The sequence below is a fragment of the Notolabrus celidotus genome, chromosome 22 (genome assembly GCF_009762535.1).
Source record: "Notolabrus celidotus isolate fNotCel1 chromosome 22, fNotCel1.pri, whole genome shotgun sequence".
In the NCBI taxonomy this organism is placed as follows: Eukaryota; Metazoa; Chordata; class Actinopteri; order Labriformes; family Labridae; genus Notolabrus; species Notolabrus celidotus.
Window position 1 is genome coordinate 26,045,224 of NC_048293.1, and position 72,089 is coordinate 26,117,312.

Consider the following 72,089-nt stretch of genomic DNA (forward strand, 5'->3'; position numbering starts at 1 on the left):
GGCTCTTTTCCACCCAATAAATAACAACACAAAAGCCTTCCTTCAATGCACATATGACAATTCCCCAGACTGACGCTGTTACCTTTCAGAGAGCAGCAGGTTCCTCATCAGGAAGCAGCATCACGTTCATCACAGCAGGGTGTAGACGTCTTCCAGGATGTCACATCGAAGCAGCAGCGTCGGTGGTTTCTGGTGGAGATTGAAACGATGAAGATGAATTAGCAATTTTTTATCACAGCTTCCAAACTAATGACACATTTACGGTCCTTCATATTGACATTCTCTTGTGTGTACGTACAGATCGTGTCCCTAAAAGTCTCGTAGTTGACTGCAGGACTTCTTTGTGAGATGTTCTTTTTGTCACGAGCAGCGAGAGATGAGCGCTGTTCAAAACATGCTGACACTTGTTCATGTAACTCTGATTCTCTTCATGTATTGTGTTGCGAAAACAGCATGATGGCACCCCTAAACATTGTGTTTACGCCGTGATCGCCATGAGATATTGAGACTTTTAAACTTAAAGGTGACATATCACGCTTTTTTCATCAACATATATTGGTCTAAGAGGTCCCCAAAACATGTCTTTAAAGTTTATGCTCAAAAAAACACTTTGAAATCAGATTTTGGTCTGCCTGAAAAACCCTCTTCTTCAGTCCTCCTCAGAACACTCTGTTTTCTCTCTGACCACGCCCCCTCAGGAAGTGGATGTGCCTCGGCTGTCCAGCACGTTGATCTAATGTTTACATGTTGGCTGAATATACACGGCTGCTCAGAGATCACGTTACTTCAACCCTCTGAATCTGATCCAGAATCTGATCCTGACGGAGAGGCGCCTGTAGCAGGACCTTTCTGAAGGATTGGTCACAGATTTAGTGTTTCTTGTTGTTTTATTTATCAGTATGTAGACGTGTGTCTTGGTACACAGCTACGAACATGTAGCTATGTGGCTATGCTAACTAGCGCTAGCACTTATCCATGATAAATAAAAATCATCCACTAGATCTTCAAATCTGCAGACGTGGGGAGTAAAACCGACCTCTGCCAGAAAGGCAGCAGGACCTTTTCTGAAGGATTGGTCACAGATTTAGTGTTTCTTGTTGTTTTATTTATCAGCATGTCGAGGTGTGTCTTGGTACACAGCTACAGCTATGAACATCTAGCTATGTGGCTATGATAATTAGTGCTAGCACTTATCCATGACAAATAAAAATCATCCACTAGATCTTCAAATCTGCAGACGTGGGGAGTCAAACCGACCTTTGTGTTTATTAAGACAGCCTACAACTAGCATGCCTCCCTCCTAAGCTCCTTGTTAGCACACATGTGTGCAGGTAATGATAAACGGAGGAGGGATTCAGTATTATTTTATACAGTCTATGGGCTGAACAAGCTCCGAGCTCTGACTCCGTGACAGACCGGATATTGTTGTTACGTAACAAAAACACTGAAGTCTGAAACGGCTGGTTTCACACACATTTACAGAAAGGTGGAGAAATCAGAACAGGGGCAGAATGGATTCTTTTCATTCTCATGGGGTTTGTAGACAGGGACACATATTTCAGGTAGAGAACCATTAAAAAGTCCATTTTGCATGATATGTCACCTTTAAAATAAAAACGTATTATTCAGTCTGGCTTTTATAATAATAATAATAATACATTTTATTTATAAAAGCTCTTTAAAAGATTCTCCAAGACACTTTACAAGAAAATTAATTATACAATAGAAAAGCAAAGGAAAGGAAAACAGTGCAAAAAAGCAAAGAAAAGCAAGGCAGCAAAATAAAACAAAACAAAACAAAAATTAATCAATTGTAAGTTAAAAGTCGGGGAGGGAGAGAGTCTGAGGTGTTGGGGGAGAGAGTTCCAGAGGGTGGGGTCAGCAACAGAAAGGCCCTGTCCCCCCAGGTTCGGTGCTTGGGTTTGGTGAGAGGGGTGAGGAGGTTGCGGGAGGGCTATATGGCTGCAGAAGGTCAGTGAGGTAGGAGGGAGCTAGGTTATGGAGGGCTTTGTAGGTGATGAGAAGGATCTTGTACTGTATTCTTGAGGTGATGGGAAGCCAATGGAGGTTCTGGAGGACTGGGGTGATGTGGTCTCTGGAGCGGGAGTGAGTGAGGAGGCGTGCAGCTGAGTTTTGTATGTATTGTAATTTGTTGAGGAGGGTGTTGGGTGTACCGTAGAGGATGCTATTGCAGTAGTCGAGTCTTGAGGTGATGAAGGCGTGGATGAGAGTTTCAGCAGCAGTGAAGGAAAGGGAGGGGCGGAGACGGGCGATGTTTTTGAGGTGGAAGAAAGAGTTTTTTGAAATATTGTCAATGTGTTGATCGAAAAGGTGATGCCAAGGTTACGGATGTGGGTGTGGCTGAAACTGTGGATTTGGGCAGGTGGAAGTGAGGGATTTTGGGCCTATGATAAGAATTTCGGATTTATTACAGCTGAGTTTGAGGAAGTTTGTTTAAGTAGGGTTTAACAATTTTATGACTTACTTTTTACTATTATATTGATTTTAATGTTGTTTTAATATTTTATACATTTTAACTGTTTATTTTATTTGTATTTATTTATTTTAATTTATCTACCCAGTTTTATTGGTATTTTTATTTACTATAAATTTGTATTATTTGATCATTTTATTTTCAACTCTTATTACCACTCCCTCCAGGATTTCACTGGATTTTTTTGGTGATTGTTGCGTCCCCAAATAGCCTGAATTTGCGACAGCTTTTTGAAAAAATTGCGGTGAAATTGCAAATTTTTTTTGTTGCTTTTGTCCCCCAATAACATCTCAGGGGCAAGTAAATACGCTAAATTACAGTTGTTTTTAGAAAACATTCTTTATGTGGCCACTGACTGTATTTTGATTCTCTTGATTCACAGAAAAATGCCATGAAAGGACTGTATTGCACATTTACGACGGTCCCTGAATGCACCTCGCAGCGACTGATGCACAGTCAGTTCACAGCACTGAAATGAATCTGCATCTTTGTTGACCAGGAGTTGATCAAAACTTACTGAATGTGTCTGATGTTTCACCAAACTGGATTAAATCAAGCTGTAGACGCAGAGCTTTTTACGGTGATGGCGGCAACAACGTCAAACATCAAATATTAAACAGACGTCCCCTGGTTGTGTCTTTGTCACTAACGCACACCGGGAGGTAAAAATCCTCAATGAAGATGAGACAGATGCATGGAGGGGAGGAGAGCTGGTTCATAAAGCACACCTGCTGCAGGTAGAGACCAAGCTAACACTGAGCCCCTCAATCTATAAATAACAACGTTGTCATGGTCACTTGTCCTGCCTGCTGTCCCCTCTCTTCACCCGTTCTCTGTGCGTGTTTAGTTGTTGAAAAGTGCCGATCAAGTGAGGACTTACGTTTATGTTCCAAGGAAGTCAAATTGATGACAAAACCGATGACGTGCAGGGGCTGAGATTGAGGTAATTGGTCAAAGTTGCAAGAAAGTTGCGGTGATTGTATAAAATTGCAAGGCCGCGAAAAAATCGTGCTGATTGGTTGAATTTGCGTTGATAGTTGTGATCGCGAAATCGCAACTTCCTGGAGGGACTGTATTATCCTTTTTTAATTTATCTTAAAGGCCCTGTGAGGAGTTTTGAACTGGCTGAGAAACAGACTGAAAATGATACCTATGCCTCTTTATGACCTTCAATAGGAAACAAGACCATCAGCAACAACACTGACACCTTCTCTGTTGTCATTTTTAATGCCTGAAACCGCCCTGAGGGGGTAGGTTTTAGGCCAGATGATGGACATCTCGCTTCAGAAACAGACTTTATTTGACTGTTTTCATGGAAAATAATCACATTGCCTGATAAAGTTGACTGTTAAAAGACAACAGGGAGAGGTTTCTGTTGAAAAGACTACTTTTGCATGTTTAGGACAAGAGATAAGAGGTATCACTTTGTCCACAAGGGGGCGCCAGAATCAATACAAAACAAAAGTTCCTCACAGCAGCTTTAACTATTTATATTCTAAATATTATTTTAATGCTTTAACGTATTTTAATTACACATGTCATTGTCATTGTGCATTAGTCTCTATTTTATAATCCATTTTTGTTTTTTAATATATCTTGTCATTATTTCATTTCTGCTTCTTTCTTGTTTCCAATCCCAGTAAAGCTCTTTTGGTTGCATTTGATTTGTATGAAAGGTGCTTTATTAATAAACTTTGATTGATTGATTGATTGATTGAAAAGACTTCCTCTCTGCAGCTCTGAGCGGACAAACACTGCGTCTTGACTTGTGTTTCAGGCTCCTCCTGCTTCCCCTCAGATATTCAACAACAAATGATCACCTTCAGCACGAACACCAGGAGAGCAGGCTGTGATCTGATTTGCTGAAAAGGCCCCCTGAAGGACCGGCCATCATTTAGCAGAAGTGCTGTGACCTCGAGAAGCCGGATGATTCGGGTTATTTTCAGGCTGTAAATCCACATAATGATGTTTTCCACTCTTCACACAGGGCCTGCTCTGTTTACATAGAGCACATCATGCATCTTTAATACGCTGCTCCTTTTGGGCATCTCGAAAAGCAAAGAAATAAGAAGTCGCTCTCTGTCTGTGCCTTCTGTGTTTACATTAAAGAGGTGAAATGTTAAGCGTGTGAGTGATCTGTTGGAGTCATTTCAGCAGACTAAATTGCCGTCATCGTCTCCTTGTTGAGAACAGAATAATTCCATCAACAAAGAGTCGGAAAGGGAACATTTGTTATCCAATAAGATGACATAACAGACTGAAACCTCTCAGCTGACAGTGATGTCACATCTGTGAATAAAACTGCCAGATGTGCAGAGGGAGTGAGATCACAGCTGTTACATCTTTACATTAAACTCAAAGATCATCATGTGAAATGTTCTGTTCTCTTAAACATGGCAGATGTTTCCGGGGGTTGAGATTTTACTTGAGTGTGATCATAATTATTTCAAAAAGAGGCAAGAGGATCCAAAATCAGCAGGGAACGTTCACCTCTGATCTGAAATCTGCCCTCTACATCAAAGAGAGCTGACAGCGGTGCCAGGGTTCAGCAGTTACCAGCCCCCGACATGCTGACCAGAACCAGGCTGAGGAGAGCGTGCTGCCAGGTCAAGCAGGAAAGATGGTGGAAAAAAATGCATATTGCACTCACTTGTCAGAATGAAGACACATGGATAACTCAAACTCCAACTAGCATGTCCTCATTGAAGAAAGCACAAATGCCCGCCTGTTTCATTTGGTCCAGTTTAAGAGACGCTGGGAGATCCTCATGTCTTTAAGTGACATACGTTTGTTGATTTTGCACGGGGCACATGAGGGCTTTGCTGATTTCAGACGTAAAGCTTGTTCTGATCTCCTGGATGTTGCAGCCTTCCTCACGGATCAGTTGAGCTGATATGGCTTCATGGATATAACATGATGCATTCAGGCTGGATGCTCTGTGACTTAAGAGATAGGCCATCGCTGGAAATACTGAACACTCATGGAGTACGAATGAGGCGGCATATTTTAGAGAAGTAGAAGAAGTGGAAGAAGTGGAAGAAGTGGAAGAAGAAGAAGAAGAAGAAGAAGAAGAAGAAGAAGAAGAAGAAGAAGAAGAAGAAGAAGAAGAAGAAGAAGAAGAAGAAGAAGAAGAAGAAGAAGAAGAAGAAGAAGAAGAAGAAGAAGAAGAAGAAGAAGAAGAAGAAGAAGAAGAAGAAGAAAAAAGGAGAAGAAGAAAGAAGAAGAAGAAGGAAGGAAGAAGAAGGAAGGAAGAAGAAGGAAGAAGAAGAAGGAAGAAGATGAAGAAGAAGAAAGAAGGAAGAAGAAGAAGATGAAGAAGAAGAAAGAAGTAAGAAGAATAAAGAAGGAAGAAGAAGAAGAAGAAGAAGAAGAAGAAGAAGAGGAAGAAGAAGAAGAAGGAAGAAGGAAGAAGAAGAAGGAAGAAGAAGAAGAAGAAGAAGAAGAAGAAGAAGAAGCAGAAGAAGTAGAAGAAGAAGAAGAAGAAGAGGAAGAAGAAGAAGATGAAGAAGAAGAAAGAAGGAAGAAGAAGAAAGAAGGAAGAAGAAGAAGAAGAAGAAGAAGAAGAAGAAGAGGAAGAAGAAGAAGAAGGAAGAAGGAAGAAGAAGAAGAAGAAGAAGAAGAAGAAGAAGAAGAAGAAGAAGAAGAAGAAGCAGAAGAAGTAGAAGAAGAAGAAGAAGAAGAGGAAGAAGAAGAAGAAGAAGGAAGAAGGAAGAAGGAAGAAGAAGAAGGAAGAAGAAGAAGAAGAAGAAGAAGTCCTGTTAGCTCGTCCATCTTATCAGCCATTGCTGGAAATACTGAATACTCATGGAGTATGACTGAGGCGGCATATTTTAGAAAAGAAGAAGAAGAAGAAATGTACTTTATTAATCCCCAGGGGGAGATTCAATTTTCCACTATTTTTTGGTCATGCTGCACACACAGTTGGGTGTATATACATACAAATGCACACACATGCAGTGGACATGCACTTAGGGAGAGATATCAGAGTGAGGATGCTGCCATCAATCAGCGCACCCCAAGCAGTTGGGGGTTCGGTGCCTTGCTCAAGGGCACATCGGCAGTGCCCAGGCAAGTGAACCAGCACCTCTCCAGCCACCAATCCACTTGCCAAACTTCGTCCATGCTGGGACTCAAACCGACGGCCCTCCAGTTGCCAAGCCAAGCCCCTATGGACTGAGCTACTGCCACCCCCAAAAACAGAGCAAAGAAAAACTGGGCATGTCAGAATCAGAATTAGTCATTACAGTTACTCTATACACAATAAGTTATACAAATACAATAATAAGCTATGTAATAAATAAATAAATACATGGTTGAAGACTCTGGTGGTCTGTCTGGAGTCTGGCTATGGCAGCGTTGAGAACGTTGGACGCCGTAGTCGGGTTGTCAGATGACATGTGAAATCTCCCTGTGCAGATATCGGGCAGGTCGGAGGCCCACAGCACTCTCAGTGCTATCCAGGTCTACCCAGACAGTCTGGAAGCCGTCAATGGAGTCGTTGTGGTCGTGAATATCCTGATGCAGCCACTCCGTCTGCCTCCTGGCTAGTCCTGTTAGCTCGTCCATCTTATGAGCCAGAGAACAAGATTGTTGAGATGTTGCTCCTATGAAAGACACACCCTCTGGTTCTATTCTATTCAAAGCTTTAGCACGTGTAAATCATTTAGAGGAAGAACTAACCTGTTACATCAAACAATCTCCTCTTAGCTCTGCAGCATCACTCTCAGTGTGTCCTGACAGTGTTTCCACTCAGTCTGCTGTAGTTCACACGCTCACTGCACCAGCAGTTTGGAAACTTACACTTACATCAAAATAAAATTGTCAGCTGAAATAAAAAGTTAAACTGGTTCAGCCCGGCTGGTCGAATCCCCGACTCTTCCAGGCGTCCCAGGGAAACACAAGCATTAAGGTCATTTATAAATATTTCAGTCTTATATTCTGGCTCAGTCTGCTTGAAGTCTGGGATCGGGGCTTCACCCTGCTGAACCGTCACAGCAAAGTGAAGGAAAAGTAAGTTTCTTTCTCAGCGTCTGACAGCTTGACTGATGCAATCTGATTCGTCTTGATACAGGGGGAACCTCGCACACCTGGAACCGTAAGAGTGCTGGAAGTGTTCGAAGCGCTGTGTCACGACCCCCGGCTCCGTGCTCAAATGTACTTTTCTGAATCTGTTTTTCCTTCCATTGCAATAAACCCTCAGACGCAGACTCCTGCTGGGTCACTCTCTCTTATAATTTGTGAAAAGATAGTCCTTCATTGGAAAACAGATCCTTCCATATCAACAACATCCTAAAAATAGCTTTGATTTCCAGCAAACATTTACTCACCATATGTGTGAATAATCTGTGGGACTGCTCGGGGTGATAGTTGGAGATATAGAGGCAATTACACAGTAATAGATTCAATCTCAGGCCAAGGGAAACATAATTGGAGAGGGAGCTCTAGCCTACAGGCCAGAATATTGTATATTGTCACTGTGATTATAGACACTTGGCACAGCGTGGTGCTGTTAGCAATTTAAAATCAGCACATGAATGGCTCACATTAAATTGAGCGCTTTAGATCATGACTTCGATTGCGCCGTAATGTTTGTCTGTGTCAATTTCCAAGCCGCCGTTTGTTTTCTTGCCTGGCTGTAGACTGGGATCAACAGAAAGCAGCAATCTGCAGCACAGCTCTGTGTGCCGCAAATGCAAATGAGAGAGAAGGAGTGTAAATAAGGTATTCACAGGAAGCAGTGGAGGCTGTGGTAGGTTTTAAATAAGCGTGTTGTTGTCCAGCGGCCCTTACAGAAGGATTCTGTGGAGGGATCACTGATGTAACGATCAGGCTCTGCAGAGATAGAGGAGGTCTGCATGCACAGTCCTCGTCTCTGGAGAGTTTCTTTTTTTTTTTTTTTAAAAGACACCAGCAGCAGAATCAGGAGTGAGTACAGCGGGTTCTCCCAGTGAAAGCGAGGAGGTCAGGACGTGTAGTGACTAACACCAGAGATCAGGAGGTGGGTCAGGAGGGGAGGAGGTCAGGGCACGGAGGAGTAATGAGCATGAGGCTGCAGGGAGGAGAGGAAAAGGAGTGCTGCAGTTGTACGACACATGTCAAGAGACTTATGCTTGTGGATTCTGACACTACGGGTCCTTGGTTTGGTTCCACTTTATGCACTCAGACCTTCATTGTGTCTGTTTCTTATAAACAGCAGCAGCAGCACTCTCTCTGTCGACACTGGATCTGTTCAGAGCATTCAGGAGCGCTTTGATGGAGCTCATTTAAAGTGTCTAATGTAGCACTTATGGTGGAGAACTTAAGCAGAACAAAAAGAGAGTTAAGTAAGGGATAATGTACGGTTAGCAGGTGGTTATGGGAAATAGAGTCCTGACTGAAGAATCCAATAAATAAGAAATAGTCCCAGTGATTCTGCGCAATGGATTCTTATCTGCCTGTTGCGGTGGATTTAACATGAAACTGTCCTCATTCAGCTCTCCTTCTTCTCTGAGCTCTGCAGTTCACACACCTTTAAAAATAAAATAATGTCACAACCTTGAACCCTGCTGCTATCATCACCACCGCTCATGGTTTAAGTTTCTTTTCAGAGACCGGTAACCTAAAGTTTCTCTCACCTGCTCCGCTCGTTGATCATATTTCCGGACAGGATCCAAAATATAAACATCCATAGCCTGCCGATTTATCAAGGTATTATTATTATTTTATTAGGTATCAAGACGGGTGAGGCCAGCAAGCTCAACAAGCTGGTAAAGAAGGCCCGCTCAGTGGTAGGTCTAGAACTGGACAGTCTGGAGTCAGTGGCTGAGAGGAGGTTGATGGACAAACCGCATCATTCCACCACGGTGCAAGACTGAACGCTTCAGGCGCTCCTTTGTGCCCACTGCCATCAGACTGTTGAACAGTAATGGAGGCCACAGACTGCACCATGCTGACCACTGACCCCCCCCCCCATCAACTCCATCATCCCATCCTGAACTCTCTCTCTTGACTGCTGCTGGCATTATAATGTATAATATACTGTATTATATATTTATCTTGCTATATTATATTTTGTTAAATTACATTACTATTCTAAGTACAACCCATGGTCATACTACATACAAATATTCTTCTATTTATTGCTTAATTTGTCATTACCAACCATAATCACACCATGTCAACCTGTCACTACTGAAACATTTTTTAATACTGCCTGTAATTACTTATATTTAATTTAAATTCCATTTATAACATTGTATATATCAAAATTGTTTTCTAGCTTTATTTATCTATTTTATTTTACTTATTTTTTATTTTTATTTTATTTATTTTATGTTATTTTGTTTTATTTTTTTGTTTTATTTTTAATTTTTATTTTGTACTTTTTTTTTTTAATCTTATTTTGTACTTATTGAAACTTCCTTCTTGATTGTACTTATGTCTGGGTTGCTGTAACAACTGAATTTCCCCCCCGGGGGATCAATAAAGTAATATCTTATCTTATCTTATCTTATCTCTTTAGCATGCCAACTGAGGCTAATGTTTTTTTTTGATGAAAACGGGAGCTAACGGTTTTGCCTCACCTTACGGTCTAGTGCTAGAAGACTGGAGACCCCCATTGACCTGAGGTGGATAAAATGTTGCTCACGGCCGCATTCAAGAACGAGCAGGCCAATCCAAGAACCTACATTTTTCTATTACATAGTTTTATCTCAAATTTAGCTCAGATTTTTTGTATATATTTTTTACAATAATGGATAAAATATGCAATTTTAGATCATTCTAAATTTGTATTGTTATTTTGGAAGGCATCACCCGACCCACAATCAATGTCTCGCGACCCCTCCGGGGGTCCCGGCCCCCACTTTGGGAACCACTCGTCTATGGTGTCAACAAGCAGAAGCAAAATGTGCTGGAACTCTTTTCTGTGGATTGATTTGACATGACATGTGATCAGTTTGTCTCTGGTGTCGCTCATGTTAGTGAAAGTTAATAATCAATCAATCAATCTTTATTTGTATCGCGCCAAATCACAACAAACGTTATCTCAAGACGCTTTTACAAACATAGGAGGTCTAGACCACTCTATGTCAAATTATGAACAGAGACCCAACTTCAAGACTCAGTCTGACCCCACCTTAATCCATCATGAGCATTGCACATCGCAGTATTTAGCTAGTTACAGTGGTGAGGACAAACTTCCTTTAACAGGCAGAAACCTCCAGCAGGACCAGACTCATGTTAGACACACATCTGCTGAGACCGAGTTGGGTCTGGAAAGAGGGATAGAGGGGAGTAAGAGAGAGAGGTGATAGTGATGAGACGAGTCGTAGAAAATGTTGCCACTGGAGTCCAGCACGTCCGTATCAGCTGGAGTCCAGATCGTCCGCAGCAGGAGGACGTCTACGGCAGCTCAGAGGAATCTACGAGACAAGGGAGCTCAGGGACTCCAGAGAGGTCTATGGTTAGTAACTTTAATGGGACAGGCAGAGTTAAAGTAAGTGATGAGGGGGTTGGGGGGAAGGGGGTGAGCTAGGATCCCAGTGTGTCAGTGTCAAGGGGTTTTGACCAATCAGAATCAAGCATCTTACAAAGCCGGAAGATCAGTAAGAGAGCTGGGTAACAAAAAATGTATAAGGTTACCCGGTAGGTGATAAAACAAGCCACCCATACAATCACTATCATAGCCAGCTGCTCTGCTTCAGACGGAGGAATTCATGTGAAATAGAGAAATTACAAATAGAGTTGGGCATGGTTTATCAAAAGTTTAAATACCATAACAGTTTATTAGTTAGTTCTATTCAAATTAAACAGAAGTTAACATCCAACAGTTCATCCCTCTCCTGCTGCAACAGAAAGGAACGCCATGATCAGTATTTGTTCCCACCCTAAATGTCGGACACATTCGAAGGAGCCTTGTCTCGCTGCTTTGAAGGATTCAGCCTCTGAATCTGGACACAGCCGTAGTCTGTGGTTCAAACGGAGCAGGAGGACTGTGAGAGACCAGTGATATTATTCAGGAAGTCTAAGTTATTGCCAGGCAGGCATTAGAGCTACAGTGTTCAGAGCAGTATATCAGAAAGAGGGCTTTCATGTATTTACAGAAGCATCTTGTCAGATCAAGTCGTGTTGTGTTTTCTGCCCTATTTAGATAAATAGCAGGTTTGTTTGTTTGTTTGTCTTCAAGCAGGGCTTCTGTCAGTAAGAATAAGGCCTGAGGCTCGTATTGTATAGCTGCATCTATAAAACTTCAATTACTAGGCGTGTGTAATAATAGATTACGGTATGATCTGCTGAAAGAAAACAAGGACTTCTTCCTTTTGCAAACACACACTGAGATAACAAGGTGCATCACAGCACAGGTTACACTCCGTCTATTCTCCTCGCACAAAGACATGGAGGTAAACCTCGTACTTTCATGCTCTGATTTTTCTGCAGTGAAAGGAGCCGGCGGGCCACCACTCAGTGTGCAACATCGGGTATTGTGAGAAATCAGCAGTGTGACAATCAGTGAGCAGTGTGCAGGCAGCACTGCCACAGGACCCACATACACACAGCTGCAGGACACTTGTTTCCCAGAGTTCACGGCGGCAAACGGTGAAGAGGGGACAGACGTGACAGACTGCAGAGGAGGAAGAAAGAGAACAGATGGATGTGTAATGTCCTTGCGTTTGAGGTTGTCTTTCCTCGCGGCTATGTAGCATATTCGTCCCATATACATTACACACACACACACACACATCATTTAAGAGCATGAGTGGGCATCATTAACCTAAATTACAATGTTCAGGGTTTTTTAGGAGTGATTGTCCAACATCAGGACAGCTGGTCAACATCAGAGCGATCCGCTGAGCCTCTCAATGTAGCTCTAATACCAAACATGTGCACAGCTAGCTTAACTCTGGAGCTGTACACAAACACATGAACTCACGCTCCGGTCAATCTCTCTTTTGTTCATTTTGAATGTCTCCACAAAGTGTGTGTGAGTGCGAGTGTGAGCTAAAAGAGATTGGTAGGAGTGCAGTTTATGCTGTTTGCTAGATTGGTAGTTGCAGAGAGCCAAAACACTGCGGCGTGAAATAACAGTCCCTATGGCGGGCTCACATTCATGATGCTTTTTTGTAATAATTATATATTACTTGTGCAGCCTTGATTCAGCATTATGATTCATAAAGGTTACACTGGAGAACAAGACAAGAGGCCGATAGCGCAATAAATATACACATTTAAAAGATACAACCCTAATTGCTCTGTCTTTAAATCCTCTTTTTACTCCTCTTATGTTCACACGAGTCAAAGAAGCTGTTTTTAAGCTTGTTCTTGTATTTTGATTTTAAAGTTCAACCCATTCTCCATCTGTTAACATGGAGGAGGCGGAGCTTATAACCGAAACTGCAACCAGTCAGTAGTTGGAGCTTTTGGGGAGCTCTCACATTGTCTATCTTGATGAACAATGAACATTGTCAGGGTCCGGGAGGCAGACACCCTCTCCACTTTTAAGAGTAGACTTAAAACTTTCCTTTTTGATAAAGCTTATAGTTAGAGCTGGATCAGGCTTGGACCAGCTTTTGTCATGCTGCTATAGGCCTAGACTGCCGGGGGAACTGGCACACTGACACACTGGGATCCTAGCTCACCCTCTTCCCCCCAACCCCTTCATCACTTACTTTAACTCTGCCTGTCCCATTAAAGTTACTAACCATAGACCTTTCTGGAGTCCCTGAGCTCCATTGTCTCGTAGATTCCTCTGAGCTGCCGTAGACGTCCTCCTGCTGTGGACGATCTGGACTCCAGCTGATACGGACGTGCTGGACTCCAGCGGCAACAGCTTCTACAACTCGTCTCATCACTATCACCTCTCTCTCTTACTCCCCTCTATCTGTCTTTCCAGACCCAACTCGGTCGAGGCATGATGGCTGTCTAACATGAGTCTGGTCCTGCTGGAGGTTTCTGCCTGTTAAAAGGAAGTTTTTCCTCACCACTGTAACTAGCTAAATACTGCGATGTGCAATGCTCATGATGGATTAAGGTGGGGTCAGACTGAGTCTTACCCTGTCTTGGTGTTGGGTCTCTGTTCATAATTTAACATAGAGTGGTCTAGACCTCCTATGTTTGTAAAAGCGTCTTGAGATAACGTTTGTTGTGATTTGGCGCTATACAAATAAAGATTGATTGATTGATTGATCTTTATATGCAGTCAAAAGGCACTTGTCTAAAATTCCCTCCATGAAGTGTTGTGATTGGCCCAATCAGATCAGAGGAAATCTGCCTGCACTGAAGGGGACCAGGTTGCATCTGCAAAAAGAAATAAAACATGAGCTTGTAGATTTCTCAGTATCCCAGGTTAAAACCTCACATAAATAAAATATGAGGGGAAATGAGTTGTTTTTAACCTCTTACATTCCTCAGATTTGGTGATATCAAACTTACCCTCCACTAAACAAAGACAGGATAATCAGGAAGTCAACTACCCAGAATAAGAGGTGTATGTGATATCTCCCTTTAGTTGGTACAACACGTGGAAAGTCAAGAAAAAACAACAACTATTGAAGTCATATTAGTATTAATGCTTAAATCCGACAACCAACTTAGCTATCCGGCTTCATCCAATGGTTTGTGGCAATTCCTCATAACTTCTCTCCCTAATTAGGTCAGAATCATGCATTAAACACGCGCCGCCTCCTTCCACCACATCACACCCATCCTGCAACAGCTCCACTGGCTCCCAATCACACACCGGATCAACTACAAAATACTTCTCCTCGCCTTCAAATCCAAACACAACCTCGCCCCTCCATATCTCTCTGACCTCCTCCATACTGCCACACCCGTCCGCACCCTCAGATCCTCCTCCTCCATCCACCTCACTGTCCCCCCTGCTCGCCTTGTTACCATGGGGAGCAGAGCCTTCAGCCGCTCTGCTCCCCAGCTCTGGAACTCTCTCCCACCTGACCTCAGTAACACTGACTCACTCCCACATTTTAAATCCAAACTCAAAACTCATCTGTTTAAAACTGGTTTACTCCATCTGACCACAACTCCTCTGTCCATTCACTTAAAACTTTTTAAACTGTGTTTTATTTACTGTTTGCTATTTAAACTCTGTTTGTTTTTAATGTTGTAAGGTGACCTTGAGTGCCAAGAAAGGCGCCTATAAATAAAATGCATTATTATTATTATAAAAAACAGGTAGTAAGGGGCACCGTTGGCCTAGTGCAGGGGTTCCCAAACTTTGCAGGCCACAACCCCTAAAATAAAGGTGCCAAAGACCTGCGACCTCCACTGTCCCTCTAAGTGATTAAATGTAGCTTCATACTTCATTTAGCTAGCCTGCAGAAAAGTAGCCACCAACATGCCTAACCTCCTGCTACTGATGGTTTTGCTAATTAACTGTAAAGTAACCCTAACCTCAGGAGTCATCTAAAGAAAGGCAGAAAACTAATGAAAAAAAATGTATTTGCAAGGTTTTATTTCTGAATGAATTACTTTTTAAAAAATGTATATTTACAGTAATGGCAATAAAATACATTTTAGACTACGACTCACAATTAGAATTAGAACGCCAGGCCTAGCGGTTTAAGTAGGCGCCCCATGTACAGATACTGTAGTCCTCAATGCAGAAGTTGCTGGTTTGGATCCTGGCCATGATCATTTGCTGCTTGTCTTCTCCTGCTCTCTACTCCCCACATTTCCTGTCTCTCTTTAGCTGTCCTATCTGATAAAGGCGAAAATGCCAAAAACAGATGGGATACCATTGAGTAAGTTTGATTGAAAAGTCTTCAGTGACTGTAGGTGAAATGGTCACAGGCAGTAGGTCTGTACTTTGCAACTCTCAAAGTTACCATAGACTGAGCTCAGCTACCTTAAGAGTAGCTTGCAGGATTTCAAACTCCACATGGTGATAACATATGGTGCTGAAGGAGCTACACAGCTGCATGGAATTTGACTTTGCTGACTGCAATGGAAAATGTGATGCAGGGAAACAGTCCCAACCTTTGTCCCTTTGAGAGATCATTAAAAAGACTGTCCAATATTCCAGTGGGACTCATATTCCAGATTTTTGCAGTAGTTTGTCTCATCAGTTGCCGCCAACACAGCACCTAGATCAGTCCTGAGAAACACAACACATCACATCCATGTCTGACTTTGGTAATAGAAGAATCTGAGATGCTCATGAATGCAGGATTATTAAGGGCCTCTGTTCCAGACACCAGGATGTGACTTTGTGTGAGGGACTCTATCCTCAGTTCACAGTGTTAACAATTTCCACATTTTGTTCAAACTGTTGGAGACAATACAACTCAATAGCATATTAAACAGCTTTTAAAGATGACCGTGTTTACAGTGAAGCTATTTCCACACAGGATGCTGCCCGGAGGGGTCGTCTGTCTGTCTAGATGGAGATAAATGCCCGGTGTGGTGCAGAGAGAGGCGGGCTGCTGACTGATAAAGGCTGTGTTTGGGATGAAGCTCAGCTGTTAGTGTTTACTTTAATTGTCCTGTAATCACCAGGTTTCCGGGGAAAGGGGAGTTCTCCTGCAGAGCTGCACCTGGACCCTGTTCCAGACCGATTATACCGGTGGTGGAGGAGATTCCCAACCCTGACTTATTCTGGTCAAAACACAACAGGAACCCAGCGAGAGAAGGGACCGCAGCAGAGAGGAGAAGAATGTGTTAAGATGCTTTAAAGTTCAGAGATTAGTTTGGATATTTTGCAGAAGCATTTATGAGAGAAAGAGAAGGATAAAAAGGAAACAGTGAGCAGACTTCAGCAGTGACAGAAAGGTATAAATGTGTTTATGCATGCAGAACACCAGCAGAGAAAAGATGTCATAAAATATAAATTGACTGCATAATTGGAGTTGCTACATGTCGCAATTTAACATCAATAAATCATTACAAGAATAATTTAAGGTGTCATTATAATTACACTAAACAAACAGGTCTATCATTATGGAGAATTAGCAGCATATAACAGCCTCAGCTTTAGTGCACCAGAGTGAGACGTGAGGTGAAGGACTGCTGCAGGGTGACAAAGAAAAGGAAGAGAAATAAACAGAAAGGAGGATGATGTTTGAGACGCAGAGACTATTCTCACCGGATCACTTTTAGACGACATAAATCTTCCAATAAAGCCGGGATGGAGTGTGCTGAAATGGCATTGGGAGCATGGGCAGGTTCTGCACAGGATGATTAAATATGTACATGAAGCTTTTTCTTTTCATGCATGAAACGAGAGAAAAGGGTGTTAGAATGGTGACTTCCATAGCTTTGCTTTTGTGGCTATGTTAGCAGTATGGATGTGTTTCATTACGGGTTGATCAAGGCTTATTTATGCTTTGTGCATTAGGGATGGAGACGAAGTAGGTAGACAAACTGACGACAAAGCCATCCAACACAAGTATCAGTGTTCATAGAGGATACTAATTCGCAGCACTGTCCCTAGAAGATGTATTAATAATAGATGTAGTATCGGTGACGTCACCCATCTGTTCCTGAGAGCTGTTTTGAAGCCAATCATCGGCGGGAGCCATATTGGAAATGCTGAACTCAACCAGACTTAGGCTGTTTCCGAAACGGCCTGCTACATACTACTTACTAATGTAGTAGGCAGTAGGTATTGCCTACTACATACTGCGTTTGAATTTAGTATGTAGTATGACTGTTCTGTTTGATCTGTCATGCAGCATGCTGAGCCAGACTTTGCTGGATTTCCGGTTTCGGAAAGCGGAAGTAAACAACGGCGAAGCCGATAAATAAAAAGCTTATTTAGCATCCATTTATGATTTAAAAAGTTAGGAAGTGGTTTATATGTAATTTGATAACTTTCACAGCACCCAAAAACGGATTTCCTCCCGTCAAAAAATGAGGAAAAAGAAAAAGCGGAACGAGCGCTGTGCATTATGGGAAACAGTACGCGAGGCAGACTGGTCCGATGCATACTGAGATATTTTCCCGAATCAGTAGACATCCGGGGAGTTTTGGCTTACTGCAGATTTAGCTGTTGTTCACATACTACTTACTACATACTGAATTTTGGACATATCAGTACGTACTGCTAGTATAGTAGGCGATTTCGGAAGCTATGCGTTCCCGCCAAGCTGCAACCTCTGGAAATATGAAGCCCATGCAGAAGTGTTATAAACTGCAGTTCATCGAGCGTCCACTTGAGGCTGGCTTCAGAAACACAGGAAACCACATACACACCCATTCAAAGAAGACGATCTTTACAGCAGAAATAAACATGTTTACAGCCTGGTTCAAAAAACGAGTGTAGTCTGGATAGCTCATTTCTCTATCGGCACACACTGTATGGGGTGATTTTTTTCTAATGCAACGGTTCGAAAGATATGAAGATTACGAGTTTTTGCCCAAATAAGGACATGACTGACTTGACTGAAAGGCTGGAACACAAAGCTGTTGGCTAGGAGGCTCAAACCCCGCCTCTTTACCTCACACTCTTTTGGTTGAGTTCAGCATTTCCAATATGGCTGCCGCCACCGACTGGCTTCCAAAGAACAGTCAGGAACAGATGGGTGACGTCACGGATACTACCTCCATTATTTATACAGTCTATGGTTCCAAGCTGTTTTTTGAACCAGGCTGTAAACATGTTTATTTCTGCTGTAAAGATCGTCTTTTTTGAATGGGTGTGTATGTGGTTTCCGGTGTTTCTGCAGCCAGCCTCTAGTGGAACGCTCAATGCATTGCAGTTTATCACACTTCAGCATGGGCTTCATATTGTAAGACTGGAGCTTGCTGCTCGGATAGAAAACCGTGAAGTTGTGGGAACATTAATGCTGCTGTGGTGGCGTGGCCCGGCGTGAGGCGATCGTCCAGCGGAGCAGTGACCAGAAATGAGGCTTCAAACTCAGTATAAAAGTTTACACACAAAGTTTATTCACGCAGCGTGAGAGAGTTACAGCGTACTCATAGAGCATCCGAAGTTCTCTGTCCGATTAGAGAAGCATTCAGTTATTTATACATCTCTTCGTGCCCTGGGGAGGAGGGAAGCGTGCGGTTTGCAATTAAGGGTAAAAGGTGTCGATTAGAGCTATAGCACACGGGAACAATAGAGACATACATCAGTCTTGTGACCTATAAGTCACCATGCATAGAAGACTCTAAATGTGCACACATCAGCACATGTGGTTATTCATTTAGCATAAAGCGCGTGGCATTGGTAGCCAGAAATCCCCTAAGCTTACGTACAACCGTAATTAAAAGCACAAGCTAACATTTCCTGTGCTTGCAAAGCAACTCAGCAAAGATGAACTATCACATCCTGGCTGACTGACCTTGTGATACAGAGGCGAATAGATCTGACCTCGGTCAAACATGTTTTCTAGGAACTGCACAGATCGCTGGTCTTATACCCTACTATTAGCTTGTTACTTGATAGGTCATACAAGAAGAAAACATATGAACATTACTATTAAGAGAGAATACATGAATATAACAAGAAAAATGCATGAGTATAATAGGAAATTAAGCGAGATTCCACACTGCCTAGACAATGAAACATACCACTGTTGGTGATTGCTTCCTGATTCATGCTGCACCATCAGAACATCAGCAGGTGAGGAATAATATGATAAACTGTTTGATAAATGAAATTATGCAGGGAAACATCTTAACACATACCAACATGATTGGCATGAAATTTGGAGTCAAAAGTCATGGATGCTAACACTCAATGTTTCCTCTACCATGCTGCAAGAGCGCCATACAGGAAGAGGTTTAAAAGCCAAGCCTTGATACGACTAAAGCCGAGGTCAGACTACATGATCTTTTTGTGTGTGCAAGCTGCCCATGTTGTTTAGCCTACCAATTTAACATGCTAACGGAAACTAATATTCTTCCCACAGTGTCAACAAGCAGAAGTAAAATGTGTCTTTTCTGTGGATGTATTTGACACAACATGTGTGATCCATTTGTCTCTGATGTTGCTCTTCTTATGCAGAAATGACTACCTTGTGAAAGGTTTTGACCAATCAGAAACAAGTATTTAACACAGCCAGGTGATGAGTAAGAGGTTTACTCATTTAAATTAAGCTATTAAGAACAAAAGTGCAGAATATTTAGAAATAAATCTGTGTTCCAAAAGTGTGGAGAAGTATTTAAGACTTTGAGTGTTTGAGTTTTGGAAGTTTAAGATAAGTTGGATCCCAAAGTCAGCTCTGGTTCTTTTCTCTTGTTGATCATTCTGTTGCGTCAGACCCTCCTCATCTCTGCAGAGTTAGAGTGTTTTTGACTCCAATAGATTTTTCTGAGGTAAAGGATCCAGACTCAGATATGGACTTCAGGGATTCAACACTACTCTGCAGAAATGTCCACCAGAAATACAGCACCTCCAAAAGAGACATCACAGTCTGCAACTTAGAGGCTTCTGCAAACACAGCGTGCACGGAGCGGCACCAGGAGGAAAGTTATTGGATCAGCAGAGTCTGCAAGCTTCCTCACCTGGGCCCCCTCGATCCGTCTTTTACATGTCGTCACTCAAAGGCCTGAAGGAGTTGAGATGTTTCAGTCTGGACCAAAGCTGTCAGAAGGACTTGTAGTCAGTCAGACTTTGCTCTCCCTCGAGCGACATCACCAAAAAACGCTAATGTGAAGCCGTTAATTCATTTGGTACACAGGATGGAGTACTCTCCTCATTCAGGTTCTCACAGAGAGGGAAATGGACATTTGTATGGAAATGTCACAGATTATTAGTTTAACAAATTAATTGAGAGTCAGCACAGTGTATTCCAGTTATGGAGGGATGTGAGACAGAGAGAGAGAGAGAGGAGGAGAGGAGGGGAGAGAGTTATGTTACACTGTGCATAATAAGAGAGGACAAAGAGGACAGAGGAACTGAAAAACCAACAGAGAGCAGGTGTTCAAAGAGGAAAAATGGAGTGCGGTGGAAGAGATGGGCAGTCCAAATAGACTAAGTGTGTTATGCTACTGTGTGTGGAAAGACAAGAGAGGAAGAGGAGGAACTCAGAGAGAAGATAAAGTGAGAAAAAGAAGTGTATGATTAGCTGTTTCTGCAAAACTACACAATGATGATAGTCAGGGCTTATAAAGAGGAAACATTTCCCCAATCTATGGTCAAATATGGTAAATCACGCTGCAGGGAGTCCTTTCTTTTTGGATGAAATGATTGAAGAAGCCAGTAGAGGACACTTCCCTTAAAGTAGGAGAGGTACAACGACCTTCAGCTGATAACAACTTTGGGTTTTGAGCCACAACTTTACTCCAGCATGGCTCAGTGACAGCCTGGTTTTAAGATGAGCGGTTGAAATGAGTTCAAGCATGAAACTTCTCAACAGCACAGCATTCATGGTGCCCACATGTTGGCTCTTACGCTTCTTTTACAGTATGAGTCTTTGAAAAACACTTTAAATGATTCAATTCACACTCCTCCTTTCAGTCATCCTCCAGCCTAGCAACCCTGAGAACATGCTTGCAAAAACCGCTCCAGCTGCCAGTCCTTGAGTGATTCCACTTCCTCCTACCCTATTGTGGTTTTGCCTCAGTGTTGCAGAGTCAAGTTATGCACACAAGGCAAGAAAGTCCGAAATTAATGAACCACTCAGAGACGTGTTGTTCTAACTGGGGCTGCAACACTTCATTAGTTGTCTCCTCCTGTTCTGTTCTTCTGGAGCACTCGCCAAATTTGTTTCAGTGTTTTTCCGCCTCTGCATTCATCTTCTCCAGTCTGCCAGACGACTTGGTGAGGGTAGTCCTCAATGCTGCAGCTCTTGTGGGGTGTTTCCAATCCGCAGGGGTCAGTACATATCAGAAGGGGTCCAAGGAAGGCAAAACGGTAAACCTGTGACAGGGTCATGGGCGACCAAGGGTCACTGATAAGCATAAGGAAATGAAAGCTGGTCCATTTGGATCACACTCCTCCTTTCTCATACTTATTCTCCAATCACCATCTTTATCTGCCTCCCTGAGAAATTTAAAGAGTAGAAGACCCAACATCCATCCATGCTTCCATTATCTTGACCCGCTTATCCCGTTCTGGGTCACTTGGAGGCTGGAGCCTATCCCAGCTGACATTGGGCAGAAGGCAGGGTACACCCTGGACAGGTCGCCAACCAATCACAGGGCAAACATGAAGAGACTGACAACCATTCACGCATGTTTTTGGACTGTGGGAGGAAGCCTGAGTACCTTCTCGCTGTGAGGCAAAGCGCAACCCACCATGCAGCCCAGAACACCCAACAATAAAGCAGAAACAACAGCAGCTTCCAGTACCCCCCCCCCTTGTGTGTGTATTTGTATGTGTTAACAGCACTGATTGAGACCTTAATGTTTCCTGGATCAGCATTAAGAGCTAGTAGGCTGCCAGCGAGGCATTTCCTTCCTCCTTTGGTGCTTTAAACTCACTGATTCAACAGAGCTTGTTGTTGCTGAAATAACACTGAGTCCTAACAGCTACAGAGTGTTCAGCCACTGATCACATCCAGTTAGCGTTACAGCAGCCCTCGTGTGTGCATACCAAACAATCTAAGGCTGTTTGCATACCCTGAACTGCAGACTTCAATCCTGTTCATCACTTTTATATAATTATTTGTTTTAGGAATAAGTGATAGGTTAATAGACTGGATAGTTGCTGTAGACGGCCTGCTGCTGTGGACGTGCCAGACTCCAGCTGTTATAACTATTAATATCAGCCTCACCATTATCATCAGTGTTACAACGCCATGTTCAACTCCAACTGCTATAACTGATACTTTCACTCCTACGCTAACAACAAACTATTATTATTAGTGCTAACATGACACCTGTTGACTTTAACTGCCTTAAGTGTTAAGATGAGTCTATTAGCATTCATTTGAAGTTCCTGCAAACAGTACATCATCATTATCCGTACTGTATCCATGAGTCTGTGTAAAAGAGGCGGTGGTGTACCAGATGCCACACTTGAGACCTCAGGGAGATGAACTACTTGCTGGTGATTTTATCTGTAGGGTTGCAATCGTCACAGTTTGTCCGGTCAGAACATGGATGTTGCGGATGAAAAGATATTCGATGGTGACACACTCTCTTTTGGTTTCCACTCCTTTTATTTCCTTTGACATTGATTTTTACTTATGATGGTGAATATGAAAGTGAAGGTGTGTGGTGGTTTCTGAAGAAAAGAATAAAATATATATAAACATAAAGTCTGTACAAATGATAACAACTGAATTAGATACTCTATATGATTATAATCTATGAAATACAATGAACAAGGCTAAAATACACTTCAACTTCCTAGGGACAATCAACAAATTGTCATAATGACAGCCACTACCTCTATCTCACATACACACACACAGACATAGAACACAGGTAAATGCTGTCGGTCCCTAAGTGGACCCTGCATGCTCATGCTGCATGTCAGACATAGTGGCACCAATCAATTAGCTATAAACTTTCTCTATACAACACAATAGGGGTGCAACGGATCAAAAAACTCACGGTTCGGATCAGATCACGGTTTTGAGTCACGGATCGGATCATTTTTCGGATCAGCAAAAAAAAATAAAAATAAAAAGAAGACAAGAAAAATATAACTTTGTCCCTCCATTTATTTTGTAAAACACTTTGCCCATTAAATAAAAACAACATTCAACTCAAAATGTACTGCAAAGCACCCTATCTGTGGGCCCAGTCCTGCCTCATTCACTGCATTTCATGGCATGGCAAGTGAAGGAGCAGAGGAACTTCTAAAATTTCACTCTTGGAACACACTGTTTGATTCTAGGGTCCTACAGCTGGCAAAGTGCCAATATGCGAACTGCTCCATACACGAAAGTGAAAGTTAAAAATTGCACTCGCAGCATTGGACTCTAAGTGACCCAGTAACAGCCTGTCTGCGTATCGTTGACATGGAGACAAGTCCCAGTAAACACGCGGTGACCCGACCAAAACACAGAGTGAAGGAATAGTTCGGCGACCACAAATAGGCGGCCGGATGCGGTCCGCGGGCCGCGTATTGACGGCCTCTGGTCTAGTGGGTGCGCAACGGAATTTCATAACGTGGCTCAAGCACATTCAGCCTTCACTGTATTTCACAGGGAAACCCAAAATGCTCACATACATGTGACTTACAAGATGCAGGAGGTTTTTCAAGTTCCTCTGCTCCTTCACTTACCACGACTACCGCTGCGCTTGACGATTGAGAGTGGATTGAACATGCGGTCATCACGTGAACACGCGCAACTTTTTTCATCAACCGATCCGCGGACTACGTCCGTGCCGAACCGTGAAGAGGCATCCGAACGGATCACGGATCAACGGTGATCCGTTGCACCACTACAACACAATATATGAACATAAATGATGATAATGAACTACTAATGGGAACTTGTGACTAAACTATGACTTAAACTACTCACAATCTTATGGACGCACTCAAAACTGTGAAAAGGGATGGGAAGGGAATAGGATGAAGGTGAGGAGAAAGAGACGTCTCATCCGATCGGCTGCATCACTGACTGAGGGGATGTGCAGGTGGGCCTCTGTGGATCCTGTTTTTGTCCCTTCAAAATAAAAGTCATCTGCAGATATAATATTGAACATCCTTTTGATCCTTCAAAATAAAGGGTTGCAGATGCTATTCAGTGTGACCTTTTGCACAGTCTGAATGTACTGTTGTTATTTGTCTCTGTTCAACCTCAACACGGTCTCAGCAGATGTGTGTCTAACATGAGTCTGGTCCTGCTGGAGGTTTCTGCCTGTTAAAGGTGACATATCACGCTTTTTTCATCAATATATATTGGTCTTAGAGGTCCCCAAAACATGTCTTTAAAGTTTATGCTCAAAAAAACACTTTGAAATCAGATTTTGGTCTGCCTGAAAAACCCTCTTCTTCATTCCTCCTCAGAACACTCTGTTTTCTCTCTGACCCCTCAGGAAGTGGATGTGCCTCGGCTCTCCAGCACGTTGATCTAATGTTTACATGTTGGCTGAATATACACGGCTGCTCAGAGATCACGTTACTTCAACCCTCTGAATCTGATCCAGAATCTGATCCTGACGGAGAGGCGCCTGTAGCAGGACCTTTCTGAAGGATTGGTCACAGATTTAGTGTTTCTTGTTGTTTTATTTATCAGTATGTAGACGTGTGTCTTGGTACACAGCTACGAACATGTAGCTATGTGGCTATGCTAACTAGCGCTAGCACTTATCCATGATAAATAAAAATCATCCACTAGATCTTCAAATCTGCAGACGTGGGGAGTAAAACCGACCTCTGCCAGAAAGGCAGCAGGACCTTTTCTGAAGGATTGGTCACAGATTTAGTGTTACTTGTTGTTTTATTTGTCAGTATGTCGACGTGTGTCTTGGTACACAGCTACAGCTACAGCTACAGCTATGAACATATAGCTATGTGGCTATGCTAATTAGCGCTAGCACTTATCCATGACAAATAAAAATCATCCACTAGATCTTCAAATCTGCAGACGTGGGGAGTAAAACCGACCTTTGTGTTTATTAAGACAGCCTACAACTAGCATGCCTCCCTCCTAAGCTCCTTGTTAGCACACATTTGTGCAGGTAATGAAAAACGGAGGAGGGATTCAGTATTATTTTATACAGTCTATGGGCTGAACAAGCTCCGAGCTCTGACTCTGTGACAGACCGGATATTGTTGTTACGTAACAAAAACACGGAAGTCTGAAACGGCTGGTTTCACACACATTTACAGAAAGGTGGAGAAATCAGAACAGGGGCAGAATGGATTTTTTTCTTTCTCGGGGGGTTTGTAGACAGGGACACATATTTCATTAAAAAGTCAATTTTGCATGATATGTCACCTTTAAAGGAAGTTTGTCCTTTCAATCCAATCCAATCCATTTTATTCATATAGCACATTTTAAAAACAACAAGGTTACCAAAGTGCTGAACAGCAAATACCAACAGTAGAAATAAATGATAGTAAAATTTAAAATACAGCACATTAAAAGACAAACAGAGAACCAACATAAACTCTCATGCTGTATTAAAAGCCAAGGAGTAAAAATGAGTTTTAAGACGTGGTTTAAAAGTATCCAGGGTGGGGGCCTTTTTGTCTTGGGTGGGTAGCTCATTCCACAGTTTAGGAGCTACCACTGAAAATGTTTGGTCTCCCCTTGTCTTTAGTCGGCTTTAGACCTCAGTGCTCTGGAGGGGGCGTAGATGTTCATGAGATCAGAGATGCACTGAGGTGCCAGACCATGTAGTGACTTAAAAACAAACATTACAATATTGCCACTGTAACTTGCTAAATGCTGCAAAGTGCTCTGCTCATGGTGGATTAAGATGAGTTTAGACCGAGTCCTGTCTGTAAGAAGGGACTGGATCTTATCCTGTCTTGATGTTGGGTCTTTATTAATAATACGACATAGAGTGAGTGATCTGCTCTCTTTGGAAAGAGTCTTTGGATGACATTTGTTGTGAATTGGCGCTACATAAAGATTGAAATTGATGGAATGTAGCCCCACTGTGATTTCCTCCATCTTGGTCCAATCAGTCATGATGCACAAATCAAAATATAATACCCAACATCCCTACGATGTTCCTTACCTGACAGTTTTTAAATGAGAAAACGTGGGATGAAATCATAAAGCTTTTTATGTATGTGAGTCCTCAGTTTTATTCATAAAGGGCTACAGTGAGAGGTTGTTACCAAACCACCAGGCTTCTCTCAGAATTACATCCGATGTGATGGATGAGGTTGTCAATACAAAACTTTACGGCTGGAAATATAAGTGTCAGGGAAGTGTGTGTGCCGTGTGGGAGTGGCCGTTTATCCACAACACTTCATCTCTGACAGGTTACATTTTTCCCCTCAGTCCTCCGCTTCATCGCCACTTTCAGACAATCACATGATTCCGGTGCTTCTGTTACAACACGCCCTCGAGGAAACAGCACGAAAAATATCTGAAGCTAATTACCTCTGATGGCTCCACTCTGACAGATCCTGTCCTCCCCAAAACTGAATAAACAGCATGATCTATGACATCCTGCGAGGCCTGAGAAAAGTTTGTGTAATTGTGCTCCAACTCGGAAGCAGTCCCGAGGGACGCTCTCTATAGGATCCCTCAGAGGGGGGCCAAGAGGTACAGAAGAAGGAGTAAAGTAGGGCTGCTTTGGAGGCACTAAAGGAGGAGGGTGTAGTAGTATTGATGATGAGAAGTAGGGGCTTGGGGAAAAATCTCACACTGGAGGTAATTGCTGCAGTTTGAAAAAAAAGAAAAGAGAAAGAACATGAGAATCAAAGAGAAACTGTGGACAGAGAATTGACCAATAAAAAATTCATTTCAGGGATATGTTTATAGCAGGGATTTCACAGGCCCTCTGCACAGTGTGTGGGCTCCTGCTGCATTTGTTAATGTCATTCAGTATATCTAATTAGGTCCCACTCAATAATTTGAGAGTGTGAACCAAAGACGTGGACTCTGTGAGGTGTTTATGGAAGAGCCGAGAGGCAGAGTGGAGGAGTGCTGCAGGAGAGCCCATAAAGATAAAGAAGGGAGACCAAATAATGAAAAACACATTTTTCCATGCTTCTACATATAAACTTCACTCATCCTCCAGACGAGCACCCTGAGAACATGCATGTAAAACCACTCCCACTGCCGGTTCTAGAGCAAGTCTGCTTCCTCCTACTCTGTACTGGTTTGACTCAGTGTTGCAGAGTCAAGTTATACACAAAGGGCAAGACAGCCTGAAATTAATGAACCACTAAGAGACGTGTTGTTGTAACCAGGGCTGCAACACCTTGCAGACCTTGGGGGACAGAGCATTCAGTGTGGCAGCCCCCCACTCTGTGGAACTCTCTCCCTCCTAACATCCCCAGCACCCCAACCCTGGACAGTTTTAAGAAAGCAGTCAAAACACACCTTTTCCTCAAGGCCTTTCCCCATTAGATATCCCCACCCACTCCCCAGACCCCCTACCTGACCCTGTGAAGCGACCTTGGGTTTCTTGAAAGGCGCTATATAAATATCAGTTATTATTATTATTATTAACACTTCATCAGTTGTCTCCTCCTGTTTGCGTTCATCATATGTGAAGTGTACTGGCACTAGTTCTCCTGGAGGACTCGCCAAATTTGTTTTGTTGCATTCGTCTTCACTGATCTGCCAGACGACTTGGTGAGGGTAGTCCTCAAAACTGCAGCTCTTGTGGGGTGTTTCCAATCTGCAGGGGGTGAGTAGCTATCAGAAGTGGTCCAAGGAAGGAAGAACAGTAAACCTGCGACAGGGGTTTTGGTGTTTTTCCGCCTCTGCATCCATCTGCATTGGTCTACCAGACAACTAGGTGAGGGTAGTCCTTAAAACTGCAGCTCTTGTGGGGTGTTTCCAATCTGCAGGGGTCAGTTGCTATCAGAAGGGGTCCAAGGAAGGAAGAACAGCAAACCTGCGACAGGGGTTTTGGTGTTTTTCCGCCTCTGCATCCATCTGCATTGGTCTACCAGACAACTAGGTGAGGGTAGTCCTTAAAACTGCAGCTCTTGTGGGGTGTTTCCAATCTGCAGGGGTGAGTAGCTATCAGAAGTGGTCCAAGGAAGGAAGAACAGTAAACCTGCGACAGGGGTTTTGGTGTTTTTCCGCCTCTGCATCCATCTGCATTGGTCTACCAGACAACTAGGTGAGGGTAGTCCTTAAAACTGCAGCTCTTGTGGGGTGTTTCCAATCTGCAGGGGTCAGTTGCTATCAGAAGGGGTCCAAGGAGGAAGAACAGCAAACCTGCGACAGGGGTTTTGGTGTTTTTCCGCCTCTGCATCCATCTGCATTGGTCTACCAGACAACTAGGTGAGGGTAGTCCTCAAAACTGCAGCTCTTGTGGCGTGTTTCCAATCTGCAGGGGTCAGTAGCTATCAGAAGTGGTCCAAGGAAGGAAGAACAGTAAACCTGCAATAGGGGTTTTGGTACTTATCCGCCTCTGCATCCATCTGCATTGGTCTACCAGACAACTGGGTGAGGGTAGTCCTTAAAACTGCAGCTCGTGCATGGTGTTTCTAATCTGCAGGGGTCAGTATCTATCAGAAGTGGTCCAAGGAAGGAAGAACAGTAAACCTGTAATAGGGGTTTTGGTACTTATCCGCCTCTGCATCCATCTGCATTGGTCTACCAGACAACTGGGTGAGGGTAGTCCTTAAAACTGCAGCTCGTGCATGGTGTTTCTAATCTGCAGGGGTCAGTATCTTTCAGAAGTGGTCCAAGGAAGGAAAGACAGCAAACCTGCAACAGGGTCATTGGTGGCCGAGGCTCACTGATGAGCGTAGGAAATGAAGGCTGGCCCATGACGTCCGATCCAACAGAGGAGCTAATGGAGCTCAAAATGCTGAAAACGTTTTTTGCAGGTCATGATAAAAAAGTGTCAGAACACGGTGCATCAGTGTTTCAGATGGAGCTAGGTAGCTGTAGACCTACACGATATCAGCAGGTGGTCTGACTGCTGTATGTTGGAGGCGATACACAATTAATCCCATGAGTGCTTAAAGGAATCAAGAACATGCCTTCACCTCCAGAAACTAAGCCTACTGAATCCACATGAACTCTAATAACACTGAACAATGACATCAGAGTCCAGCAGCTTTTCAGGGGCCAGGATTGTGGATTTGGATCATAAAAAATACAAAGAAAGTCCATTGAAGCTAAAAGGGAGAGGGTGGATCTAAAAGGGTCCTTAGATAATACCCAGAAGAAGCACAACTGCTCTTTCATCTTGAAGAGAGGTTGTGGAGGTGGTTGGGTTTGGATCAGTGAGCTTTCTAAAGGAATCCAAAGCCGGTGTTGCTGAGAGGAAATCCCACTCAGGACCTGTTAGCTATTCCATCTGATCTGGGAATGTCATGTTTGTGTTTCATGGACACAAACTGCATTGGTGTTTGTCGTCAGGCTTCTCTAATTGGGTTCCACTCGATATTTTGCTGGCCTGACCTGAAAACGTGGACTATAAGGTCCTTAGGAGGGGGAATGGTTGATCAGGGAGGCTGTTAACGATGAAGAGGTAGAAAATAAGATAAAACAGAGGAAATATCCAGACTTCCCATCACGTAAATATCCAACAACACATCTGAAATGACTCGATATTGACATCTCCGTGACGAATTGAACATTTGAGCCCTCGCCTTTTCCTGGGGTCAAACTGCATTTGTTGACAACACTACTGTCGTCTAATTGTGCTCTCCGACTCTTGCAACGGTGCACCCAGGAGAGCGGCACCTCAGGGTCCTTGTGAGGAGACGAGGAGGTTCTGAGCGAGGCAGAGAGTGAAACTGCTTTAGAGGAGAGGAAGAAAGACAAAAACAGGAGGGGAGGGCTTCTGCTGGGAGGATGGAGCTTCGGCGGAGAGCTGCAAAGCATATAATTGCCTCGGGCAGATGGAAAGATGAAGAAGGAAGGGAGGAAAGAGGAGAAAAGACAGGGGTCATATGTTACATTCTGACACGTGGATTTGTCGACTGAATGTGTGTTTGTTGAGTGATATGTGATTTAGGTGTTTTCTGTGCCTCTTTGATGTACTTGTGAGGCCTTTCTGCATCTATTGGTGTCACAAGATTCGTCTAATTAAGATCTATTCAATAGATCCTGCGTGTGGTGGACTCCATCGGGTCCTTTGGAGGAGGCCAACTGGGATAACAGGAGGAAGGGGATCCCCGCCTGGAAAAGGAAAGGCTTTTAGTTAGAAGCCAGGAAGCATATAATTGCTTCAGCTGGACGGAAAAGGAGGAGGGAGGAGACAGAAAACGGACAGAATGGAGAGAAATTGGTGGGAGAAGCAGAGGAGGTGAAGAAGTTAAGAAAGGAGGATAAAGTGTGCGGGGCGATGAAGGCAGATAGAGATAGGAGATGGAAAGAGAAGACAGAGACGGGGACGAAAATAAGAGCCAGACGAAAGCCAGCGAGCCGCTTCCATTACCAGGTCCTCTGAAACGGGCTGAGGGGGGGGGGGGCAGGCTGGAACAAATGGACTGTAATTGCACACAATCTGTCTTCAGAGCTCAATCACTTTGCCTTGCGGGGCCCATTGGTGAAACACTTCTCTCACACTAATCTAATAACCTTCTCCGTCACCGTCCTCTCCACGGAGACGTTACCTCTCACCTTCAACGCGGACGTTACCCGGCGGAGAGGTGAGCCGCCGTTAATGCAAACAGTGGTCATCATTAAGCTGGCGCGATATAAACCTCTCATGTATTTGCATTTGATATCAATCACAGGACGGTGGAGCTGCTGGCTGACTCAGACTCTCACCTCTGATGGACTTTTCTGGTGATCGTTCTGTTTCATTATTAGCTTACTGAATAATTCTGTACTGTACATTTTGACATGAACTATATCAATCAAACACATGTCTAATTGCACATGGGAGATGTTCCTGAGTCTGGAAATCACCTCCTTTCCCACTCAGACGTTTGTATAATTCTTGCTCTTTTGGCATTCTGTGTTTGCTCTCTTTCTCTTATTGCTTTTTTCATTTATTAATACTTTATTGTCTGCAAGGCACTTTATGACTCTTTAAGTTTAATGTCAGTTTCATTATTATTATTGTCTAGACACAGATAAAACATATTACTTCAGAATGAGATAACACATTGTTCCAAGATAATGACACTTCTGCAGCAATTGCTTATGTGAAACAGAAACTCATTATGGAAGAAACAATTTAAAGTTAGTGGGTTTTTTTTAGACTTTTTTCTCTCCCCAGAATGATGCCATCTGAGGGCAGCAATATATTCAAATCCTGTGGGTTGGTGCATTTTAAGTAGTTAAAAGATGTGAAACTGTTTCAAAGCATCCGGCTTGAATTTGAAATACTAGAAAATATCCACCTGAATTTTATTCATTTCAGAGTAATGAAAGATTTCTTCCTTTAAAGTAGAAGTGAGAGTTGTATTAATGCAGTGTTCCCCATTCTGGAAATAGTTCTTCACATATTTATGGATTAGTTTGGAGTTCAGTCTCTATTTAAAACTCTAAATGTGGCATTTAGACTTTTACTGACTCATAGAATGTCTGACTCATCTTGATTACGCAGTTTGTTAATGAAGTATCACTTATATTAGAATGAAAGCAACAAAAATAGCTAAAACATGCATCTATAATTGAAATGTGTTCAAATTAGTACTGTTTCTTTAAATATCAATAAAATGCTGAATTCAAATGTTTGAAATTCGATTATTTTGCATTTCAAAGAAGTTTTTATCTGCATATTTGTAACAATGTACAGCAATACATGCTAACCTGAGGACGCCCTTTACACCCTCAGACCTGAGTCTTACAAAATGTTGACTGGCCTTCAGTCAGTTCCCACCAATTTAGTAAACTCTACTGTAAAGGCTGATTTATACTTCTGCGTTGAATCAACGGCGTACCCTACGCCGGGGGTCCGCGTAGCTCCCGTACCTACGCCGTGGCCTACGCACGTAGCTGACGTGCACCTCCTCCAAAATGTAACTCCCCGTAGAGCCGACGCGGACCTCAAGCTCTGTGATTGGTCCGCTCGGCGGCTTTGTCTTTCCCGCATTTACAACACTTCTGGGATCCCGGACATCAGCCGCACATCGGCCGTGTATTTCATCTCCTCCTCTCTATTCTTCATGTAATCATGTCTGTATGATAAACAGCAACATGCATCAGCTGTAGATTAACAGAACACGCTCTGAATCTCTGTGGAAAAGTAAACAGAGATCGTAGCGGGGCAGGAAGCAGGCGACCGGCTATCAGAGAGACCGCACTGCCCTCTAGTGTTTCGGCGGAGAATTGCTGCGCGACACGGACACACCGACGCACAAGTATGTGGGGCTCATGTCCGCGTCAGCCCCTGCTGCGTAGGGGAGACGCAGAAGTATAAATCAGCCTTAAACGTGTTCCACTTAGTTTCCGCCACAGTTCTGGGTTGATTTGCACACTTCACACTCTTGTGTTCCCGCTGACACCAATGTGCTAAGCTGCACCTGCATGCTTAGCTCATAGGTTGGATCTCAAACTCAAAGTACGTCAGTGATATCTGGATTCAGTTTGACTCAGAGTGCAGATTACTTTGGACTTGCCAATGAAGCCATGTGGGAGTTTTTTGGATGTAGAAATGCACCATTGGAAAGCGCAGCAGCAATGGGAAGCACGAAGACACTGCAGCAGCTAAACTACGGTGTGCAGAAAAGGACAAAAAAGCATGCAACTCCAAAAAATAAAGCAATACTTTGTGACCTTAATCACATCAGGATCAATGCGTAAACACTGAGTTTAGATAACGACATGTTTGAGGACACATCTTTGGCCACTTATGGTTTCCTGCTGCATCATTTTGCAATTTTGGAAAGTGTTACCATGGGCTCCTTTTTTCGGTGCGTTCTTAGTCTTAAAGGTGACATATCATGCAAAATGGACTTTTTAATGGTTCTCTACCTGAAATATGTGTCCCTGTCTACAAACCCCCTGAGAATGAAAAGAATCCATTCTGCCCCTGTTCTGATTTCTCCACCTTTCTGTAAATGTGTGTGAAACGAGCCGTTTCAGACTTCCGTGTTTTTGTTACGTAACAACAATATCCGGTCTGTCACGGAGTCAGAGCTCGGAGCTTGTTCAGCCCATAGACTGTATAAAATAATACTGAATCCCCTCCCCCGTCTTTTATTACCTGCACACGTGTGCTAACAAGGAGCTTAGGAGGGAGGCATGCTAGTTGTAGGCTGTCTTAATAAACACAAAGGTCGGTTTTACTCCCCATGTCTGCAGATTTGAAGATCTAGTGGATGATTTTTATTTATCATGGATAAGTGCTAGCGCTAGTTAGCTACATAGCTACATGTCGTAGCTGTAGCTGTAGCTGTGTACCAAGACACACGTCTACATACTGATAAATAAAACAACAAGAAACACTAAATCTGTGACCAATCCTTCAGAAAGGTCCTGCTGCAGGCGCCTCTCCGTCAGGATCAGATTCTGGATCAGATTCAGAGGGTTGAAGTAACGTGATCTCTGAGCAGCCGTGTATATTCAGCCAACATGTAAACATTAGATCAACGTGCCGGAGAGCCGAGGGCACATCCACTTCCTGAGGGGGCGTGGTCAGACAGAAAACAGAGTGTTCCAAGGAGGACTGAAGAAGAGGGCTTTTCAGGCAGACCAAAATCTGATTTCAAAGTGTTTTTTTGAGCATAAACTTTAAAGACATGTTTTGGGGACCTCTTAGACCAATATATATTGATGAAAAAAGCGTGATATGTCATCTTTAAGATGAAAATGCGTTCTTAGTCACATTGAGTCATTGAGGACCGTTAAAGCATTAGTCTAGTTTTAGTCTACAATTCAATATGTTTCAGTTTAAGACTATAAAAAGGACTCATATTTTAAGCTAATTCAATAAGCTGATCAGAAATGAATTTTAAGGCACTATTCATTTAAACCTGTAAAGCTTTTTTTATTTCTACTTGTGCACTATCTGGATTCCTTACCTTAGTTGAATGATATAGTCTCAACTCTCCCTCCATTATAAAGCTGCTGTGCTGTCCGTGCTGATCTACGAAGGAAAGGAAAGTGAATCACATTACACACATATAGTGAACTGTTACTCTGCAACAGGATATATAACCATCGTGGCCAAAGACAGAATGGTTTTATCTGTTTTCTTAGATTTCAGAATAAAAGTGCATTGAACACATGACAAAAAGAGAGCAGCGACTGATGGACACATAAATGCCTGACTTGACCTTGTCTCAGGCATGAACAGAGCTGTATACCACATTTAGCTCAGCATGCTCTCATCATCTTTTATGTTTGATGGTTTAGATCTGATAGACGCAGTGAAACGTCTAGCATGTTATCAAACATATCTGCACATGCTGAGTGTTACACTAACATCAATGTCCCTGACATGCATCAGAACGGTGCATGAAGGCAGTGAGATTTTATACCCACGCTGTTGGTAAGTGATCTAACTCCTGTTATCCACTCAAACAGATCTATCTATTGCATCTTATCTTTATTCCTCGTGGCGTTAAGGTCAGAGATTATGTTTCAGGTTGTCTAAGTGTTGAGCATTTACATCACAGTGACGATTTATTCACATCCTTTTGATTTTAACTCAAGTTCCTGAGCAGCTTCATATCGAGGATAAAGTGTAAAATCATCAGCGTTTTGTCCTGATTTTTAATGATGTTGAGCTTGGCTGCCTGCTGTGCATCGTGGTCTGTGGAGTGTTTGCTGGATGAAGGTTGATTCATGTGTGTATGTGTGTGTGTGTGTGTGTGTGTGTGTGTGTGTGTGTCCTTCTGTGACTGTCTGTGAGCATGGATGCGAACATGATTTGCATTTGCCTGTCTGAGCCTGTCTCAGCCCGTGTGTGTTGTGTGTGTGTGTGTGTGTGTTTGTGTTTGTTGGTAGGACACATGTTCCTGTTTATGTCTGCTTGTCTTGTTGTGCATGTGTGCGTGCATGTGTGCGTGCATGTGTGCGTGCATGTGTGCGTGCATGTGTGCGTGCATGTGTGCGTGCATGTGTGCGAGACAGGCTCATCCACGGCGCTGTCTGTCGGTTCGTCTGTCAGTCGTCTGTTGTTTCATTCATTTCATTTCTCCTGGTCTACCGGGGGGGAAAGGTCTGAGGAGCGTCTCCATGTGTGGAGTTCAGGTACTGGGGATATTAGGAGCAGTGAACCAGCGAGGGCCGCTCATGCGTGCTGACTACAGAGACAAACATACATCGCGCTCCAATAACAATGTTAGTTCCTGCGATCCAGTCAAAGTCCCTTGATGTTGTTTTCTTAGAGAAGCTGAGCAGAGCTGTCTCTTTGGTTAAGACGGCTCCGCTCTTCCTCTCCCTCTCTCTCTCTCTCTCTCTCTCTCTCTCTCTCTCTGTCGAATATGCAGAGTGTCAGGACTTTTTGCTTTGGTGGGGAGATTTTCAGTTATACTCAGAGAATATGAGGATACTGAGAGTTTTTGTTGTTGTTTACTTGGCTGTGTACTCCTGAACACTGGATTGGAAATGTCACCGTTACTTTGAAAGGCTGACTCACAGTTTTGATTTATGAAACATGTTAATCTGGCTCCGGCTACTCTCGAGGTTAATTACTTTTTGGGGGTTTTGATGTGGAAACTGAAGTAAATGCAAAAAAAAAGCATGACTATGCACAAGAGCTTTCCCATCACATGTACCAGGCTGACCTGCAGGATCAGGTAACAGTGAGGATGCCAGCCTTTGCATCATTCCTTTACCAAATCTGTATCAGTCACTGTGAGGTGTTAGTGTATAGCTTGTGTTTTATCTTACAGCAACAAGAAATAATTGATTCCAAGATTTCAGGCAACACAGCAGACGAAAAAGGCATACTGCTTGCAGGCAGAATGAGCAAAATCAAGCAATCTGACCAAGTTGTACTCACCTGTGAAAGAGGGGTGTGCACAGTCTGCAGGCTTCACTTTCCAGGGATGGCCCACAGGCTTTCCACTGAGATCTGCAACACAGAGAGATGTGCAAACTATAGATGCCATTGTTTATTTATGATCTTTTGGTTAAGACTGACTGTCAAAATACAGAATAAGGAAAGCTTTATGGCATTCATTGTTGTTTGTTCATGACAAACAAAGGCAGCCTGAGAGAGGCTCTATAACAGTGATAGCAATCATACCAGGTCCACAGGCATGTGAACATAACGGCAAGGAGGCTAAAGGCTGAAGGTGCTCGCTCTGCTACTTGACAAACCAACCTCATATTTGTGTGTAGCTTTGTTAAAGGTGCAGTGTGTATAAATGGGAATATTTAGCGATGTCTAGCGGTCAGTATCTTGGTTGAAACACTCCCTTGCTCACCCTTTCTGTCGGTGAAGCAACAGTAGCCTTCGAGGACAATTGGCTCCCATTATGCATCATAACTATGATCCTTCATTTGTCATGTTTTTACCTTCAAAAATGTCTATCAATAATAATTATTTACGCACGACTTAGATGCATTTTGCACGTCCACTCACAAAATCTAAAAATGCATGTGTTACTAGTTTGTCCGTTCTGTGCTGCTGTAGAAACATGGCGGTGCAAGATGGCGGCCTACATGGAAAGAGACTCGCTTCTTATGTAGATATTAAAGGCTCATTCTGTATTGTTTCCATCCGTTGTAATTTATCTGTATCGTTTGTTATGAACTCTGTTATGACCTGCCGAGGACTACAGGTGAAAAATGTTCATTAATATGCACTGTCCCTTTAAATAAATAGCTAAATAAATAAAATAAATAAATAGTTTACAAAGCAAAACTGTTTTTATATTCAGGTGATTATATAGTGTTTTATTTTCAATTTCTACAGTCTGTATTGCTAAGTGCTAATACAATCTACACACTGCACCTTTAAAAAAAAAAGTAAGTAAATAAAAAATAAATAAGTTGGTAAATAAATAAATAAATAAGTAAATAAATAAATAAAAAATAAATAAATAAGTAAATAAATAAGTAAGTAAATAAATAAATAAATAAATAAGTAAATAAATAAATAAAAAATAAAAAAATAAATAAGTAAATAAATAATAAATAAATAAGTTGGTAAATAAATAAATAAATAAGTAAATAAATAAAAAAATAAAAAAATAAGTAAATAAATAAAAAAATAAATAAAAAAATAAGTAAATAAATAAATAATTAAATAAATAAATAAACAAGTAAATAAATAAATAAGTAAATAAATAAAAAAATAAATAAGTAAATAAATAAGTAAATAAATAAATAAATAAGTAAGTAAATAAATAAATAAATAAGTAAATAAATAAGTAAGTAAGTAAGTAAATAATGAAATAAATAAAAAAAAAAAAAAAAAAAAAGTAAATTTAAATAAATAAGTAAATAATAAATAAAAAAGTAAGTAAATAAATAAATAGATAAAATAGTTTAACTACTTTTATATTCAGCTGATTATTCACTAATTTAAACATACTGAGGAATCTTATATTGCACTTCTGTTTTGCTAATTCCGGCTGAAATCTACCCACTGTACCTTTAAATATTTTGTGCTCAATTTCGATTGTTTTCTGAGTCATTTGTTATCTCTAGATGAGCCGGATAGTCAGTTAAATTTCTGTGTAAACATTGATGGAACCAGTCCCTTCAGAGCATCTCTTGTATAGCCTCTTAAAGCCAACATTAGCCTCACTACAGCACCTTACAGAGAGGGTTCAGAGTCCAATATGTTACAGGGGAACTGAAGAGAAAACAGCTTCACTTTGATTCACATCGTGGTCTTCAGTGACCTAAAAGCACCATCAGTCTGATTTCCTTCCTGTGATTGACATCCGTGTATATGTAAGCTCTCACAGAAGCAACAGAAGCATTAAACATCTGGTTTCTAATGAGTAGTCACACACTTTACAGACTCGTACTGTTTTTGATTCAACAATAACACTGAGAGTCTTGAAACCACTCAGCTGTGTGTGATGTGATGTGTTGCTGCTCCACTTTCATCATTTTCATCATGTTAAGGACGGAGCAGCAGCAGCAGCAGCAGCAGCAGCAGAGCCTCATAACAGTGTATGTAGATTTCTGAGTGCTTATTAATGTTTTACTGTTTATCGCTGTGCTATAGATTCCTTTTCAACAATATTCATGAGGACATCTCTCCCCTCACTCCCCCCCTCGCTCACCCCACCGCCAACCACCAGCAACAACACCATCACCCACACAACATCTTCAAAACAATTGTGACTCTTGTTGCATCCCTGAATGTGCACTCATTATTAGAGGAGATGATTTCTTTCCGTCCCTGAGTATTTTCACAGCGATTTAAAACATTCAATTCCTTTTTTCCCTCCCTTAAGGTGGGTGTGCGGATGAATCACATTCACAGCGCACGTCTCAGATGGAATGCTGATTAGAAACACTAATCTGCAATAAGGAATATTCATGCGTCTGTAAGTGAGCGGAGGAGCAGAGCGGAGCTGCTGTTGTAGGTACAAATGAACAGCCAGGCGGCCATTGTTTCTGCTGTTAGTGGTAGAAAATGTACTCATTAGGATTCAGAGAGCCACCGAGTACAGATGCCTGGGCACGCTGTGTGGAGACTGAAGACTCCTGACTGTCAAATTAAGTCCTGCTAAATACTGTTGGGGTTCTAGCTTTGGAGGTGCAGAAGAAATTTGAAGAAGTTGTGTTTTAATTCAGCTTTTCCTGCAGACACAAGAGAAGTGAGCAGAAGGATTCCACCAAAACACACAGGGACTTCATTTTCTGCTACTTAGGGGAAGAATTTGAGCTACAAATTCAATGTTTCATTATCCAAGTGTTCATGCAACAGAAAGCATCATACAGCACACATGCATTGAATTTGAAAGAAGAAGAGTATTCACTAGGGATGGGACATGATTTTCAAATGCTTGAATATTGGGTTGCATGGTGATGTAGTGGGCAGCGCTGTTGCCTCCAGCAAGAAGGTTACTGGTTCGAATCCCCGGGCGAGGAGGTGCCTTTCTATGTGGAGTTTGCATGTTCTCCCCATGCATGCATGGGTTCGCTCCGGGTACTCCGGCTTCCTCCCACAGTCCAAAAACAAGCTCACCAGGTTAATTGGTCACTCTACATTGCCCGTAGGTGTGAGTGTGTGCGTGAATCGACTGTCTTTCCATGTTTGCCCTGTGATGGGTCGGCGACCTGTCCAGGGTGTACCCAATGTCAGCTGGGATGAGCTCCAGTCTCCCGTGACCCCTAACGGGACAACATAATTAATGGATGGTTGGATGGTTGGATGGATGGATGGATGGATAATGGTTCACTCATTAAATATCGAAGACTTAATACAAATATTATCTCGTTTTAGAAGTCCAATTATTCATTGTGCCTGGTTGTAATACGGTATCCCCTCCATACGGTGGTGAAAGAGCGTCTTAAAGCTGTTTGCTAACCGCATCAATTAACAGAAGAAGAAGAATGCTAACTGCATTGGATAGCTAAAGAAGAAGAAGACAACATTGGCACAGTGGCCGGAAATACGTGTGTAGTGGTGTGAGATTCAGAAACTTAGAAGATAGCAGAGACTGAGTATGGCTGTAAAATGTGAACATACACGCCACGCTGCTGCGTCACAGAAACACCAACATAGAGCTCGAGACAGACATAGTACCAGCTACTAAAAGCCAGGTCATCCCTATGTTTCCACAGCCCTATGGTCCCACAGCCCAATGGTCCCACAGCCCTATGGTCCCACAGCCCTATGTGGAATGAGAGATAAGAGATGGGCGCACCAGATTCAGCTAAAAGCTACATTCCATCTGTAGTCCATTGCTACTGGATAATAGGTTGGGTGTAATTGGCTACCAAATTTGGAATAAGGGGGATAAAATCTGATACATATTTATTAAATATGAAAATGTGGGAACATAGGGCCTAGTTTTGGAAAAAAAATCTTGGGGAATTTTAGAAATGTGGGAACATAGGCATGCTTCCCTAAAAGCACCTCGTCCAAATGCTGGTTTAGGTGACTGCCACCTGCTGTCAGAGGTGTGGACCCAACATAAACTGATTGAAGAAGTCTTAGTAGGTCAGGTTTTCATTTGCGTTTGGTCCCAAAGAAAACCTCCTCCAGGTGATGCTGCTTGTCTCTTGTCTTAGCTAGGGCTGTGCACGTTCAGTCTGCATTGCCACATTCGCCAATCAACACCAGAGTGCACTGGAGTCACTGCCATGATGCTGTAATGCTCACTTGGATGTATACAAGCACAGATGACAGATGGCATCTCAGTGTGTTGTGGTGTCAGTTTGTTGATCTATATAAAGAAGATGAAGTCGTACGTAGGCTGTGTCTGGTTAAACTGGCGTGTAATAACTCAACCGGAGCGATGAGTAACCAGCACAGACATGAAAAAGAGAGAAGTTGCATGATAAAGTCGGAGACCAGAGGGAGAAGAAGATGAAGAGGAAAAGGGCAGCTGATGTTGCCCCCAGGCAGTGAGAGTCTTAAAGTTCACCCGGCCTCTCCCAGCTCGGCCCCTCTTCAGTTGTGTCTGGAGTTATCCACCAGTCATGTAGTGCACTGAGGGAGCTTAACAAACCTTTTCCATTACTGTAACGACCTTCATGACTGAACACCTCGGGAGCAGGAGCCGGTACAGGACTGCTTCCACAGCATGGCCATTAACTCTCCCCCCATGGGTCCGCTAAGATCACATCACAGAGAGAGGAGGCTGCAGCAGCAATGTAGCCCGCCATCGATCACGACACCAGGGCCGGAACGAAGGAGCCAAGTCAGCTGGTTTCTACTCAACCGGCACTGGGTGATCCGGAGCACAAAGTCACGTTGGGCGATCATCACATTAAAAATAATAACTATTATCCCCAACATCTTATGGAGAGTCTATTAAACATTTTACAGTCCCTGCTATTGTTTACCTCAAATCCAGATCTTACCCACCTTTCATGGATGAAATTGAACGGTCATTTTGAAGCTACGCTGCGGGGACTTGCTTGATCTTAATGGGTAAAAATTGTATCTTAGGGTTTTGTTCCCAGGTGAGGATAAAATGCATTGTGAGATTGACAGATGTGTTGCAGTAATGTGTGCCATGAACTGCACCGCTGTGGTGAAGCTGGAGCTTAGCCTGAGGGCACAGCTTTTGATTTACCGGTTGATCTACATCCGAACTTGTGTTCATGAGCGGTGGGTAGTGACCGATAGAATGAGATCTCAGATACAGGTGGGTGGAATGAATTTTCGAAGAAGGGTGGCTCAGCCTGGCCTGAGGAGCTTGGACATCCAGGGGGAACTTGTAGGAGAGATGCTACTCATTTGCACTGAAATGAGCTGGTTGAGGTGGGGAAGGCATCTGATAAGATGCCTCCTGAGCCTCTTTCTTTGGAGGTTTTCAGGGCATATCTATCTGGGGGTGGACCCAGAATGTGCTGGAGGGATTATATATCCCATTTGGCTTGGGAAGACCTCAAAATCCCCAAGTATGAGCTGGAAAGCGTTGCTGGTAGAGGGATGTTTGGTGCAATTTGCTTAGCCTGCTGCCACTGCAGGCTGACCAAGGCTAACTGGGATGGATGGATGGATGGATGGATGGATGGATGGATGGATGGAAGGATAGATGGATGGATGGATGGATGTGGATGGATGGATGGATGGATGGATGGATGGATGGATGGATGGATGGATGGATGGAAGGATGGAAGGATGGATGGATGGATGGATGGATGGATGGAAGGATGGATGGATGTGGATGGATGGATGGAAGGATGGATGGATGGATGGAAGGATGGATGGATGGATGGATGGATGGATGGAAGGAAGGATGGATGGATGGGTGGATGGATGGATGGATGGATGGATGGATGGATGGAAGGATGGATGGATGGATGGATGGATGTGGATGGATGGATGGATGGATGGATGGATGGATGGATGGATGGAAGGATGGATGGATGGATGGATGGATGGATGGATGGATGGATGGATGGATGAATGGATGGATGGATGGATGGATGGATGGATGGATGGATGGATGGAAGGATGAATGGATGGATGGATGGATGGATGGATGGATGGATGGATGGATGGATGGATGGATGGATGGATGAATGGAAGGATGGAAGGATGGAAGGATGGATGGATGGATGGATGGATGGAAGGATGGATGGATGGATGAATGGATGGATGGATGGATGGATGGATAGATGGATGGATGGATGGATGGAAGGATGGATGGATGGATGGATGGATGGATGGATGGATGGAAGGATGGATGGATGGATGGATGGATGGATGGATGGATGGATGGAAGGATGGATGGATGGATCTAGTCGAATTTTCCTAATAAATTTCTTATTTCAAAATATTCTAATTACTTTGGTTGCACTCATATTCAATGTCAAGACCAGCCAGAGATGAAAGCTAACAATCGTGCCGATGCTAACGAACGAGAGTGCTAACGAAAACATGCATTTTTGCCACAGTGTCAACATGCTGAGCTTCTTTCCCAGACTTATATGACGTGCGTGATCAGGTTGTCCCATGCATTCCTTTTGTTGTTAAGAATTAAGGGGGTTTGACCAATCAGCATCAAGTATTTAACACAGCTGGGTGATAAGGAAAGAAAGCAGGGTGTGTAGTAAAGAGAGGGAATACGTCTGAAGAGAACTTGCTCAGAAAGCATTCTCCTTTCAGAAACACAGCACTACAAATTGATAAGTTGCACAGCATTCATGCCCAGTAGCTGAACATTCAATAACAGAACCATCAGTGAAGCTAAAGTATGTCAGAGACCATTTAAAAACCCACCAGTTACAATAATCAGAGCAGTCTTTTTTAAAAACAAGTCTTAAATTCATCTGTGACTTTTCATTCTGTCAGAGCGTTTGTGTGGTCTTTGAGAGGTTATCAGGGTCTTATAAAGAGGGAAAGGAAAATTATAATTTCGAAGTGGGTCCAATTTGGTTTTTATTATCTCCTGAAAAGTGAACAATGGACCACAGAAATTCAACATTTAAAAAAGAAACAAGGAAAGCTTTGGTGATTTTTGCTGAGAAAATCAAGCAAAAATAAAGCTTTCACTGTGTTTCTGAAGCCTTCACATTTAAAACACTGATAACAGAGCTGGGACAAAATGGAAACAAGACAGACTGAGAAGCTTTTAGTCTTTATATTCCATCACATTCCAGTTAAGAGACTTTCACATGGCCTGATTCAGGTCAGGCCAATCACAACCCTCATTGTATATTGGCTGGGTCAATACTGACACATCTGAAGCGAGTTCCAGTTTCGACCTCTGTAGCTTATTTTGGACAAATTGGGTCATTTTGAAAGGTTTATATTACTCAAACTTTTTAACTGGAGAAGACTTTGGCTTTGAAATAGTTGCATATTTACTGTGTGCATGAGAAGAGTTCTCAGGGTCTGATCACATGTATGGTACTGGCATCATCAAAAGTGGACATTTATAGTTCTAAACTAACATGTTAGAAAGAAACTGAATACAATAACTTTAAACCGAAGTCACCCACTCCTCCAGCTTCTTGAAATACAAACTCACAAGTTCCATCTGCAGGCAACGCTCCCATGCCATATGAATATTTCAAGAGTTATTGGTCCCTCATTTCTCCTCCTAATACTGTCCGTGGAGCGAATCTTTGATTTCTTCTGTGAAAGATGGAATAAAATCCATAGCTCTTATTCCCTAAAATAAATGCATTTTTAAGTTTTGCTCAGAAATATTGAGGTTTCAACAGTTTTTTCCTCAATGTCTCAGACTTTCGTTTGATTCAATGTGTGTCATGTGTTCCAAGTAGATACACTAAACCCACTGGGACACAAGAGGACAGCCGGCTAACCAATGTGTTGCATTAGACTGGCAAGGCAGCGGTTAATAATAGATGAAATAAAGCAAAAACTTGCAGAAGAAGAGCTTCTTAAAATCCCCAATGATTTGGGGAAGGCCACTGCATGGTGGAAGTCTCATGACTGTGTTGTTGCAAAAAATCTCAAACCTTCCTCTAAAAGTCTGACTGAGGAGAGAACCGTGATTGTGCCTGCAAAGAGATCTCTGCAGGATTTAACTGGTTGGGATTTTTTAAGTTGAGCTGAGGGGGCATGGAGTCTACAGTCCATGGATGCATCTGCAGGATCCTGGGAAGGTTTGGTTCTCTAGTTGGCATATGTTGACACACATACCTCTTTGTGACCAACGCAAACCGGGTTGTATTTCAGGGCTGGTGCTTGTGCTTGTTTGGAGCTGGTTGAACTTGAGAACCAACACGGCACCCGTTTGTTCTTCCATCAGTTTGAGCCTGTGGAAGAGGCACGTCACCGCTTTTTTGTAGCACACTTGCTGGTGTTGCTCCTGGCTTTTCATAACCACATGAGCTCCCCAAGAGAACTTATCCAACTTTATCAAGACTTCTGTGCTACTCCTCATGCTCTACATGGACGGCAACTTCATATGACATCCCCGACTCCTCGCCCCTGACGTAAGCAGTTCGCGGTTCTAGACCAGCAAAGAGTTGGAGCCGCTCTGGAACCAGTTGTCCCGGGTCACTCGCAGTCGAAACACGAAAAACTGATTCTCAATTGAGCGCTGGCTCCAAACTGGCCCTGAAACTGCCTCAGTTGAAAATGGGTAAAAGAGGTGGGATCAGTGCAGTTTTTGCTTTCTAAATAATGTAGCAATGCCAGGTGTGGTGAAACAAATAAACCGCCTAAAGCAAAAAACTGAAAAAACATCATTCCAATAATAAACAGGATTTGGACCACCTTCTTTAGGGCCAAGCAAAACCCCAAAGTCCAGGCAAGTGCTGCATTAATCTAACCATCCAATGGCTTTGGACCAATGACACATGCAAATACACATCCACCCACTCATGACAGTGGTAACGGCTGAAGGTACAGTCTTTGGGAGAAATTTGGGGTTTAGTATCTCGCCCAAGGAAACCTCGACTGCAATCTGGAACCCCAATCGCCCATCCTCAGATTGTTGTTGTGTCCCCACTCAGACCCTAAACCAGTCCCTCAACACGAGTCTTAGGAAGAACCGCTTGTATGTCAACCTAAAGAGAGGATTCTGCTCCTGTAACTTTAAAAGATACCTTCTTGATTCTTTCCACTGAGCCTCACGGCGATCACAAAACTTTGGAGTTTGTTTTGTGCAGAGAACAGGGACTGTGTTTATTGTTGGAGGGGATTCACTTTACAACCAGTGAGGAGAAAGAGGCGGATTATAGAGGTCAGTAACTCTTCAAAGCTTTGGCGTGTGTTGGATTGGGACTTGGGTAAACCTGAACCTTACATTGAATCTACAAACTGACCAACGTAGATTAGATACTGCTTCATTTTCACTTCATGAACCCCAGCCTGAGTCAGAACATTTGTCTCATGCTTGTTAGGTAACAGGAGGTAACTCACCGACAAAGATAGTAATTATTTGATGAGCTGCTCTTATCTAACAGCAAACGTCCCACTCTACAATCACCGGAGTGACCTGAATTATTCTATTACCCAACATGTTCTGCATTGTTCTGTGCTCAGACTGGCCTGATTCATGTCCAGCCAACATTGATCCTTTGCCAAATGTCAGAGCACCCCGCCGGATGACTCCTTATGATTCGCACCTTTTCTGAGAAACTAAAGCTGAACCTCACACAAAACCTTCTGATTCTCTGAAGGCTCCCAGTGAGAGCCTCAGCCCACTGCTCAGATATGACTGTTCGGTTGTGTTAGGAATCAAATGGCGGTCTAAGACGCTCCTCTCTGCGGTCCCCTGTGGAGCTGATGTGCTGTTGGTCTGAAGTGAAACACTGAGATGCTCTCTGAGAGATGTTTACTCTCTGTTGTTTTCTCACGTACCATCTCTCTCTCCAGCAGACTCAGCCTCCCTCTCCTTCTCCATCCCCATCCCCATCTCTCCCCTCCTTGATCTTTCCCCCCTCTCTCTGCCTCCATGGCTCCCTCCATCACTCTTACCCTCTTGTCTTCCTGACTCCCCTCTCCTCTCCTCTCTCTTTCGTCCTACCTCCCCCTCATTCCTCCGACTCTACAGAACACTTACATTGCAATACACTCACCGTCTCAGACGCTCTGAGGGGAGGTGTTCAACTGGTACATTATGTCTCTTGAGTATTTCTCAGACTAATGGAAAACACTCAAAAAGCCTGAGCATTCCATCACTCCTCTGGTAAAAGAAACTCTGTGTCCACATATCGCCTCCGTAAGGGAAAGTTTCTACCAACAAGCTGCAGCAGTGTGAGCACTTTCTCAGGCTCTCGTTCCTCCACATGCTGCGTGTAGCAGATTAGCATGGAGGAGTGAAACCCCGCAGTGAAATGTAGAACACTTGTATCGTCGCTGTAAACAAGTTACGGTGCATATTTTGGAGCAAATGAGATTACGTGGCATTACGTGGAGGTGCTGTAGAACTGGATGCAAATTTAATGTCATTCAGTGACTTCAGCTGCACGAAGTGTGTTTAATCAACATGAACCGCCAGAGTACTGACAGGCAACAAACTACACCTGCAACTGTGAGCTAGCTAGCAAGATAAACCCAGAGGTGTGATGGCGATTAGTGTTTGGGAGTTGGTCCTGAGGACATTAATAATGTTTGCTTGAGTTTAGTTCTGGTTCTGTTCTGGTTCTGTTCTGGTTCTGTTTGGTTCTGGTTCTGTTCTGGTTCTGTTCTGGTTCTGTTTGGTTCTGGTTCTGTTTGGTGCTGGTTCTGGTTCGGTTCTGGTTTGGTTCTGGTTCAGTTCTGGTTCGGTTCCGGTTCGGTTCTGGTTCCGGTTCAGTTCTGGTTCCGGTTCGGTTCCGGTTCGGTTCCGGTTCGGTTCCGGTTCGGTTCTGGTTCTGTTTTGTTCTGGTTCTGTTTGGTGCTGGTTCTGGTTCGGTTCCGGTTCTGTTCTGGTTCGGTTGTGGTTCGGTTCTGTTCGGTTCTGGTTCGGTTCTGGTTCGGTTCTGGTTCGGTTCTGGTTTGTTTCCGGTTCAGATCCGGTTCAGATCCGGTTCGGTTCTGGTTCGGTTCTGGTTTGGTTCTGGTTCGGTTCTGGTTCGGTTCTGGTTCGGTTCTGGTTCGGTTCTGGTTCAATCCGGTTCAGTTCCGGTTCGGTTCTGGTTCGGTTTTGGTTCGGTTCTGGTTCGGTTCTGGTTCGGTTCTGGTTCGGTTCTAGTTTGGTTCTGGTTGCTTGAGTTTGGTTCTGGTTCTGTTTGCTTTAGTTTAGTTCTGGTTCTCACCCTAAGCCTAACCCTAATCATAACCCAAACCCTAATCCTAACCCTAATCCTAATCCTAACCCTAACCCTAATCCTAACCCTAATCCTAACCCTAACCCTAACCCTAACCCGAATCCGAACCCGAACCCTAACCCGAACCCGAACCCGAACCCGAACCCGAACCCTAATCCTAACCCTAACCCTAACCCTAACCCGAACCCGAACCCTAACCCTAACCCTAACCCTAACCCTAATCCGAACCCGAACCCTAATCCTAACCCTAACCCTAACCCTAAACCTAACCCGAACCCGAACCCTAACCCTAACCCTAACCCTAACCCTAACCCTAACCCTAATCCTAATCCTAACCCTAACCCGAACCCGAACCCTAATCCTAACCCTAACCCTAACCCTAACCCTAACCCTAACCCTAACCCTAACCCTAAACCTAACCCGAACCCGAACCCTAACCCTAACCCTAACCCTAACCCTAATCCTAATCCTAACCCTAACCCTAATCCGAACCGAACCCTAATCCTAACCCTAACCCTAACCCTAGTCCTAACCCTAACCCTAACCCTAATCCTAACCCTAACCCTAACCCTAATCCGAACCCGAACCCTAATCCTAACCCTAACCCTAACCCTAACCCTAACCCTAATCCGAACCCGAACCCTAATCCTTACCCTAACCCTAACCCTAACCCTAATCCTAACCCTAACCCTAACCCTAAACCTAACCCTAACCCTAATCCTAACCCTAACCCTAACCCTAATCCGAACCCGAACCCTAATCCTAACCCTAACCCTAATCCTAACCCTAACCCTAATCCTAACCCTAACCCTAATCCTAACCCTAACCCTAACCCTAACCCTAACCCTAACCCTAACCCTAATCCTAACCCTAACCCTAACCCTAATCCTAACCCTAACCCTAATCCTAACCCTAATCCTAACCCTAACCCTAATCCTAACCCTAACCCTAACCCTAATCCTAACCCTAACCCTAACCCTAATCCTAACCCTAACCCTAACCTTAATCATAACCCTAATCCTAACCCTAACCCTAATCATAACCCTAATCCTAACCCTAACCCTAACCTTTCCTAACCCTAACTAACCCTAACCCTAACCTTTCCTAACCCTAACTAACCCTAACCCTAACCTTTCCTAACCCTAACTAACCCTAACCCTAACCTTTCCTAACCCTAACTAACCCTAACCCTAACCTTTCCTAACCCTAACCTTGGGTCCTAACCCGAATCGTATCCCCATACCTAACCCTAACCTTTCCTAACCCTAACCTTTCCTAACCCTAACCTTTCCTAACCCTAACCCTAACCCGAACCTTTCCTAACCCTACTAACCCTAACCCTAACCCTAACCCGAACCTTTCCTAACCCTACTAACCCTAACCCTAACCCTAACCCGAACCTTTCCTAACCCTAACCCTAACCCTAACCCTAACCTTTCCTAACCCTAACCCTAACCTTAACCCTAACCCTAACCCTAACCTTTCCTAACCCTAACCCTAACCTTAACCCTAACCCTAACCCTAACCCTAACCCTAACCTTTCCTAACCCCAACCTTTCCTAACCCTAACCCTAACCCTAACCTTAACCCTAACCCTAACCCTAACCCTAACCTTTCCTAACCCTAACCCTAACCTTAACCCTAACCCTAACCCTAACCCTAACCTTTCCTAACCCTAAACCAAATGTGGAAAACAATACATTGGAGAAACTAAAAATGCAATACGCACAAGGATGTGGCAACATAGATATAATATTACAAACAAAAAAGAAATGAGTACTCCCTTAGTTTCACATTTTATTTCACATGGCATGCAGGCAGTTAAAATAGCAGTTATTCAACACAACTCTTACTGGACAGACAAAGAACGCAAAAACATGGAGAGAAGATGGATATATCGGTTACAAACAAAAAAACCATTAGGACTAAATATTAAATACAATTAATTTCAATATTTCATAAAAACATAAATGGGTTAGGATTGGTGCTAACCCTAGCCCTAACCCTAACCCGAACCTTGGGTCCTAACCCGAATCGTATCCCCATACCTAACCCTAACCTTTCCTAACCCTAACCTTTCCTAACCCTAACCTTTCCTAACCCTAACCCTAACCCGAACCTTTCCTAACCCTACTAACCCTAACCCTAACCCTAACCCGAACCTTTCCTAACCCTACTAACCCTAACCCTAACCCTAACCCGAACCTTTCCTAACCCTAACCCTAACCCTAACCCTAACCTTTCCTAACCCTAACCCTAACCTTAACCCTAACCCTAACCCTAACCTTTCCTAACCCTAACCCTAACCTTAACCCTAACCCTAACCCTAACCCTAACCCTAACCTTTCCTAACCCCAACCTTTCCTAACCCTAACCCTAACCCTAACCTTAACCCTAACCCTAACCCTAACCCTAACCTTTCCTAACCCTAACCCTAACCTTAACCCTAACCCTAACCCTAACCCTAACCTTTCCTAACCCTAACCCTAACCCTAACCCTAACCCTAACCTTTCCTAACCCCAACCTTTCCTAACCCTAACCCTAACCCTTACCCTAACCCTAACCCTAACCCCACCCCCAATACTAAATTTGATATTAACTAATAATTTTAAATATAATAAACAAATATATAAATTAATTTGAGTTATGTCCATATATTAATAGTCTTTAAAAATAGCTTATAAATAATTAATGTATTTATTTCATTAATTCATTATAGTAATAGAAATTAAAAACAGTTGGCAACTATGGGGTTAACATTACTGGGTTAAAGCAAGTTGGTTAATGCATAAAATAAACTTGTGTTGCATTTGCCTTTTTAGAAAGGCCTATAAATTAAAAGGAAAGGGAGAGCCTTTCTCACTTTTGCTCTGGCCTTCTATAGGAGAACTGCTCCATTTTTGCCTGCATTCATTTTAGCACTTTATGCCCTGGCCTGAAGAAGACCCAAGGGGTCGAAACGTTGCGCATGGGCATAAATTAATTTAGTTTTAGGGAATTAAATTTTGTTTAAAAACTCTTGCAATTTAATTTTAATTGCATTATTTTATTTTGGATTTCATTTTTTGATAAAAAGTTCAGAAAAACACTAAAAAAATAAAAAAATAATAAAATAATAAAAAATATATTAAAAAATATAAAAAATAACAAAAAAGACAAAAAAATTATATAGTTTAAAAACGATAAAAGCGTCACCATGAGCTCGGCTCATGGTGAGTGGCAGGAAGTACGGTATGGGAAGAGGGGTGGTCGCCCCCAGTACCGTACTGACCACGATGACCGTAGACCACCCCCATACCGGCCCCGGCCGACTTGGGGCGGGTGGGGTGGGGCACCTTGGGGGAAGGACCGTGCACCTCCTGCCCCCCGTTACGGGGGACAGGTTCGCTTCCCCTCACCTAACCCTAATCCGAACCCGAACCCTAATCCTAACCCTAACCCTAACCCTAACCCTAATCCGAACCCGAACCCTAATCCTTACCCTAACCCTAACCCTAACCCTAATCCTAACCCTAACCCTAAACCTAACCCTAACCCTAACCCTAATCCTAACCCTAACCCTAATCCGAACCCGAACCCTAATCCTAACCCTAACCCTAATCCTAACCCTAACCCTAATCCTAACCCTAACCCTAATCCTAACCCTAACCCTAACCCTAATCCTAACCCTAACCCTAACCCTAACCCTAATCCTAACCCTAACCCTAACCCTAACCCTAACCCTAACCCTAATCCTAACCCTAACCCTAACCCTAATCCTAACCCTAACCCTAATCCTAACCCTAATCCTAACCCTAACCCTAATCCTAACCCTAACCCTAACCCTAATCCTAACCCTAACCCTAACCCTAATCCTAACCCTAACCCTAACCTTAATCATAACCCTAATCCTAACCCTAACCCTAATCATAACCCTAATCCTAACCCTAACCCTAACCCTAACCCTAATCACAACCCTAACCCTAACCCTAATCATAACCCTAATCCTAATCCTAACCCTAACCCTAACCCTAACCTTAATCATAACCCTAATCCTAACCCTAACCCTAATCATAACCCTTATCCTAACCCTAACCCTAATCATAACCCTAACCCTAACTCTAACCCTAACCCTAACCCTAACCCTAATCATAACCCTAACCCTATTTGGCACAATTCTTGGTTGCATTAGCGGCTGTACTCCACTCATAGTGAATTCCCCCTCAGTTGATTCTGTATGTGTAACTCTGTTCACACTCTATCTCTCTGGGCTCTGTAGAAACTGTTGCTGCCACCACATGGCACCTTGTCATGTTGATATTGGACTTGATGTATACATGCTTTTCACATCAGTACGTGTGGACTCCAGGGACAGCGAGTAAGCAGCAACACACCGCTCAATGAGGACACTCTGGGACGAACAAGTAGGTGACAGAGGATGTGAGAGCTCTATTAACCCAACAGGATACTGTATCCCCTGGATGCTGTAATTTCTCAGAGTAATTATACTGTAAAGCAGCGCAGCAGCTACTGTATATAGGCCATGATATGCTACTTCCCTATGGGGATCATTAGAGTTAATGTAAACATGAAGCCTTCTTTAAATGTGGCAGATATTTAAATATGGAGGCGGTGCCTGGACGAAGATGAACGTCATTGCATCAAACATGCAAAAAAAATGAGGTTAAAGGCAAAAGAGGCGTTTTATTTCAGTTTGATACGTTTCTCTTCCTTTTGTTGTCAAATATTTAACCAGCACTTGGATCCGTTTCCACTTTCGGGGGTGTGTTCTTTGTTTGATAATCTGCAGTCAGAAGATAAAACAGATCCTTGAGACAAAAAGAAACGGAGGTGGATGACATGTGACAAAGGTCCTGTTCCAGATTCAGACAAAAGACATCCAGGATACCAGACTCACATCTGAGCCTGGAGGTCGCCTCAGTGCATCGCTTTGAAGATTACATTTGGCTGGGAGTCCGTTTGGTTTCTAGAGGGGGGGGATGGAGACTGTTTATCAGGAAGATAAAAGCCGTGCGGTGGTTGAGACTTTCTTTGATAAGTGAAATATGAATGTCAAAGTGTTATGAAGATTAGGAGCGATCACAGATGAGATTTTTGGTGTTTATGTAGGTGATGAGACAGAAAATTAGATTTTATTTGCGCTTGGATAAACTAAAGGTGAGTGTGTTTTTTTCCTACAGTGGCTTTGAATTATGTGCTGGGTTACTGACACGCTAAATCACCTTTATGAACTCTTTAAAGGTGACATATCACGCTTTTTTCATCAATATATATTGGTCTAAGAGGTCCCCAAAACATGTCTTTAAAGTTTATGCTCAAAAAAACACTTTGAAATCAGATTTTGGTCTGCCTGAAAAACCCTCTTCTTCAGTCCTCCTCAGAACAGTCTGTTTTCTCTCTGACCACGCCCCCTCAGGAAGTGGATGTGCCCTCGGCTGTCCAGCACGTTGATCTAATGTAACATGTTGGCTGAGTATACACGGCTGCTCAGAGATCGCTTTACTTCAACCCTCTGAATCTGATCCAGAATCTGATCCTGCAGCAGGACCTTTCTGAACCATTGGTCACAGATTTAGTGTTTCTTGTTGTTTTATTTATCAGTATGTCGACCTGTGTCTTGGTACACAGCTACGACATGTAGCTATGTGGCTAAGCTAACTAGCGCTAGCACTTATCCATGATAAATAAAAATCATCCACTAGATCTTCAAATCTGCAGATGTGGGGAGTAAAACCGACCTCTGCCACAGCTCACAGATAGCTTTACTTCAACCGTCTGAATCTGATCCAGAATCTGATCCTGACAGAGAGGCGCCTGCAGCAGGACCTTTCTGAAGGATTGGTCACAGATTTAGAGTTTCTTGTTGTTTTGTTTGTCAGTATGTCGACGTGTGTCTTGGTACACAGCTACAGCTACGGCCTTTTTATTTACAGTCTATGGCTACGACATGTAGCTATGTGGCTATGCTAACTAGTGCTAGCACTTATCCATGATAAATAAAAATCATCCACTAGATCTTCAAATCTGCAGACGTGGGGAGTAAAACCGACCTTTGTGTTTATTAAGACAGCCTACAACTAGCATGCCTCCCTCCTAAGCTCCTTGTTAGCACACGTGTGCAGGGAATGAAAAACGGAGGAGGGATTCAGTATTATTTTATACAGTCTATGGGCTGAACAAGCTCCGAGCTCTGACTTCCTGTTACAGACCGGACATTGTTGTTACGTAACAAAAACACTGAAGTCTGAAACGGCTCGTTTCACACACATTTACAGAAAGGTGGAGAAATCAGAACAGGGGCAGAATGGATTCTTTTCATTCTCGGGGGGTTTGTAGACAGGGACACATGTTTCAGGTAGAGAACCATTAAAAATTCAATTTTGCATGATATGTCACCTTTAAAGCATCTTTTTACAGGAACAGAGAGCTCCACTACCAATGAGCCTAATTCATGTTTGCATGATCCACTCATTCACTCACACACGTATAATCCTGGTTGATGAATTAAAGGAGAAACTAGGTGTTGTCTTCCTTTGTTGACAGATTTTGGCGATGTGTTCGACAAAGCTTTCCATAACTGTCAATAAACACCAAAAAAGAGAGAGAGAGATGAATTCTGGAGCGGTGTTTCAAACTCTCCCGTAGAGACTTTTACAATCTGTGCCAAAGCGCGGTAAAGCCTTTTTCTGGGCGCACATTTCAAAACACTCCTGGTTTTATTTTGCCAACATAAAGCTTTTGTCAACCAGCTTCTTCATTTACCTAACCAAGGAATGAACACACAACCAGCACTTAACTTTAAAGGAACCTACAATTTCAAGAGTGGGTTGATTCATGAGCACATTGAAAAGTATTTTACCAACACACACGTTACTTAAGTAAGCTTAAAGTATGTTCAAGACCAATCTAGTGAGCTAAAGTCTGTGAATTCTGTTCAATTTAACGTACAAAAATTTGGGTCAGTAGAGGTCACTGTTGAAACAAAGAAAGCATTAGTTTGGTTATTAATCTCAAAGAAGAAAACCAATGTCCAAAAAGTTTTCTTTGGGGGACAGAAGTGTTGTGTTTATTTATTTATTATTTAAAAGGACTGTGCATATTAATTAACACTTCTGTAAAATATGCCAGAGTTAGCCAAAAGGTTAGTTTCTGTCCCTTGCCAGATGTTAAAAAGGCTCCTTAAAGCTGCTGTGAGGAACTTTTGTTTTGTATCGATTTTGGCGCCCCTCTTGTGGACAAAGTGATACCTCTTATCTCTTTTTCTTTACATGCAAAAGTAGTGTTTTCAACAAAAGCCTCATCCTGTTGTGTTCAACAGTCAACTTTATCAGGCAATGTGATTATTTTCCATGAAAACAGTCAAATAAAGGCTGTTTCTGAAGCAAGATGTCCATCATGTGTTCTGACACCTAACCCCCCAGGGTGGTTTCAGGCATTAAAAATTACAACAGAGAAGGTGCCAGTGTTGCTGCTGATGGTCTTGTTTGCTATTGAAGGTCATAAAGAGGCATCAGTATCATTTTCAGTCTGTTTCTCAGCCAATTCAAAACTCCTCACAGGGCCTTTAAAAAGATCAAGATCTAACAAAGATAAAATAAGGTAAAATAAGATCAAAATAAGAAGGTAGAGGAGAAACCAAATGACAAACAAACAAACAAACTAAAAAGAGAAGAAAAGAAAAGTACAAATAGCACCATATGATTAAAAATGACTAAAAGCTACATAAGGACATGATATGACAGTTTTGGAGAAAGTGTCCATGGACATAAAATACATAGAGCAAGACAATCAGGAAGCAGTAATAAGGAAATGTTAAAATAGACACATGCAGACACAACAGGATATATGAATGCCAGCATGTTTTGCATTTACTCACTTTGTTTGGGCAAATGACTGGCTCCATTTGCGTGTACGCAAAGGTGCAATCTTGCGAGAGGGGAGCTTAACTAAGTGGAATCACTCACTTTCCTCCAGGCGAGCGAGGTTGTGTTATAGAGTTCAGGGAAGCCACGCACAGATCAATTTGTCCTATAGATATCAGGTGAATGAACCTGCGTCGGCCAGTTCAGTCAAACATCATCAGAGGATCTTGATGCTGATTGGCTATTGGAAAGATCTGATTTTTGAAGAATCAAGAATGAAGCTTTATTGCCAAGTGAGCTCGCACACAAGGAATTTGACTTGGAACACTGGTATTTGACAACAAGACAGCAAGGACAATAAATATAGAAACCTGAAATCTAATCTAAAAATTCTAAATTAAAATACTATCTGTACAAAGAAAGGTATAAAAGTACTGTTAAAGGAAACTCTCAAGAGTAAGCCAATGAAGTGAGTAGAGTGTTGAATGTCTCCCAAATTCATGTAATTCGTGCCGCCCCACAAGAACTCGCTTCTACTCATGTATGAACATCGACTTCACATGTCATTCACTCGCACAGAGGATTTTATTCATGTTTGGTGTGAACACAACTTAAGTCAAATGGTTCAGATGAAACATTTCATCATGTGGATGCATTATATCTAGGGAAATTATATCTAATTATCCTTCTGTACTACTAACAATAAGTCAAATATTAAAGATTGTTCAGTGACTTGTTCTTTAGCAGCATCATCCACAGGTTGGATATCAAGAATAACAAAATTAACACAGTTTCTCATGAGCTTTTTTTAAATGCTATAGTATCAATATCATTTGATTTTTATTGGTATTGTACAGAAGTTTAAAACTCTAGTGTTGTATTATGTCCAAGATCTTTAACCTAATTTCTAAGTTGAACTGCCCCCCTGTGGCTGTTATTAGAGCTGCTTGGGAGCAGGATCTTAATTTCACTTTTACAGACAAGACATGGGAGTCAGCTCTGAAACGCATACACTCCTCTTCTATATGTGCCAGACATGCTCTTTTACAATTTAGAGTAGTTCATCGAATTCATATTTCTAAAACCAAATTAGCTCGTATTTACCCTGATGTTGACCCCACTTGTGATAAATGTAAAGTCGCCCCTGGCTCACTTTTGCACATGTACTGGTCATGTCCCACCTTGACTACATTTTGGACATCTTATTTTCAAACCATCTCAGAAATCCTTAACTACCAATTGGTTCCAAACCCTTTGACTGCTATCTTTGGTATATCACCAGACGACGATTTACCAAAAACAAAACTTGAAGTTTTGGCCTTTTCTTCTTTGCTGGCTCGCCGGGTAATCTTACTTAGGTGGAGAGATTCCACTCCTCCCTCTCTTTCACACTGGATCAGAGATATGATGAGTTATTTAAATCTGGAGAAAATCCGTTTCACCACACGAGGAACAGAAAATAAATTTTACAGAGTTTGGCGCCCTTTCCTGATATACTTTGAGAAACGCACAACAGCTGTTTCTGAGTAGCCTCCAGTACTGTTTTTTTTTTTGTTTCTTTGTTTTTTTGTTTATTTAATTTAATATATTATTATTATTATTATTTTTATTTATTTATTTATTTAAATTAGTGCATTCTCTGCCTTCCAATTGTTTTTACGTCAGCTTTGTTTATTTAATCACTGTTCAATTGTGATGGCGTGCTAAACGCAGCCTGGCTTTTTTTCTTTTTTATAAAAACTGAACTGTACAACTGATTGTTTGTTTGTGTCCTGTTGTTTTTTTTTGTTTGTTTATTTTTTTATTTTTTTATTTTTTTATTGTTGGTCTATTTCACTAACTGATCATTACCTTATCGTTTGTAACTATTCTGTGGCTATTTCTTTCTGTATGTCAATTGTCATGTGCTTTTGTGTTTTGTCATGAGTGTTGTTCAATAAAAAGACCATTGAAAGAAAGAAAACTCTAGTGTTGTGACATCTTTGATTTTGAACCCCAAGCTGAATAACATGACTATGAAACAAACCCTGCATGACAAACATCACTTCAGTATCTGTTGTGTTTGTCTTGTGCTCTTATTAAAATACTGTGTATGCAAATCTTGATCCTGAGACCCGGAGAACAACAGAACATGATCGCTGTGATGAGGAATGTGCTTGCATAAGCTTTCATTTTTACCAGGTGACCACTCCAAAATATTAAAACATCTGAAGAAGCTGAGGACGGCAAAGAATCAGGCCACTGCACATTACTGCTAATGATCTCTCAGCAAAAACACACACACACACACACACACACACACACACACGTCACATGCATACACAGTCATTACCTTGGAAAGAACACGAACATCATATAAAGCGAGGAGCACGGATTACACCTGCATGTAGAAATACGGCTCAGAAACACGTTTGCTTTCATCAGCACATACGCTCAAAGTCATGATTAAAACGCTCTCATGTTTCTCCTGCATCACCAGCGCCGCAGCATTAACATATCCTCCTGTAGAAGGGAAGCAGCAGAATGGAGTCGGTTTTTCACCGGGTGTTAATGAGGGAGGGACCAGGTCTATGATTCAAACCCGGCAGAGCTGGCTCATCACGGCCCACTTTAATAAAGAGGAAGCCCGACTGTGGCCGAGCTCATTTATAACAGCGGCCTGTCACTGAACACTTTCACAGCAGAGGAGCCGCGATGAGAGAGGAGGGGACCACAGAGTAAATATTCAAACTAAGGTCGCTGACAACAATTATGACCAAGTAACAACAGTTTGCTTACGACTCATTCTGTGCTTATTAAACATTTTAACAGGCCATTACTCCGATCAGAAGGATCTTTGTTTTACTTTGCACTGATGCAATAAAGCTGATATGTATCACAACATCAAAACAACACCATCTCAAGAGAGAGAGTAACCATAACCTGGAGTATAAGTGACCATAGACTGTATAAATAATGGAGCCTCAAGTGGACGCTTATTGCATTTCCTCTTTCTCTTCTCCTCTTTCATATTTCTGATTTCTCTTTCTTTCTATATTCAAAACGAGCGAAATGAAAGGATCACTTATCAAGGAGAGGAACTCATTTTCAGTAAAAGATGAAGCCGTGTGTCACACTGAAATGAACCGGTACTGTCAGTATTACTATTATTGGTGTAATTATGAGCCGTCAGGTGATAATGTCTCCAGCTGACATCGGCGGCCTGTCAGCAGCACGTCCCAACGGCTAATGACAGATCACTGAGGCGTATTACCTGACATGTTTTCTGCACATAGAATGTAAAACGGCTGCAAATGAGATATGAATCAAAGTCAATTATAACAAAAGTTATTCCAGGACACCTGACAAAAAGACTGACCATTTAAAGGGACCGGAGTATGAAGCAGTCAGCTACATTTGGGACAGTGGGGAGGAAAGATGCTCTTTGAACTGGCAGAGACCTCGAGCAGGACCAGACTCATGATGAATGGTTGAATTGAAGAAGCTTCAACTTCCTGGATGAGACTAACGGCCAAATTCCACCAGATCCGTGTCCGGTCCATCTCTGATCCATCACAGCACCGGATCTGATAGGTTTCTATTCTAGCCAATGTGTTAACTTCCACTGGATCCACTCCGTTGTGTTCCGGCTGCGTCTCTGATCCTGCAGGTCGGAGCACAACGGATCAGATACCGCAAGACTTCTATTTTTGCCAGATGCAGGATTTTTTGCCTTTTTACCTTTATTCCATAGGACAGCTGAAGAGAGACAGGAAATGTGGGGAGTAGAGAGCGGGGGAAGACATGCAGGAAATGGTCGACCGGCCAGGAAGCGAACTGGCGACCCCTGCGAAGAGGACTATAGCCTCTGTACGTGGGGCGCTTAGACCGCTAGGCCACCAGTGCTCCACGGCGCATCCACGGCGCAACAGAGCAGATGGAGCAGGACAGGAAGTCAGGCACCAAAACAAATGAAAACATTTGGATAATTTTCAGAATAAAACACTCTGTGTTATCACCAGATCGTATTTCACTTAACTACAACAACAAACCGTCATGATGAGCGGAGCCAGGCCTGGAGTCAACAGGTCAGAGGTTTTCAGAGGACCAGAAAGACAACATGGATGAGGAGAGGAGGAGGAGGAGAATCCTTGATTCAGTGATTAATGAGGGAAAACCTCAGTCACATGACTCCAGCTGTCTGGCGGTTCTGCAAACGCAACCAGTGGTTGTTGATGGACAATAGTGCATGGAGCCAGTCTGCAGTTCAGAACAGTGACTTGAGAAGGACGGAATAAAAAGGAAAAGAAATCCAGCTAATGGATACCTGCAAACTATACAGATGTATGAAAACAATCACAGCAAGAAAAGGAGCATGCAGGGAGGGAGACATGTCACACAGGAAGTGGAGAGAAACTTGTTTTTCATACAGGACTTCTCTTCCACCCTGTCAGATAGTAAAAAAAGCCAACAAAGTGCTCTTTTCTATGGTTTGGAAATTGCAAACTAAGGATGTGATTGAACCCTGAAAATCTACAATCAATATCAGGCAATGAGACAAGATGCACCTCTAATTAAAGCCGACTGTTGGCACCAGCAGAACAGGGCTGGAGCAGTTAATAAAAAGGCAGTGCGGGGGAAAAAAGTTGGCAATCAGACGGCGTACTTACAGCCTGTCATGAGACAACGGCTGTGATCAACAAATAAATGAGCTCGATAGACGTTTGAATTAAAACAATAGCTGCAATCAGGTCCGTCAGTCTGTGAGGATGCGATCAACACGAGAGCTGAAGACGGCGGGCGTGTGAGAGCGTCTGCAGGAGAGAGGGCACAGAGAAGTCAATGATGCTAAAGAGAAGCTGACAGACACATGGAGGAAGAAAAAAAGGATGCCTGAGTGTTTTCTACTCTGATCAAAATCAGAAAGTTTATTAAAGGTGACATATCATGCAAAATGGACTTTTTAATGGTTCTCTACCTGAAATATGTGTCCCTGTCTACAAACCCCCCGAGAATGAAAAAAATCCATTCTGCCCCTGTTCTGATTTCTACACCTTTCTGTAAATGTGTGTGAAACCAGCCGTTTCAGACTTCAGTGTTTTTGTTACGTAACAACAATATCCGGTCTGTCACGGAGTCAGAGCTCGGAGCTTGTTCAGCCCATAGACTGTATAAAATAATACTGAATCCCTCCTCCGTTTATCATTCCCTGCACACATGTGTGCTAACAAGGAGCTTAGGAGGGAGGCATGCTAGTTGTAGGCTGTCTTAATAAACACAAAGGTCGGTTTTACTCCCCACGTCTGCAGATTTGAAGATTTTTATTTGTCATGGATAAGTGCTAGCGCTAGTTAGCATAGCTACATAGCTACATGTCGTAGCTTAAGCTGTAGCTGTGTACCAAGACACACGTCAACATACTGACAAATAAAACAACAAGAAACACTAAATCTGTGACAAATCGTTAAAAAGGTCCTGCTGCCTTTCTGGCAGAGGTCGGTTTTACTCCACACGTCTGCAGATTTGAAGATCTAGTGGATGATTTTTATTTTTCATGGACAAGTGCTAGCGCTAGTTAGCATAGCCACATAGCTACATGTTTGTAGCTGTGTACCAAGACACACGTCGACATACTGATGAATAAAACAACAAGAAACACTAAATCTGTGACCAATCCTTCAGAAAGGTCCTGCTGCAGGCGCCTCTCCGTCAGGATCAGATTCAGAGGGTTGAAGTAGCGTGGTCTACTAGCAGCCGTGTATATTCAGCCAACATGTAAACATTAGATCAACGCGCTGGAGAGCCGAGGCACATCCACTTCCTGAGGGGGCGTGGTCAGAGAGAAAACAGAGTGTTCTGAGGAGGGCTGAAGAAGAGGGTTCTTCAGGCAGACCAAAATCTGATTTCAAAGTGTTTTTTTGAGCATAAACTTTAAAGACATGTTTTGGGGACCTCTTAGACCAATATATATTGATGAAAAAAGCGTGATATGTCACCTTTAAAGCAGCTTCAAACTGAGTTTCTTCACAGACGTAAAATCGGACTCTTAGTTTGTGAATGTGACGACGATATCCGCCATCCGCTCCCAACATGAAGTTTAACTTCTAATAAAGCTTCTTCAGCTCCAACTTTTCCTCGTTTCTTTGCACCTTTAAAGTCGCTGAAGAAAATCCTCAGGCTCTGTTTTTTTTTTTATCACCCATGTAAAAAAATTATACAGCGAGATCTAATCTTCATTTTAAATAAGCAGCATTTTATAATGAAGCTCACTTCCACCATCATGACTACTAATTAGTCAAACTTCAGCTCAGTGTCAGAACTTATGCTCCACACGTGGGTCTTCACAGTCTTTCCATAAATATCCCTCTCAGTTAACAGATGTATATTCACTTTACACACTTTTTAATTAAATACATGCTAATTTATTAGCAACAAATTTACACCCACATTAAGAGAGAGAGAGGGAGTGGATGTGCTTCTGCTTCAAAATGTTTAGAAAGAGACTGAATGTATGAAGTTTGAAACTCTCTGCATTTTAACATGTAGGTCTGCTGTCCACAGGGTCATGCAGGAACATGTGAGTAAACTCTACAAACTGTCTTAAAACAACTCCTCAGTGTTCATGATTTCAACCGTTGTGAAGTCCTCCTCTACAACACACTCTGACAGGAGGTTAAAACCTGCAGAAACACTGATTAAAGCGGTTTCACATTTAAAATAAGTGTCTCTACGGAGCTCTTTGGCTGACGTGTACTCCAGCCACAACTACTACTATCCATCCAGGTGTGTGTCTAACATGAGTCTGGTCCTGCTGGAGGTTTCTGCCTGTTAAAGGAAGTTTGTCCTTGCCACTGTAACTTGCTAAATGCTGCAAAGTGCTCTGCTCATGGTGGATTAAGATGAGATCAGACTGAGTCCTGTCTGTAAGATGGGACTGGATCTGATCCAGTCTTGATGTTGGGTCTTTGTTAATAATAGAACATAGAGTACGGTCTAGACCTGCTCTGTTTGTAGAGTCTTCAGATAACGTGTGTTGTGATGTGGCGCTATATGAATAAAGATTGATTGATACTCCCCGTGCTCATGGAAAACCCTTTAACAGTGTGTCTAGAGCAAGCGGCAACCTCTGGCCAAGGGGATTGAAGCCAATATGGAAGTGTTAAAGACTGCAGTTCATTAAGTGTCCGCTTGAGTACCAGAAAAACAAACACACAAATTCAAAAATTTAAAAAAATCAGAAATATGACAGAGAAGAAAACAGAGAGAAAAGGCTTCATCCGTGTCTTATACAAGCGGCAACCTCTGGTCTTAAAATATGAAGCCCATGCGGAAGTGTTTTAAACTGCAGTTCATTGAGTGTCCACTTGAGGCTGGCTGCAGAAACACAGGAAACCACATACACACCAATTCAAAAAAGCCAATCTTTACAGCAGAAATAAACATGTTTACAGCCTGGTTCAAAAAACAAGTGTAGTCTGGATAGCTCATTTCTGGATCGGCACACACTGAACGTGGGGTGAATTTTTTCCTAACGCAGCAATTTCTAAGATATTAAGATTACGAGTCTTCCAATATGAGTTATGTTGAGTTCAACATTTTCAATATGGCTGCCGCCGCCGACTAGCATCAATACAGCGCTTCAGAAACAGAAGGGTGATGTCACGGATGCTAGATCCATTATTCATACAGTCTGTAGTCTAGAACAGGGTTCCCAAAGTGTGGGGGGGTCCCGAGACACAAATAGGGGGGTCGTGAGATGTCTTCCAGAGTGTTTTTTTTTTTTTAAAGTTATCTAAAAATAGTACATATAAAAAAATATTGACACAGATAGTAGCTAAACTTGAAATAAACCTTGAAAATATAAAATGTAATGAGTTTTCAGCCTTTCTTTGTTTCCACATGACTCCTAAGTTTAGGGTTAGTGAACAGTTAATTATCAAAAACATCAGTAGCAGCAGGTTAGTTCATGACGGCACAGGAAACACAGACACATGCTCATATATGATGATGTAATGCTAATCTCATGTAATCTAAACCTCCTACTTGGCGCCCCCTGTGGACAAACTGGTACCCTACATCTTATGGCTGATTTTGTCCTGTAACATGTACGTCTGTTTCTGCAGCATGCTGTCCCGGTCTGACACCGACCCGACTACAGCTGCAGGTGCTTATAATAACTACACAGAACTAATCAGTCTCCTTCCCTACAGTCTATTCTGTAGGTCATACAGAGACATCTGGTGATGTCTCTATATGACCGGTTGTCTCGGCACATCATTTTGAAAGATGGGATAATTTGGAGGATGAGGAGAAGCGGAGAGTTCCACCGGCTGCTTTGTGCCGACGACGTGTTCTCCGGTGATAGATTACATCAATTAAAAATAATTAAAAATGTATGATGACTTTGATCTGTACTCCTGCTTTCCTTTTCCATGAGAGGAGATCACTCCATCGGAACAATAATAGAGCACCATGTAGTAACAGGTGATGAGAGTTTGGAGGAGAGTCAAACAAACACCCGGTAAGAGCTTTCACTGATTGGACAAATGGAGTGAAACGTCATTTCTGGGACAATATTTAGGACAGTTTGGACGCTACGCTCTGCTAGCTAAGACGAGCATTATGACCGCATGGTGCAACCAAACAATGACTCAACAAAAAGCTGATGAAAATCTTCCTCTGTCATTGCACAGATCAGGTGAGAGTGTAAATCTCACTGGAGTTACAAAAAAAACAAAAACAGGGAAGTTATTTTCACATGAATGCAAGCTTGCATTTTCACCAATGCTGTTTTCTTCCAATGCTAACATTCAGTATCCCCCTGACACTGATCCATTATCATAGGATGTGACTGGAGCGAGGTCCGTCTCCACCTGTGTACACACCCACACAGATAGGCACAGTTTTCTCTGCACTCCACACTGAATAGATTTCTAATCCCGGGGCTAGGTCAGAGTGCTGCAACATTAGCATCACAAAGGCCAGGTCAATATGTACAGTACTGTAGGAACCTCTCTGCCTGCTCTATCTCTCTCTCTCTCCCACTCACTTCCTCTCCTCCTTCTGCCCCCTCTCATTGTCCCCGGCCTCGGGCATCCTGCCTTCACCTCTCCGCACAGACACCTCAGCAGCCGTGTGCCATTAGGGAAGAGCCCACAGCAGCAATACTCATAAATATTGACTCAGTTTCAACATTTCCCTCAGGAAGTGTTCCGTACGGCAGGTACTGCATTAGCACACCAACAGCAAACACAACCCACGGTCAATACCAACGCTCCTCTGTGGCTCGGGTAACGCTCTCCTGCCTCGTCGTTGCAGGAGGAGCACGAGTCCCTGCAGCAGGCCTGCGGGATTCAAGGTGTTGTTACGGAAAGTATTTAATTAGCAGCTGCGATAAATGTCTCCCCGCTGAATGATTGCAGTCAATAGTTAAGCATCTTGCAGGGCTGGAGGATTTCTTTTAGAGGTACAGTGTTTTTTGTCTTGTCACATAAATGAATTGCCGTGACACCTGGAGAAATAAGACGAACTGAAAGGACCCTGTGTCTCCTGAGCAGCGCCGTAATGCTATCAAATAAAACACCACTGTTCATCACCGCAGCACCTGAACACTCGGCGGAGTGTATTCTCTCTTCCCCTATAGGTACGGTTAATTAAAAGTGCTTCCTCACAGGCGGCGTGGAGATTGTATGTGGCCCTCTTTTAATCTGTCAGGGAAGTCTCTTGGTTTGGGCTTGTTAATCAATCTTATTTGGGTGCTAACTAATTACATTCTCCCATTCCAGGAGAGCAGGAGCAGTGCATGATTGGAGGCCAGGCAGATTTCCTGAAGGTTGGGAGAGCACTCAGGTGGAAGAATTAAGTCATTTGCTAATGAGAGAAAATGTGATTTGTTACTTCCACCATGCTTCATCAGCTCCGGCTGAGTGGAGGAGGAGGAGGGTCGACCTCGAGGAGTCGATGGCTGGACTGCAAAGTGGGAATCAGAGGTCGCCTCTGACTGTAGTGCTTAAACCTGGTCTGAATCCGAGAGTGTCGATGCTTCAGCCAACATTGATTTCTGTTTTTCAGTACACTGACTTAATTGCTAACAACAAATCTGAACCGTTTGTCTGCTTTCACCTGTTGGAGGGAAATCTCCAAGAACATCCTCTGACCACGCATCCTTTGGTAAAAAACACATTCATACCCGACTTATCAAAATATTTGTAGAGGAGTTTGATGTTTGCATCAACAGGAAGAGAGCTACTCTTCACTGCTGCACAGAAACTGCCAACGGGGGATTGGAGGTGTAGAGTAAACAAAACACAGGACTATGTAAAGTAGAAAAAGGAGCTTTCCAACTCAGGTTCAGGTGATTTAAACAGATGGTTAGGAACCAAAACCTAACTCTGAATTCAAAACCACAAAACTAAATACAATGTGCCAAACGCCAGGGGCTGAGTGCACCAGGAGGTCAGAGCTGACAAGTCCAACTGCATAAGACCTGAGAACAATCATCACCTGCAGGGTGAGGGACCGAGGTTTAGAGGAGAGCTCTTTAATTCATCTCACTGTCTGACACCTTTCATTGATCATCCTGTACACAAGTCTTTAAAGTTTTGTCTTATCTTAAATATGTCTACCAGTCTGACTTCACAAACTTACACCAGCTCCGTTCTGTGCATGAAACAGGGTTTAGGTCTCACTGGTGCACAGGACATCACTCTAAGTTGGTGGTAACATTCAGCTTTAAGTCAATGAACTCAGCCCCAGGAAACAAAAAGTGGATTTTGGTTCTGCATATGGGTGTTAAGATCTATAGACCATTCATCATTGCAAACAGAGGCTACAGACCTGCAAGGACCTGTCGTTTTGTCACCTAAACACATCCACACCTGCTTGTCGATTTGTTTGGATTAAAGCTGGCTGCATGGCTGACATGGTGTCAGTGTAAAAACAGACGACAGCCAAGGGTCAGGAAGAAAACATACTCCATAAATCCCCCATAGGGCAAATCTGTTTTTACCCTCCGCTATTGAGCATGCCAAAAAAAAAACACAGGCAAGAAAAAGTGTGGTGTCATTTTATCAAGACACTAACAACAACAAAGTTTCATTCATGCAGCAGAGAAGTAGATTAGAGTATATCTTTGACTGGTGCAATGATCAGTCGACAGGATTTACACAGCGTACCTTGCTTGGCATGGGAGCACGCTGGAAATGTGCAAGCGTTTGAAGAGAAGGCATGTTGGACAGAGGAACAAACTCTTACCACGTTATAATAGTAACCACTGACACACTAAAAGAAAATCACCAGCCTTATATTAAGACTATTATGTTTCATTCCAAGACTAAACAGGACTTAAAGTGGCGTGTCAGTTTGGCCTTGTGGCTGAGTTGTGCACCCCGTGTTCAGAGGCTACAGTCCTCAAGCTCCTTCTGCTCTATCCACACTCCTATCCCCTCGAAATGAAGGTGTAAAAGTCTAAAACACAAGTTAATAAAATAAATATATCCATAAGGTTTGAAGGAAGATTTTTTACATGGCATGTTTTGATCAAATTTGACTGATACTCAAGGATCCCCTCCAGCCGGTGTGCAAGGAGGCATTTAGGGCCTGTTTCCACTGATGGCGTTTTCTGCAGAAGCAGCAACCACGACCTCAAATTCAGAGCGTTTCTGACACATGCTTAGTTAAAAAGTTGTCTCGGGGCGCCATTGGCCTAGCGGTCTAAGCACGCGCCCCATATACAGAGGCCATAGCCCCCATCACAAAGGTTGCAGGTTCGATTCCAGCCACTCCCCACACTTCCTATCTCTCTTCAGCTGTCCTATCCATTAAAATATCCATCTCTTTGCTGTGGTATCTACTTTACATTGTTCTGTATGTTTAATATTTCCCTCCATTCAAGGAGATTTTACAAAGAATACATGAAAACAATGGAAAGGAATCACATTCTGGTGTGAGCAGCTAAATCCTGGGGTTTGAACCTTGAAAAAAATGTCTGATGAGTTCCTCCACTGCCATTGACGATGTTGAAATGTTGGAAGTTCCACCGCTTCTTAATTTTAATTCATCATTGAGGGAAAAGTGACATTTTCGAGCGTGGCATTGTTTCAAAAGTTGGACTACCTTTAACTGATATCTCTGTGAGTGCAGCAAAACAGCTGAGCAACCAACAGAGGCTGAGAGATCAAGATGCTGAATGCTAAAAATGCTGAATTGCATTAGTTTTGTACAAAAAAATTACACTGTTAGTGGACACAGGCCCTTAAATGTTGCTTTCAGTTCAGCTCATCCCAAATGTAAAATTAAGGTTTCATTAAAAGTTGTAAAAACCAATAAATCACATCCATCTTTCCATCCCTGCATCCATAAAAGCGACCACTCTTCCATAAACTGAGACACAGAGGATTCTTACAGCACTAACACAGACTTCTTACAGGCTCTGGCTGCTGGCACCCCGGGGCTGACCCTGCTGTAACCCCCCTTCAGGCATGCATCACTGGATGCTGACTGACGCCATCGCCCCCTCTCTCCTCCCCTCCTTCATCATGCCTCTCCTGTCCTCACCTGAACCTGCTGCTTTTTCATTATCCCCTGAGACAGCTTCTGGTACTCTCTGTGACAATGCTCCTCGCCTGCATTTCAACACACACACACACACACACACACACACACACACTAACACAAAGGATGCACATGCTCACAACAGTTTCAGGGTCTTTACTTTGGAACTAATCTGATTAAAAGCACCTTTTTAAACCAACCTACAGACAAGCTTTTATACCCAGCTACAAACCAGAATGTTGTTGCTGATAATTCCCCCTTTTGTGTATTTTCCACAGATTAAAGTTTAAAGCATTTTTTACATCATAAGACCTTAACTGTGCCCTTCATCTGTCCATCACAACTATACATGGCTCATTATTTGCATAAAGAAGAATTCGGCTCAACTTTCAAGTGTTGCCAAGTCCCTGGTCTCGCTCCAGCAGCTGCCACTTCACACTCTGTCACTGTTTGTATCTCTGCACTCGTGTGAAATGAATAAGTGCCTGCCTCTTTGTCTCATGATGTCAGCGCTGCAGTCGGCACACACTTAGGAACATCCGTGGTGTTTCATTAACTGATATTTAATCAACCATTTTTATCATTCTTGATGTTTTAGTCTTCCTGCACCATCCTCATGTCCCATCATGCTTTGTGTTATACTGAATCCCTGGTTTGTTGAGTGTGTTGTATGGATTTTTAAAGGTGCAATCATTACTTAATCTTTGTGTTGTAAATGTCTGTCCTTGGTGGATTTTGTTTAAGGCGGTTTAAAGATGACTCTGCCCCAGTTTCTGAGTTGTATGACCAATTTGAAGTCTGGCCAAATTAGGGTTTGATTGCATGGTGCAGTGCAAGAGGGGCTCAAAGGCCCAATCAGCTGCTCCTGACCAGTGGGATGACTTTCTATCATGTCAGAAACTTTGATCAGCTGTCTTGCAGAGTGAAAGAGGAGACATGGCGTTCATGATCAAGACTTCAAGACGTTTGATTGGAGAGTTAAATGCATGGGGGGTTTTTACACCTTCATTTTGTAGAGGAGAGGACAGTGGATAGTTTGGGAAGGTGGGAGAAAGTGGGGGAATGACAAGCGAGAGGGAGGCCGCAAGCTAGATTCAAACCCGGGCCATCCACTACTAGGGCACGCAACTTAACCATTAGGCCAAGTCGGCTCCCTAAATGCATGTTTTAACATCAGACTTCCACCAGACCCGTGTCTGGTCCGGCTTGATGCTCTCTCGTCCATGAACACCCACCAGTTGCATTTGCAGAACTGCCGGACAGCTGGAGTCATGTGACCGAGGTTTTCCCGCCGTAATCACTGAACCAAGGATTCTCCTCCTCCTCCTCTCCTCATCCATGTTGTCTTTCTGGTCCTCTGAAAACCTCTGACCTGTTGACTCCAGGCCTGGCTCCGCTCATCATGACTTTGGTTTGTTGTTGTAGTTAAGTGAAATACGATCTGGTGATAACACAGAGTGTTTTATTCTGAAAATTAACCGGATGTTTTCATTTTGTTTTGGTGAAACCTGACTTCCTGTCCCGCTCCATCTGCTCTGTTGAGATTGATGCGTCGTGCTCCGGCATCCGGCACTCATCACACTTAAATATAATAACCTTCATAGTGTAATGCTTTTAGCTATTTATATTTTATCATTGTGTTGATAGTTTTGATGTCAATGTATCCCTGTTGTTGTATAGTGATTATGTATTGTTTGTTTTTAACAGATGCATCGCCTCTGTCTCTTGCCCAGGGACTACAGATGTAAATTAGCTGCTAGCTAACTCTGGCACAACTAAATGGATGTACACTGTAAATAAATGAGTCAAAATGTGCTGCCAGTGAGAGAAAGCAGAATATCAAGCTGTGTTCAAAGTGTGACCTGAAAAAACAACGCCTGATATACTTAAAAACTTTCCATCCACTTATAAAAATCAGGTCTCTTCTTCCCTGGATCCTAAAGCGATGAGACTCTGGGGATTCACATTTCTGACAAGTTAATTAAATCCTTGTTACTGACCACTGGAACAGAATCACACATGGAGTCTCACACTAAATATTGGACTAATTTCCTGACACATTATGACAACCAGCTAAAAGAGAAATGTTTTAGCGGAGCTGCCGAAAGCAATGGCATCAAACTGACAGCTGGACTCTCTGTGTTTGTTCCGTCGAGGATGATTCAGGCGATTGGCGGCGAGATGGGAATCTCTCGCCACCACTGAAGTGACATCCTGATGTTTCTGTGTAGATGACGGATCACCAAAACATTTTGAAAACCTCGTATTTTGACAGGGAACAACTCCTCATCACAGGAGGATGTTTCTCTCTTCTTATATTTAACTAGGATGCATTTTTAATGATATATCCGTGTGTGTCCTTGGACTCGTCAAAACAACGACGGCTTGAATCCAAAATGGCAGGAAGGGGCACCGCAGTGACGTAGAGGTGAATTGAAATAACAAGGAGCATCATTTATTGATTGTTTTTTAATGTATTAATTATTCAGAAATCATCTGATGTCAGAGTGGCATGGGTCTTGGTGCGTTTCATGCTTTCCCTCATTAATAACGGATGCGGTTGAGCATCGCCTCTTTAGCTCTTGCCTCCTCTCTGCAGAGACATTCTGAGCACGTAACATGAAGCAGAATGTAGCTTAAGGTCTTCAAGGATTCCCGCTTCTTCAGAAAACAGTAAATAAAACATGGTATTGGATTTGAGGGGGAGAGCATCACCCCTTTGCAAGAGTAAGCATCATAATTCAAATATATGTGATGCGTTGGGGCACGGCGGGGCCACATAGGGATAGAGTAAAGGCTAAAAAGTGGTATCGGTTGCGTTGCATGTCGTCGTTTTCAGCACAGAGATAACTGCTGTTCTCTTGAGTCTAATGCATAACATCGCTATTCCTCCCTTCCCTGCACTGAGCTGTTTCAGCTGCCGTATAATTGAATGTGAAAACAGTGTATCATTCTGTCTGCAGGGACAGGATTGAAAACATAACAAAGCTGGGAGATGGAGTTCCAGTTTGGGTCAGGTTCTGTGAGAGGAGGAAGAGTCAGGAAGAGAACGTAACCCGGAGATCCTGAGTGCTGGCCGCTGAAGCATGACGACGTCCTCCGCTGTCTCTCCCATCCCCAACAACCGTCCTGATTTACTGTCACCCTCTGAATATGAGGATTCAAAGCCTGGAATCCACTTTTCACCCTTGGAGTGGGAGGTGGAGAGGAGGCGACGCTGAATACGGCCAAGAATAATTCACTCGTGTCGGTTTTTTGGAAGTTCTGTCGTTTTGATTTGAAAGGAGAGGTTGTGGGAAAAGGGAGACAGCGAGGGGGAGATGAACCCGAAACTGACTGAACTCATCAGGAGTTTTGATCAGACATGCTGCTCTGGATGTCTCTGACTCTGGTCGGCTCCAGTTATTGTGAGTTCTGCATTAAAATTGAAAGTGATCCATGAAGCGGGGATCTTTTGAACCTTTCTGTGGTGCGTGAAAGGCTGTCTTACTTGGGAACTTTATTAGGTTTATAACACAGACTGTATAATAAAGGGACGTAGTATCTGTGACGTCACCCATCTGTTTCTGAAGAGTGCTTTCAAGCCAATCGACTGCGGGTGCCATATTGGAAATGCTAAACACAACCTAACTTCATCCGAGCTAGTGTGAGGTAAAGAGGCGGGCCTTTTTGCTAACAGCTAAAGGATGCCTGCCTGTCAATCAAGTCAGTCATGCCCTTATTTGGACAAACTCGCAAGTTTAATTTATTCAAAAATGACAAGCTATAAGACAATTCAACCCTGTGCAGTGTTTGCTGATAGAGAAATTAGCTATTCAAAGCTAAACCATTGTTTGCAGTGTTGCCAATTTATATTTTCCATCTTTACCAAACAAGGTCTGCAAATAAACTCCATCCAGCTTTCTTTCGGACAACCTTTTCTCAGTTTTCGATCAGATACAGAGGATCTCACTTTTGGTACTGTTTACCTGGTCATTTAACAAGTAACACAAATTTCAACTCATTCAAGAAACAAACCATAAAATGTTTATTAGATGAGTTAAGTAATGCAACATGATACAATTCTTAATGCGTATTTACAAACACATAATCCCCCCACTTTCCTAACTTATAAATAAATATTCTGTTCTTTTGTGTTTTGATTCTTTTTAACTTTCACTTCTTTTCTTTTCATCATTGTTTTAAATATTAATCCCTCTTAGATAGAGATATACTGTTTCTACATTGATACTTTGTCTTTGTATTGATTATTTTCTATGGAGGGCCACTAGACAAGCCTGTTAGGGTTCTTTTTGGCTCCTCCTGCACATAACATGTTAGTGGTTAATTTTATTATTGAATTTTATCTGTTATATCTTGGCTCTTGTTATTGAACATGTACTGTTTGTTTTGTTCTTTTATATGTGCAATAAATAAATAAATATTAAGTAAGTTTTTTAGACCCCTCTAGCGACTCTTTTTCAAAAAAGCGACAAATCTAGCGACTTTTTCTGGTGTTAAATTGAGACTTTGGGAGACTGGCATGAAAGCACGTATCGTTCTTA